This window comes from Manis pentadactyla, chromosome 13 (genome assembly GCF_030020395.1).
Source record: "Manis pentadactyla isolate mManPen7 chromosome 13, mManPen7.hap1, whole genome shotgun sequence".
NCBI classification, from domain to species: domain Eukaryota; kingdom Metazoa; phylum Chordata; class Mammalia; order Pholidota; family Manidae; genus Manis; species Manis pentadactyla.
The window spans coordinates 39,020,009-39,092,097 of record NC_080031.1 but is presented as its reverse complement, the minus strand read 5'-3'; the positions used below and the strand labels follow the sequence as shown (position 1 = coordinate 39,092,097).

Sequence of the window (72,089 nt, the reverse complement as noted above, 5' to 3'; positions counted from 1 at the left end):
TATAAATTCTATGATTTCTGTGTTAAAACTATGATTTTTCCAAACTCCATTATCACTGTGGCAGACATAATTCCAAAATTCCCCTCAAGATTTCTTTCCATAACCTATAAATATGATAATGTATCACACCTAGGTTGAATTACATGTGAAAAGGGATTGCAAAATATAATCAAGATTACTAATCAGGTGACCTTTAGGTATAGACCCTATCTAATCCCATAAACTATTTAAAAGCATAATTTTTTTCTGGTTATTAACAGATGAATAAGTAGAGAGATTCGAAGTACAAGAAGAATTAAATGCACCATTCCTGTCTCTGAAGACAGAGGGGCCACATGCAAGGACATTCAGTTTGAGAGGGACCATGAGCTGACAGGCAGCAAGGAAGTTAAGACTTCAGTCCTATAATCAAAAGGAACTGAATTCTGCCAAAAACCTGAATGAACCTGGAAGAACTTCTTCCCCAGAACTACCTGATAGAAGTCCATCCCAGAAGATCCTCGATAAGAATTCAAAGTATAATCCCATAAAATATGAAGAAGATTACCTAGATGGTATATAGTCCCTTAAAATATGGAGAATTTTCAGTTATTTGTATCTGGCACCTTCTGCTGAGTCAGGGCCTTCAACAACAAAGTTGAAGGTCCATGATCAGACAAGATGAGACCACAGAGTCTAATAAATGAGCTATTTGGAAGGAAAACTGGCCAGGCTGTGAATACAAGCATACAGAAGTATAACTATAAGCAGAGAACACTTGAAGACAACATAATGAAGAACATAGATCAAAATGACAGGACACTAGGCAGGCAAAAGAGGTAGAGACACAACAGTGAAAATTAAGTAAATAGACCTCAAATACCTGTTTATACCTGATACTGTCTCTTCCTCTACATAGAACTGATTCAAAACTAACTAGTTACTGTCTGGTAGCATTGCTTACTTTCATTAAAGAAACTAACCCTCATGTCCAATTATAGGATTACATTAGCAACATGATAAGATGATAGTATGTTCTAGGGACTTCCTCTAGGTCAGGCCAAACTGTGAAGAAATTTTGAAACTTCCAATCATATTTTGTCTTCTGAGACTAAGTTCTTGCTCCATAATTTCCACATGGCATTTTTCACTTCTGTGTCCCTTAGTGTATAAATCAGAGGGTTGAGCAAAGGTGTTGCAAGTGTATAAAACACCACTATAATCTTGTCCATGGAAAAGGTAGTTGCAGGGCATGTGTATATAAATATGCAAGGACCGAAGAACAAGATGACCACAGTGATGTGGGAGATGTAGGTGGAGAGGGCTTTTCTCCTCCCTTCAGCACTGTGGTTCCTCAGAGAATGGAAGATGATAACATTGGAGAACACCAGCATGACAAAGCTCACTGTACAGATGGCCCCACTGTTGGACACCAAGAGGAGATTGACCATGTAGGGGTCTGTACAGGCAAGTTTCAACAAGGGCTGCAAGTCACAGAAATAGTGATCAATCACATAGGAACCACAGAAAGGTAAACTCAAGGTCAGAAAAATATGAGCTAAAGAATGCACGCAGGACCCCACACAGGCCACAGCCACCAACACACTGCAGACCCGCCGACTCATGATGGTCACATAGTGCAGGGGCTTACAGATGGCCACATAGTGGTCAGCGGCCATGAGGATCAGGATGAAGATCTCTAGGCTGCCAAAAAAAAATGGAATGAAAAGACTTGGACTATGCATTCATTGAAAGAGATAGTGGTCTTCTTCAAAAGGGCGTCCACAATCATTCTGGGAGCAATGGAGGTAGAGAAGCAGGTGTCAGACAAAGACAAGTGGAAAAGAAAGAAGAACATTGGACTCCCAAGTGCCCGGCTGGTCTTGATGGTCATGATGATCAGCAAGTTACCCAGCAACATCCCCAAATAGAAAAGCAAGAAAGTGACAAACACTATTTTCTTCCTAACAATATCCTGGGTCAACCCAAGCAGAATGAATTCAGTCACTTTGTTGTTCAGCTGCATGTTGTTCATGAGTGAGGTGAAAGGGGTGAGTGTGAAACGGTTTATCTGTAAATACAAAGAAATTAATTCATGGTGATATGTGATTTTTAGAGAATACTATAAGAAAAATAAATATTCCTCATCTTGGATATTTTAGCTGTGGTTTCTTGATAATTCAATTCAACACTTCTTTCCTCAATCTGTAGTGACAACTTCATAGGGTCAATGTGAGTCTCGGGTAAGCTTGTGAAAGTTACACTTTCTTAGTACCTTTGAAATGCAACCCTCTGTATCTTTTGAAAGATTCTGATTAATTTTCCAAATTCAATGAATATAAAGTTAAGAGATACAGCTCCTCTTTATTATTAACTTAATTTTTTTTCACATTCAATAAATTTGGGGACCCATGTTTTGATAGGGTATCACTAGGCATTTTGTATGTATTTCACTGCCCTTAGAGGTTCATGATATAAATATATTTATCCATATATTTGTTATACATATTTATATAATGTATATTTTTATAAACATGCAACATGCTTCACTTTACTGTACACCTGCTTCCAGATAGTACAGAGAAGAGGAACTCTTATAGACTCTTGATAATATGCTGTTACCTTGAAACACTCATGATATTTAGTATCAGATACACTTTAATGTAGATAAATGAATGTTCTTTGATAATTATTAATATATCATATATCTCCATTCCTATTTTTTCCTCCAATTTTTGAAAAATACCCCTTGGAGAACCCAAAGTTCCTGAGGATACATAAAAGTGAAAAAGGGGCATTATTACTCAGTAGTTTGTGTTTCCACAATTTCTATTTAAGCTTAAGCATTTTAGATCTGAAGGAAATCACTTGTGGAGGTGTAATCCATATAGAACCATATCATGGTTGTAATCCCTCATAGACTTTATATTATTCAGGTACATGAAAACCCCACATCCTCATAACAGAGCAGAGATTCAGAAGAGGGAGGGAGATATAATTTTAAACAAGATGAATGGTGGATGCTCACTTACTGACTCCATTCAATTTGTTCTGTTCTGACAAGTTAATGATTATTCAACTTAGAAATTTCACCTCTTCTAATGAAGCTTTTTTTCTTCAAATTTGGAAAGATATTATGAGTAGCTTCACTTCAAGAACAAAACCTTTTCTCTAGATATTTCTTGTCAAGATGATGTTGAAAGGGATACTATAGGCAAGTGAAAATATAAACTGAAAATATGATGTATTTAAATAGAACTTGGAAGACTTACTTATCCCATTGTGTTAAACCATCTATACCTTCATCTATACCTCCAATATTCTGTTTTGAAAGTGTATACAGCCAAAGCATTGCCTATGATAAACTAAATATACACAAAATTTCCCTTATATATTTTTTCCTCTCCCGCCCTTGATATATTTTCTTCTCCTCAACAAACTTGAAATAATCTTATCTTCCTCCAAATTAAAACTACTCTTGGGAGAGTGTCTTATGAAGTTACTTACTTTAGTATTGTAGGTTTTTTAAACTTGTTTTGTATTATATAACTTTTGGCAAAAATCTTAAATTATAAGTGAACTGAGTTTTGGAGTCTTAATCAATAAAATAAGTTCATTCTTTCCTTACTCATTTGAAAGAGTGATCCATCACCAAATATTTGTACTTGAAAATATGGCCCATGATTGTGGCCACTCCTTTGAGTGTATGGCTTTTGTAATGTATATTATTAACTCCTTTAGACTCTGCATTTCTAGAACAAGTGTATTTATGCATTTGGACATACTTAAAGATAAATTAAGAAGTATAAATACATATGGTTTCATTAACTCATTCATAATTGTGAATTCTCTTCTAATGGTTAATCAATAGTCTCCTTCCTTCCCGGAACATCACTTCATTTTCAGCTACTCCTACTGTCTCAAAACTTCAGGACACAACTGCTAAGAAATGTCCTCTAATGACCTTAAGTGATTACTTTGTGATAAAGGAAATTCTCTCTCCTGTTCTCCAAAGGCTTTTATTAATAACTTTTCTTAAATATTGCATACTATGCTTAAATTAAATTATGTGTGTGCTTTCTATAGCTTCCCTCCTGGTATAAGAATCTTTGAGAACTACACATTCTCAGAATTTTATTTTCCATAGTTCTAAACTCCATGACATGTATACTGTTGTATACTACTAAGTAGTAAATGCTGTTAAGTTATACTTTTTCTATTACCTCTTAAAATAAATTACTTATTTGATTGTTTTATTATTCTGATTAAAAAATACATTCACATCATTAATCTGTTGTGGTCTTCTGTATATACGGTCTATGTATGGTAGACATACTAAATGATCCCTATTTATAAATGCAGAAAAAAGAGATCAGTTATATATAACTTAGTATATCAACTCCACAACTTCCAGTAGAAGATGTTCTCTGAATGGCACCACATGGCCATGTAAGATTTTGAGACTCTGACATGCATAAAAACAATCATCTTAAGCATTTTGCATTTTTTACATGAATCCTTAGCCCCTAAAGAATACAAGGAAAACTTTGACATTTTTCCTATCCTCCTGCTACAGATGTACATTTTTGTGTGTGCTTCTGAGGATGACAATATAGCTATTTTTTCCAGAGGCATATAAACACTTTTTATCAGGTTCTTAACAGAATTTGACATGAATATACACTACAACAATCTGGAAATGAAATTGCACTAATAAAATAGCACATCTTGTAATAACTACTGTACTTACTTCAACTTTTCAAACAAGTATAGCACACTTTAGAATGCTAAATTTGTCAGAAAAATAATAAACAATGTTTTGGGTTGGTAACAGAAGAGCTGAAAGGAAAGCATACAGAAAAAGGTGGAGAATTAATGAGGGTGGAATATAAAGTGTTAGGTGAATCCTTCTATCCTAAAAATTCTGTTTTATTGCAGAGGCCACAGTGAGAATCATTCCTTCCCTTAAGGACTCTCAAACTATTCAACCCTCTCTGATTTAGTTACACTAACCTTCTTTCTTTGAGAGAATCCCTGCACCCTTGTGATTTCTACACAAAATTTGCCATTCTACTACTATGCCAACTATTATGAACAGTAACTCTGAAGATTTTTAAGCATGTTTCCTAGGACATTGTAATGGGTAGCTTACAATATGTGGTAATATTCAGCTTTATGAGATCATAGCATAAATTTCCACAAAGATTCCAGGAAATGCAATCTAACTATGTGCCAAAAAAGAAGAGGACTATACTATTTGTGGAAAGATCTAATAACCACTACACAATGAGTGAAGGACTAGGCAAAAGAATGTCCTGTTTTGTTCTTGTTGATTTAATTAAGAACATGGATAAATCTGCAATCCACAAACAATCTGGGTTTAGATTTTTTTATGTCAATTTTAAAGCTATTTTTTAGCCACTTTATCTCTGACATATGTAAAATAAAAATTTCCAAACACTAAAATAGACATGCCCTGTGAAGGAAAGAGAGTTTCTTTGAGGCAAAAGGAGTTCCCCTTGCTATTTAAATATTATTAAAATACTGATCTCGAAAGCTTGATTTGAGGGAATATGATTATGCTTCTATTAATGAGAATATTTATAAAAATATAAAAATTTATAAGTATACATAAAAATATACTAAAATTTATAATGTACTTACAAAAATGCTTCCATCTATTCCTGAATACCTACATATTAATTCAAAATCACTTGCAGGGGTTAGGAAAGCCATGGTAATGAAGGACCTCAGATTATTACATAGTATCATAAGGTTCTTTGTTCTCTAGAATATAGTCTGGCTCAAATGCCTTGCCAAACAGAAAAAGATCTTCTATATAAAAAATCATAATGAGATGTATAATCTTTACTCTCTTACTGATTTGTGACAGAATTCTATAAGTAGATGAAATTCCAGAACCTTGAGTCCTAAGTGGGCATGATACCTTCCAGCAACAGACTATCTGCAGGTTATTTAGCCTATAAGAAATTCCTTAAAAATGAGGAACTCAAAGATATGGCTTAGTTAAAGATAGATTTACCTTTATCCTATTTCATAATTTAAAAAACCAATATGAAGAGTTGGGGAGGAGATGAATAGGTGAAGCACAGATGATTTTTAGGGTGGTTAAAACTGTATGACATACAATGATAGACACATGTCATTGGGCATTTGTCAAACCCAAAGAATGTTCAACACCTAGAGATGATCCCAAAATAAACTATGGACTTGGGTGATTATGGTGTGTCCATATAAGTTCACCAGTTGTAACAAATGTACATTTCTAGTAGGGTATCTTGATACTGGGAGAGTTTATGCATGTGTCAGGGGCAGGGGGTAAATCAGAAATCTCTGAACCTCCTTCCCAATTTTGCTATGGACTTAAAACTGCTCTAAAATATTTAAGTCTCTAATAAAAAATTTAAATGATTTATTATCTGACGTATATACTGTTATACACATATATCAAGTGTTTCTCTAAAGTGTAATCTCTTGGGGTGATGAGTTACACTGAGTCAGTGGCAATGATATATGTATTCTTTAGATCACGCTTACTTACAGATGCCTTGAAACTCCAGGCCCTGCCTTTGGCTCATGAAGCAGTGAAGGAAAGCAGTGAAGGAAAAAGTGGATTCCCTCAGGTTCATAACAAACTGTGGTCAATATCTCCTTTCAGAATGGTCTCTGGGTCTCCAAGGCTGATGTAACGTTTCAATTATTCAGAATACTTGGTGTCAAAACCACTTGTACACTAACAGGCCCTCTGGTTTATCAATGCCCCCATGATAATTTCTTCTAGCAACCACTGGTTAATTGGCAAGAAACTTCAGAACTGAATCCTACCACTGAGCTACAGAAAATGACTCCTACTAGCAGGGTCCAATTCGCCCAAAATAATAAAAGATTCTCTGAAGACATTAAATCAGTCCCTTGAATAGTGTCTCTGTCTCCAGAGCCTTGTCCAGTCTTGAGTGGCAACTGAGACCTCTTTCCTTTCTCCCCATCTGTGGGTTCATGCCAGCTCTCACATTACATAGAACATCTTCCTGAGATCCCTCTTCTTCCCCTTCCTGCCATTCAGAGCATGGACACAGTGCCATCGTCACATTCAAGATTGTGTGTTTCTTTGAAGTTTCCATTATTTATGTACATGGCACCCAAGAGTACCTTTTAAATGTGTAGACAACTGTTTCTCAAATTTGAGTATCTTGCAGAAGAGTTTTAAACAGGGATGCTTAGAAGTGCAGCTTCAGCCTTGGGACTCAGCCAAAATCAATTAACAGCACACACTTTCATATTTGAAAGGCTGAAGAAACAAATGCCTACCTCAATGTCATTTCTGATATCTCTGCCTTTCAGGGATATGAATGCATAGGTCACTCCCATGTCCACTCCACATAATGGTACTTTTAAAAAGTACTCATGGCATTTAGATTTATTGTTAACATATTAATATTTATTCTCAAGTATAGGTGAGCATTCTAGGTATGACTTGGAAAGTGTCTCCTTATTTTGTTTTTCCACTTTGGTTTTCTTTTGCATATGAAATATTAAGCAGATCAATATTCTTATAATATCAAAAATTATAATACTAACCTGTTTCCAAAACGTGATCACAGATGTGACAGCCACTGCTACAATGGGAAGTAAATCACTTCAAGAACAAACATAAATAGGATCACAAGCAAAATGAAATTGAACACTTTCATTTTTTAACCTAACATCTCATGATAAAGGTGGAATCCTTTTCTAGCATCAAGCTAATTGATAACATTATCTGATAAGGCTGCCACAGTTCAATAATATTTAAATTGTAGGATTTAATTCTATTATATTTAAATCTGAAGTATATGAAATTTATCTTTTAAAAATATCTTTACTTTTTGTTTGGTTTGGGGTTTGTAGAGCATGATGACCATTGGAAGGGCTTTTGATAAATGAGATGATGAGGAAAGTTTCCAGGGCAGTACAGAAAGGAAGAAGAGGAGAAAGTAATGGGTCAGGTTAAAAATGCACAATCTTTGGAGGTAAGAAAAATCAGCTGTTTGTGGAACTGCCTGGGATGGATGGTGGATACTCTAGGTATTACTTCCAGTACCCAAAATGATCTCTCTGGATTGCTTCTCAGCAGGGCATGTTACATTAGAAACTGACCTATGGTTCCCGAATGGTAGAATAAGACTAAAGAACTAACAATTGCCAAAATTTTTACTCTTGCTGTTTGGCATCAGAGAAGGGTGCAAGGGAGTGTGTAGGGAGGTGACTGTGATATCAGTGGTGTATGGGAAAGTTAACTCATGAGTGATATTTTTAATCAATCTATGGGGCACATTGTATGGGACTGAGGCCTCTGGGAACACAGAATCAGAGCCCCTCCAAACTACCTCTCCACCCAGCCGTTAGGTCATAGGAATCCACCATGAGATGTGCTCTAAGATTGGAGTGGACTTTGATTAGACTTGAAGTCATCAGTAGTTTGCCCTTTGTCATTTTAGTACAGGCTTTGACAAGTTCTAACCTTAGGGCCTATAGGTTCTTGGAATGGAAGCAAATGCCATTCAATACATATTTGGCTATTTCTGTTCCCATCCCAGTTACCAAAGGCGACAAAACCAACTAGCTGTCCAGGTGAAAACTTGATCAATGACTTTAGCTAGTTTATTTTTCTTTTTTTTCTTCATATTCTATGTATCATTTATTGTGTCTGAATTTTTAAAAATATGATTTACCATGTATGCTACTTTTCCTCCTACTGATATTTTGAGATGGCATAGCAACTATTCTGTTTATTTAATGTACCATTCATTATACAGGATGAGGAATTCTTGTTGTTTTTTCTTGCAGGAACCCTGAACTAAATGAATAAGATATTTTTAAATGAAAGAAAAATCTTAAAAGTTACTTTGTCAATGTTATAAAAGTTAATTGTCAAACTTTTATATGAAGACTAGAGTTTTGACATACTTTTATCACTAGTATTCTCCTTGGCTCAAAGTTACTTAAATTTTTGAAAATATTTGTTGGCTCAAAAAGGCTATAAAATTCTTCCCAATAGTGTAGGTAGCCAACATACTCTATTTTTTTTGCAGTTTTCTAAAATTGAAGTATCACTGACGTACAATCTTATGTTGATTTCAAATATACAACACAGCGGTTCAATGCTTACCCATATTATTAAATACTCACCCCCTCTAGTGTGGTTACTATTTATCAACAGAGAAAGATATTATAGAATCACTATTATATTCTCCATGCTGTACTACTTTTCCCATGACCAATTTATATTGTGATTGTGAATGATTCCCCTTCATTCCCCCTTCCCTCCCCACCCAACCCAGCCCAACCCCTCCCCTTTGGTAACCAGTAGTCACTCCTCAGTGTCTATGAGTCTACTATTTGTTTCTTTCTGTTTTGCTTTGCTTTCATATTATACAGATAAGTGAAATCATATATTTGTCTTTCTCTGCCTGGCTTATTTTATTTAACATAATATCCTCTAAATCCATCCATGTTGTTGCAAATGGCAGGAGTTCTTTTCTTTTTATGTCTGAGAAATATACATATGTTTAATAGTCATTAATTCAGTCTATTTTCCTCTTTAATTATTGAAATTTCTTAATTGCCTTTAAGGTGTTTAATACAGCAGTCATGACAATCACTAATATTGGAGCATCTTAACCTTGCAAAAATAAATCTGCATCGACTGAAAGGAAGAAAGACCACCAGTAGTGGTAACACAGTTGGCCCTTGAACAATGTGAGCATTTAGGGGAGCCAATCCCCAAGGTAGTCAAAATCCTCATATAATTTTTTTGTCTCTAACAAAAAGTTAACTATTAATGGCCTACAATTGACTGGAATTCTTATCAATAACATAAACAGTCAATTAAGACATATTTTGCATGTTATATGTATTATACATGGGATTCTTACAAATGAAGTAATATTAAGAAAAAAGTGTTTATTCAAATTGTCACAAATCTCAAAAAAAATATCCAATATATATACTGAAAACAATTCACGTATAAGTGAACCTAAGTAGTTCAAACCAGTGTGTTCAAGGGTCAAGTATAATATGATTTGTATGTCAGCAAAAGTCAACATTAGCTCATATTTTCCTTATTGTAAAATGTGAATTTTGTCACAAAAGAATTTCTATCTTAATACTTTCCCATCCATGTGTCAAATATTGAAAACCTAAATTTAAATGTTCACTTAATATAGCCACAATCTCTTCCTAAATTCCCTAAAAGTAAAGTGTGTGAGTCCCTATAAGACAGCCCACAACTAGGCTAAAAGCAGAATGTATTGTAATTTTTCTCTAATTTTGGTATCATTACTGTACAATTACATGAGCAACATTATGGTTACTAGACTCTCCCTATTATCAAGTCCCCACCACATACCCAACCACAGTCACTGTCCATCAGCGTAGTAAGATACTATAGAGCCGCCACTTGTCTTCTCTGTGTTATACTGCCTTCCCCATGCGCTACCCCTACATTATGCTAATCGTAATGCCCCCTTTTCCCCGCTGTCCCTCCCTTCCCACCCATCCTCCCCAGTCCTTTGGTAACTGTTAGTCCATTCTTGGGTTCTGTAAGTCTGCTGCTATTTTGTTCCTTCAGTTTTTTAAATTTCTTGTTATACTCCACAGATGAGTGAAATCATTTGATCCTTGTCTTTTTCAGCCTGGCTATTGCACCGAGCATAACACCCTCTAGCTCCATCCATGTTGTTGCAAATTGCAGGATTTGTTTTCTTCTTATGGCAGAATAATAGTCCATTGTATATATGTACCACATCTTCTTGATCCATTCATCTACTGATGGACACATAGGTTGCTTCCATTTCTTGGCTTTTGTAAATAGAGCTATGATAAACATAGGAGTGCATATGTATTTTTCAAACTGGGCTGCTGCATTCTTAGGGTAAATTCCTAGGAGTGGAATTCATGGGTCAAATGGCATTTCTATTTTGAGGTTTTTGAGGAATCTCCATACTGCTTTCCACAATGGTTGAACTAATTTACATTCCCACCAGCAGTGTAGAAGGGTTCCCCTTTCTCCACATCCTTGCCAACATGTGTTGTTATTTGTCTTTTGGATGGTGGCCATCTTTACTGGTGTGTGGTGATATCTCATTGTGGTTTTAATTTGCATTTCTCTGATGATTAGTGATGTGGAACATCTTTTCATGTGTCTGTTGGCCATCTGAATTTGTTCTTTGGAGAACTGTCTGTTCAGATCCTGTACCCATTTTTTAATTGGCTTATTTGCTTTTTGTTTGTTGAGGTGTGTGAGCTCTTCATATAATTTGGATGTCAACCCTTTATCGGATCTATCATTTATGAATACATTCTCCCATACTGTGGGGTGCCTTTCTGTTCCATTGATGGTGTCCTTGGATGAACAGAAGCTTTTCAGCTTAATATAGTCCCATTTGTTCATTTTTGCTTTTGTTTCCCTTGCCTGGGGTGATAATGTTCATGAAGAAGTTGCTCATGTTTATGTCCAAAATATTTTGGCCTAGGTTTTTTTCTAAGAGTTTTACATTCAGGTCTTTGATCCACTTCAAATTTACTTTTGTGTATGTGGTTAGACAATGATCCAGTTTCATTCTCTTACATGTAGCTGTCCAGTTTTGCCAACATCACCTGTTGAAGAGGCTGTCAGTTCCCCATTGTATGCCAATGGCACCATTATCATATATACATGGATCATATATGTTTGAATTAATATCTGGACTCTCTATTCTATTCCACTTGTCTGTGGGTCTGATTTTGTGCCAGTACCAAATTGTCTTGATTACTGTGGCTTTGTAGTAGAGGTTGAAGTTGGGAAGCAAGATCCCCCCTGCTTTATTCTTCCTTCTCAGGATTGCTTTGGCTATTCAGTGTCTTTTGTGGTTCCATATGAATTTAGAACTATTCCAGTTCATTTAAGAATGCTGTTGGTAATTTGACAGGGATTGCATCAAATATGTACATTGCTTTGGGTAGGATGGCCATTTTTACAATATTAATTCTTGCTAGCCAAGAGCATTGGATGAGTTTCCATTTGTTAGTGTCCTCTTTAATTTCTCTTAAGAGTGTGTTGTAGTTTTCAGGGTATAGGTCTTTTACTTCCTTGGTTAGGTTTATTTCTAGGAATTTTATTCTTTTGATGCAATTGCTAATGGAATTGTTTTCCTGATTTCTCTTTCTGCTAGTTCATCGTTACTGTATAAGAAATCAACAGATTTCTGTGTATTAATTTTGTATCCTGCAGCATTCCTGATTTCAGATATTATTTCTAGTAGTTTTGGAGTGGAGTCTTTAAGGTTTTTTATGTACAATATCATATCATCTGCAAATAGTGACAGTTTGAATTTTTTACTGATCTGGATGCCTTTTATTTTTTGTTTTGCCTGATTGCCATGGCTAGGACCTCCAGAACTATGTTGAATAACAGTGGATAGAGTGGGCATCCCTGTCTTGTTCTTGATCTTAGGTGAAAAGCATCCAGCTTCTCACTGTTAATTATGATGTTGGCTGTGGGTTTGTCATATGTGGCCTTTATTATGTTGAGGTGCTTGCCCTCTGTACCCATTTTGTTGAGAGTTTTTAGCATGAGTGGATGTTGGATTTTGTCAAATGCTTTTTCAGTGTCTAGTAAATGATTATGTGATTTTTGTCCTTTTTTTGATGTAGTGGATGATGTTGATGGATTTTCGAATGTTGTACCATCCTTGCATCACTGAGATGAATCCCACTTCATTGTGGTGTATGATCCTCTTGATGTATTTTTAAAATCGGTTTGCTAATATTTTGTTGGGTATTTTTGCATGTATGTTCTTCAGGGATATTGGTCTGTAGTTTTTGTGTGTGTGTGGTGTCTTTGCCTGGTTTGGGTATTAGAGTGGTGCTGGTTTCATAGAATGAATTTGGAAGTATTCCCTCCTATTTTTTGAAAAACTTTAAGGACAATGGGTATTATGTCTTCTCTACATGTCTGACAAAATTCAGCTCTGTATCCATCTGGCCCAGCTCTTTTTTACTTGGGTGGTTTTTTGATTACCGATTTAAATTCTTTGCTGGTAATTTGTCTGTTTAGATTTTCTGTTTCTTTCTTGGTCAATTTTGGAAGGATGTATTTTCCTAGGAAGTTGTCCACTTCTAGGTTTTCCAGCATGTTATAATATAGATTCTCAGTATTCTCTAATAATTCCTTGTATTTCTGTGGGGTCCGTCCAGATTTTTCCCTTCTTATTTCTGATTCTTTTGATGTGTGTAGATTTGCTTTTTCTCTTAATAAGTATGGCTAGGAACTTATCTATTTTGTTTATTTTCTCAAAGAACTAGCTCTTGGTTTCACTGATTTTTTATATTGTATTATTCTTCTCAATTTGTTTATTTATTCTCTGATCTTTATTATGTCCCTCCTTCTGATGACTTTGGGCCTCGTTTGTTATACTTTTCCAGTTTCAATAACTGTGACTTTAGACTATTCATTTGGGATTGTTCTTCCTTCTTTAAATAGGCCTGGATTGCTACATACTTTCCTCTTAGAACTGCCTTCGCTGCAGCCCACAGAAGTTGGGGCATTGTGCTGTTGTTGTCATATGTCTCCATATATGGCTTAATCTCTGTTTTCATTTGGTCATTGATCCATTGATTATTTAGGAGTATGTTGTTAAGCCTCCATGAGTTTTTGAGGCTTTTTGTTTTCTTTGTACAATTTATTTCTAGTTTTGTACCTTTGTGATCTGAGAAGTTGGTTGATAGAATTTCAACCTTTTTGAATTTACTGAGGTTCTTTTCATGGCCTAGTATGAGGTCTATTCTGTAAAATGTTCCATGTGCATTTTTTTCGGTGTTTTTCGGTGTAGAGTTCTGTAGATGTCTGTTAGGCCCATCTGTTCTAATGTGTTGTTCAGTGCCTCTGTGTCCTTACTTATTTATGTCTGGTGGATCTGTCCTTTGGAGTGAGTTGTGTGTTTAAGTCTTCTAAAATGAATGCATTGCATTCTATTTCCTCCTTTAATTCTGTTAGTATTTGTTTCACACATGTCGTTGCTCCTGTCTTGGATACATAGATATTTATAATGGTTATATCCTCTTGTGGGACTGACCTCTTTTCTTTATGTTATGTCCTTCTCTATCTCTTGTTACTTTCTTTGTTTGAAGTCTATTTTGTCTGATACAAGTAATGCAACACCTTTTTTGTCCCTATTGTTTGCCTGCAATATCTTTTTCCATACCTTCACTTTTAGTCTGTGTATGTCTTTGTGTTTGAGGTGGGTCTCTTGTAAGCAGCATATAAATGGGTCTTGCTTTTTTATCCATTCTGTAACTCTATGTCCTTTGATTGGTACATTCATGCCATTTACATTTAGGTGATTATCAATAGATAGATATTGTCATTTCTGGCTTTGGATTCGTGTTTACCAAAGGTTCAAGGGTAGCTCCTTTACTATATAACTGTCTAACTTAACTTTGTTATTAAGCTATTATGAACACAATCTGATGATTCTTTATTTATCTCCCTTCTTATTTCTCCTCCTCCATTCCTTATATGTTAGGTGCTTTATTCTGTACTCTTTTGTGTTTCCTTTGACTATTTTGTAGATAGCTGATTTTTTTTTTTTGCCTTTAGTTAGTATTTAGTTGGTTTGCTTTCTTTACTGTAATTTTATTTTCTCTGGTGACATCTGTTTAGCTTTAGGAGTCCTTCCATCTAGAGCAGTCCCTTTAAAATACCCTGTAGAGGTGGTTTGGGGAGGCAAATTCCCTCAACTTTTGCTTATCTGGAAATTGCTTAATCCCTCCTTCAAATTTAAGTGATAATTAAGCTTGATACTGTATTCTTGGTTCAAGGCCCTTCTGTTTCATTGCATTAAATATATCATGCCATTCTCTTCTGGCCTGTAAAATTTCTGTTGAGAAGTCTGATGATAGCCTGATGGGTTTTCTTTTGTAGGTGATCTTTTTCTCACTCTGGCTGCCTTTAATACTCTGTCTTTGTCTTTGATGTTTGCCATTTTAATTATTATATGTCTTGGTGTTGTCCTCCTTGGGTCCCTTGTTTTAGGAGATCTGTGGGCTTGCATGGTCTGACAGATTATTTCCTTCCCCAGCTTGGGGAACTTTTCAGCAATTATTTCTTCAAAGACACTTTCTATCCCTTTTTCTCTCTCTTCTTCTTCTGGTACTCCTATAATATGAATATTGTTCTGTTTGGATTGGTCACACAGTTCTCTTAATATTCTTTCATTCCTGGAGATCCTTTTATCTTTCTCTGCCTCAGCTCCTCTGTATTCCTGTTTTCTGATTTCTATTCCATTAACCATCTCTTGCACCTCATCCAGTTTGCTCTTGAGCCCTTCCATTGATTGTTTCATTTCTGTTATCTCCTTCCATGCTTCATCCTTTAGCTCTTGCATATATCTCTGCAGGTTCATGAGCATATTTATGACTTTTATTTTGAATTCTTTTTCAGGAATATTGGTTATATCTATGTCACCAGACCCTCTCTCTGGAGTTGCCTGGGTGATTTTTGACTGGACCAGGCAGGTGGCACATGTGTCAGCTAGGAGAACAAAGTCCCTTCCTGCTTATTTGTTGTCTTGCCCTTCCCCACTGCCTCTGCCATATATCTGCATGCTGGGAGCAGCCTCTGGGATTATCTCCTGAGCTTCCATGGGTGAGGTGGTCTTTGGGATAGCATAGCACCCTGAAGGGTGTTGCAGCCATGCCATGTGTGTTCTGCTGTGAGAATGGCTCCTTCATGCCTTCCAGACCTTGCCCCGGCTTCTGGTGCCTGTGCCAGTTACCCCACACTGGAAGGCATTCTCTGGGATAATCTCCTCAGGATAGCCTAGAGCCCTCAGTCTAGCCTAGAGCCCTGTGGGGGATCACAGCCACCCTTGGTGTTTTCTCCTGTGAGAATGGTGCCCCTTCATGCCTTCTGGGCCTTGCTCTGGCTTACTGCCTGTGCTAGTTACCCACACACTGGGAGATAGTCTCTGAGATAATCTCTTGAATTGCCATGGGTGGGGCCACCCTCATGCCAGCCTGGGGCACTGCGGGGCCTTGCAGCCATGCTGGGTGTGTTCTTCTGTGAGAACGGTGCCACTTCATGCCTTTCAGACCTTGCTCTGACTTCTGCTGCCTTTCCTGGTTAGCTGCGCACTGGGAGGAGACTGTGTGGTTGCTGTGGGTGGGGCTGCTCTCTGGCTGCTCTGTAGCTCTGGTGGGTCAGCTGGTCTGCTTGCAGTGCCAGTCAGCGGGAATGAATGGCAGGCTGCTTATTGCCATTATGGGCTTCAGGGCTGCTTTATCCCCAGGGGTTAGGAGGCCCAAAGTTCCCCAAGATTCTCAGCCTGCTGGGCTGAGTGTGCAGGAATGATTTTGTTCAGCTGTTGAGCCCTTGTCCCATTAAGACTTTTAAAAAGCTCTGCTTCCCTTTTGTTACAGGGAAGGCAGCTGTGGGAACCCACTCACAGTCTCCATCTCAGACCCTACCCTTCCACCACTCTAATATCCAGTACACCATGCAATGTGTGCTCCCAGGAAAGATTACTAGGGCTGGTTATTTAGTAGTCCTGTGCTTTCATTCCCATCCCACTCTGACTCTTTTTCTCCCACTGGTGAGCTGGTGTAGGGGGAGTGCTCAGGTCATGCAGGGTCATGGCTTTATATCTTACCCCAACCCCATGAGATTCTGAGTTCTCACAGATGTAGATGTACCCTTGCTGTTGTACTGTATCTTCTGGTCTCTCTTTTAGGAACAGTTATATTTGTTGTATTTTCAAAAATATATATGGTTTTGGGAGGTAATTTCCACCACCTTACTTACACTGCAATTTTGAGCCTCCTTGTCTTGTAAGTCACTCTTACTTTCATTTTCTGCTGGGCAGCTCTTCTGGCCAAAAGCGGTCAAAGGTCAGCCACACTAAAATGCCACAATGGCAGGCAACCACTGGAAAATTCCCATGACAGGATAAGGTGGTCACAGATTGGGGACAGAGCATTAGTCTCCCTGCCACCTGCAAGACAACATCTGTGCAATCAGACACACAGTAAATCACACCCAAGTCCAACCCCTGGTCATCTCCCAAATAGGTTTTTTCTGGACTGTCTGACACTATCTCCTTTCCAGTTTACATTTGATTGAGCCACTTTCTGGCTCCCATAAATACCTTCTGCCAGCCTTGATTTCCACTGTCTCCAGCTCTTGGGATCATATCAGATCATAGTAAACCCCCTTTGACCCTTCACTAGGATGCCACAAGATTAGTCCTCTATATCCCTCTTGGAGATATCTAAGGTGGGATGCGTTAAAGTCCTGGGAAGCTGGCTTTGCCAGGGCCTCTGGAATAGACACTGATATGCTGTGCTCTCTAACCCATTCCACAGGATTAGTCTTTCATTCCTCCATCCTGTTGCCAGAGACATCCAAAACTGGAATAGATTTACAACTTTTTGAATGCTGAGACCTCCAGTATAGACCCTGGGATGCTAGGCTCTATAACCCATTCATTTCTTCCTAGATAGGCAACCAGGAATCCTTTCCAGCTACCATGCCACTGGGATGTATCCTTTCTCATTGGTCCCATATAGATGCAGAGACAATTAAAAAGAAAAGACTAGATATTTTGAGCCAAGATGATGGCATGAGTAGGGCAACAGAAATCTCCCAAAACCATATATATTCTTGAAAATACAACAAATACAACTATTCCTAAAAGAGAGACCAATGGATACAGTACAACAGCCAGGATACATCTACATCTGTGAGAACTCAGTACGTCAAGAAGGGGGAAGATACAAGCCACAGCCCAGTGAGATCCAAGCACTCCCCCCACCCCAGCTCCACTGCAAGAGGAAAGGAGTCAGAATAGGGAGGGAGTGGAAGCACAGGAATGCTGAATAAGCAGCTCTAGTAATTGGACTGGGAACACAGACACACATTGAATGGTAGGCTGGATAGTAGAGAAATGGCAAAGCAAAATCTGTGAGCAGGTCTCCGCAGCCATCTCCCCTGGGACAAAAGAAAAGCGAGTGCTTTTTGAAAATATTAAAGGCACAGGGGCCTCACAGTTGGATAGAAGTGTCCCCCCACACTCAAACCAGCAGGCTGGGAATTCTGAGGAAGTTTGGGCTCCCCAGCCATCTGAGTGGCAATGCACACTTGAAGCCCCTCATGGTAATAGGCAGCCTGCCAGTCATTTCTCCAGATGGCATGGCCCAAACACAGTGACCGAGAAGACAGAGAGCAGCTGCACACACCTGTGGCAGCTGAGCAGCCAGAGAGTGGCACATGCACCTGCAGCGGCCGAGCAGCCTTAGAGCAGCTGTGCCCGCCTGCTGAGGTGGAGCAGCCAGAGAGTGGCTGCACACACAGCAACTGCCCAGAGTCTCCTCCAGACATACAGCTACCCAGGCCAGACCCAGAGGCCATGGCCAGTGTAAAACTGCCTGGTGCTGGCAACAGAAACTGGGGCAAGGTGCGAAGGGGCACTGCTCTTGCAGGAGAGCACACCTGGCATGCCTGCTCCTCCCCACAGGGCTCTGGGCTACCCTGATGGCAACCCCAAGCAAAGCAGCTTAGGGGATTAACCTGGAGGCTGCTCCAGGAGTGCAGGAAACAGACACAGGCAGAAGAGAAGAGAAAGGCATCCAGCAAGAAGGAAAGAACTTTGTTCTCCCAGCTGACACACATGCTACCTGCCTACAGCTACCTCTATTGCAATGAAAAGGCAGAAGAACTTTATCCAGTCCAGAATTACCCAGACAAACCATGACAGAGGACCTGGGGAGATAGATTTAACCAATATTCCTGAAAAAGAATTCAAAATAAAGGTCATAACCATGCTGATGGACCTGCAGAGAAATATGCAAAAGCTAAAGGATCAAGTTAGGACTGAGAATACAGAAATAAAACAATCTCTGGAAGGACTTAAGAGCACACTGGATGAGGTGCAAAAGGCCATTAATGGAATAAAAATCGGAGAACAGGAAAACAGGGAAGGTGAAGCAGGGAGAGATAAAAGGATCTCCAGGAAAGAAAGAATATAAAGAGGACTGTATGAAAAATCCACACAGGACAATATTTACAATATAGGAGTACCAGAAGAAGAAGAGATTGAAAAAGGGATAGAAACTGTCTTTGAAAAAATAATTGCTGAAAATTTCTCCAAACTAGGGGAGGAAATAGTCTTTCAGACTATGGAAGCCCACAGAACTCCCAACACAGGGACCCAAGGAGGACAACACTAAGACATATAATAATTAAAATGGCAAAGATAAAAGACAAAGACAGAATATTAAAGGCAGCCATTGAAAGAAAAAAGGTCACCTACAAAGGAAATCCCATCAGGCTATTATCAGACTTCTCAACAAAAACCTTACAGGCCAGAAGGGAGCAGCATGATATATTTAATGCAATAAAACAGAATGGCCTTGAACCAAGAATACTGTATCCAGCATGATTATCATTCAAAAATGAAGGAGGGATTAAAAATTCCCATAGAAGCAAAAGTTGAGGGAATTTGCCTCACACAAACCACCTGTACAGTATGTTTCAAAAAGACTTCTGTATGGAAGCACTCCTAAAGCTAAATAGATGTCAACAGAGAAAATAAAATCACAACAAAGAAAGCAGACCAACCAAATATAAACTAAAGGCAGAAAATAAAATCAACTACTCACATAAGCAGTCAAAGGAAACACAAAAAGCACAGAATAAAATACCTAACATATAAAGAATAAAGAAGGATGAATAAGAAGGGAGAAAAATAAAGAATCATCAGACTATGTTTAAATAGCTTAATAAGAGATTTAAAACAGATGTTTAGATAGTAAAGGACCTGCCCTGGAACATTTGGTAACTACCAATCTAAAGCCTGCAATGGCAATAACTACATATCTTTCAATAATCACCCTAAATGTAAATGGACTGAATGAAAAAATGAAAAGATACAGAGTAATAGAATGAATGGAAAAGTAAGACACATCTATATGCTGCTTACAAGAGACTCAAACCCAAGACATACACAGACTAAAAGTCAAGGGATGAAAAAAAGATGTTTCATGAAACAATAGGTAGACAAAAGCAGGTGTTGTTATACTTGTATCAGACAAAATAGACTTCAAAACAAAGAAAATAACAAGAAGGAAATTATATAATGATAAAGAGGTCAGTCCACCAAGAGTATATAACCATTATAAATATATATACAACCAATACAGGAGCACCAACATATGTGAAACAAATACTAACAGAATTAAAGGACAAAATAGAATGAAATGCATTTGTTCTAGGACATTTCAACACACCACTCACTCCAAAGGCCAGATCCATCAGACAGAAAATAAGGGCACAGAGGCACTTAACAACACACTAGAACATATGGCCTTAACAGATATTTACAGAACTTTACACCCAAAAGCAGCAGGATACACATTCTTCCAAGTGCACATGGAACATTATCCAGAATGGACCACGAAAAGAACCTCAGTAAATTCAGAAAGATTGAAATTCTACCAACCAAATTCTCAGACTACAAAGGCATAAAACTAAAAATAAATTGTACAAAGAAAACAAAAAGACTCACAAACACATGGAGGGTTAACAACATGCTCCTAAATAATCAATGGATCAATGACCAAATTAAAAAAGAGATCAAGCCATATGTGGAGACAAATGACAACCACAGCACAAAGCCCCAACTTCTGTGGGATGCAGCGAAAGCAGTTCTAAGAGGAAAGTGTATAGTAATCCAGGCCTATTTAAAGAAGAAAGAACAATCCCAAATGAATTGTCTAAAGTCACAATTATTGAAACTGTAAAAGAACAAATGAGGCCCAAAGTCAGTAGAAGGAGGGGCATAATGAAGATCAGAGAAGAAAGAAATAAAATTGAGAAGAATAAAAGAAAAGAAAAAATCAATGAAAACAAGAGCTAGTTCTTTGAGGAAATAACAAAATAGATAAGCCCTTAGCCAGATTTATTAAGAGAAAAAGAGAATCTATACACATCAACAGAATCAGAAATGAAAATGGAAAAATCATGATGGACCCACAGTAACACAAAAAATTATTAGAGAATACTATGAAAATCTGTATGCTAACAAGTTGGGTAACCTAGAAGAAATGTACAACTTCCTAGAAAAATACAACCTTCCAAGACGGACACAGGAAGAAACAGAAAATCTAAACAGACCAATTACCAGCAACGAAATTGAAGTGGTAATCAAAAAACTACCCAAGAACAAAACCCCTGGGCCAGATGAATTCACCAATGAATTTTATCAGTCATGTAGAGAAGACATAATACCCATTCTCCTTAAAGTTTTACAAAAAATAGAAAAGAAGGAAACACTTCCAAACTCATTCTATGAGGCCAGCATCATTCTAATACCAAAACCATGCAAAGACCCAACAAAAAAAGAAAACTACAGACCAATATCCCTGAAGAACATAGATGCAAAAATACTCAACAAAATATTAGCAAACCAAATTAAAAAATACATCAAGAGGATCATACACCATGACCAAGTGGGATTCATCTCATGGATGCAAGGATGGTGCAACATTCGAAAATCCATCAACATCATCCACCACATCAACAAAAGGAAGGACAAAAACCACATGATCATCTCCATAGATGCTGAAAAAGCATTCTACAAAATTCAACATCCATTCATTATAAAAACTCTCAACAAAATGGGCACAGATGGCAAGTACCTCAACATAATAAAGGCCATATATGAAAAACCCACAGCCAACATCATACTTAACAGTGAGAAGCTGAAAGGTTTTCCTCTAAGATTGGGAGCAAGACGGGGATGCCCACTCTCTGCACTGTTATTCAACATAGTAGTGGAGGTCCTAGCCATGGCAATCAGACAAAATAAAGAAATGCAAGGCATCCGGATTGATAAAGAAGAAGTCAAATTGTCACTATTTGCAGATGACATGATATCGTACAGTAAAAACCCTAAAGAATGCAAACCAAAACTACTAGAACTAATATCTGAATTCGTCAAAATTGCAGGTACAAAATTAATAACCAGAAATCTGTTTCTTTCCTATGCACTATGAACGAGCAGAAGGAAAAATCAGGAAAACAATTCCATTTACAATTGCATCAAAAAGAGTAAAATAACTAGGAATAAAAGTAACCAAAGAAGAGAAAGATCTTTTTCCTGAAAACTACAAGACGCTCTTAAGAGACATTAAAGAGAACACTAACAAATGGAAACTCATCCCATACTCTTGGCTAGGAAGAAATAATTTTGTCAAAATTACCATCCTGCCTAAAGCAATCTACAGATTCAATGCAATCCCTGTCAAAATGCCAACAGCATTGTTAAATTAACTGGAACAAATAGTTTTTAAATTCATATGGAACCACAAAATACCCTGAATAGCCAAAGCAATCATGGGAAGGAAGAATAAAGCAGGGGAGATCTTGCTGCCGAAATTCAAGGTCTACTGCAGAGCCACAGTAATCAAGACAATTTGGTAGTGGCACAAGAAGAGACCCACAGAACAGTGGAACAGGATCGAGAGTCCAGATATTAACCCAAACATATATGGTCAATTAATATATGATAAAGCAACCATGGGCATACAATTGGGAAATGACAGTCTCTTCAACAGCTGGTGTTGGCAAAACTAGACAGCTACATGTAAGAGAATGAAACTAGATCACTGTCTAACATCATACATAAAAATAAATTTAAAATGGATCAAAGACCTGAATGTAAGTCATGAATCCATAAAACTCTTAGAAAAAAACATAGGCAAAAATCTCTTAGACATAATCATGAGTGACCTCTTCTTGAACATATCTCCCTGGGCAAGGGAAACTAAAGCAAAAATGGACAAGTGGGACTATATCAAGCTGAAATCTTCTGTACAACAAAGGACACTATCAATAGAACGAAAAGGCATCCTGCAGTATGGGAGAATATATTCATAAATGACAGATACAATAAACGGTTGATATCCAAAATATATAAAGAGCTACCTCAACAAACAAAAAGGCAAGTAACCCAATGAAAAAAAAGGTCAGAGGAGCTGAACAGATAGTTCTCCAAAGAAGAAATTCAGATGGCCAACAGACACATGGAAAGATGCTTCACATCACTTGTCATCAGAGAAATGCAAATTAAAACCATAATGAGATATCACCTCACACCAGTAAGAATTGCCACCATCCATCCAAAAGACAACAACAAATGTTGGCTAAGATGTGGAGAAATGGAACCCTCCTACACCGCTGGTGGGTATGTAAATTAGTTCAACAATTGTGGAAAGCAGTATGGAGGTTCCTCAAAAAACTCAAAATAGAAATACCATTTGACCCAGGAATTCCACTTCTAGGAATTTATGCTAAGAATGCAGCCCAGTTTGTAAAAGGCATATGCACCCCTATGTTTATCACAGCACTATTTGCAATAGCCAAGAAATGGAAGCAACCTAAGTGTCCATCAGTAGATGAATTGATAAAGAAGATGTGGTACATGTACACAATGGAATATTATTCGGCCATAAGTAGTAAACAAATCCTACCATTTGCAACAACATGGATGGACCTAGAGGGTATTATGATCAGTGAAATAAGCCAGGCAGAGAAAGACAAGTATCAAATGATTTCACTCATTTGTGGAGTATGAGAACAAAGACAAAACTGAAGGAGCAAAATAGCAGAAGTCTCACAGAACCCAAGAATGGACTAACAGTTACCAAAGGGAAAGGGACTGGGTTAGAGGATGAGTGGGAAGGGAGGGATGGGGGGAGAAAGAGGGCATTACGATTAGCATGTATAATGTGGGGGGGCACAGGGAGAGCTGTACAACACAGAGAAGACAAGTAGTGATTCTACAACATCTTACTGTATTAATGGACAGTGACTGGGGTATGTGGGGGGACCTTGGTGATGGGGGGAGCCTAGTAAACATAATGTTCCTCATGTAATTGTAGATTTAGGATACCAAAATTAAAAAAAGGAAAAGGAAAGACTAATAAGAGATTCAAGATGGCATGAGAGGTGAGATGGAGAGCTCCTCCCAAAAGCACAAATAGTATGAAAATAAGGTTAATTAATATGACTAACCCTAAAACAGCAACAGGAAAGAAGGCTGAACCAGACTGCATACAGACCTCATGAACAGAGCAGACCTCACAAAACAGGGTAATGTATGAAAGCCTTAATCCTGTGGGACCCAAACCCTTCCACCACCCCAGCTCACTAGTGGGAGGAAGAGAAATGGAGTAGGGAAGGAGTGGAAGCTTGGGATTCCTGAATACCTAGCCCTGGAGATCTTCCTTGTGAGAAGAAACCCATATTGTGTTGTGCTCTGGATGTTGGGGAGCTTGGACAGGAAGAGTGTTTGAGAGACTGAGATTCTGGCCATTTGCAGAGGAGGGTATCAACATCCAGCCTCTCTGTGTCAGAGGAAAGGCAGGCAGTCTGAGAGGCTTGTTAGCAGCAAGAGGGCTACTGAAGGGGCAGGGTTTGCACAGAGCTTGCTGCACTGGAGAAGAGAGAGTTGGACAAGGTTTCCGGGTATGAACTGTGAGGAGCTTCAGGTGCTCCATCCCCCTGGCTGGCTATGCAGTTCTGAGGCCCCCCACTGTGACCTTCCTCCTGGCCTGCTGGCACCAGTTCACAAACCAGAAGTCACTGTGCTGGTGTCATGCTGCAAGAGGGTGGCCCCACCTACAATAGCTAGAGATGCACACCACAGAGGCTTACCCCTGTGTACTCAGCCCACTGTCTCTGACACTGGAGACAGGCAGTGCAGACTTGAATCATGAAACAGATCTTTCCTCCTCCCTGGCAACAACTCTGCTCTCTTATAGTCCCCAGCATCACTGTTGGGGCTGAGTAGCTCCAGAGACTGGAGCTTCTGGGCACTAGTGGGCCCCATACAGAAATATGAAACTTCAAAAGAACATGGTTCAGAAAAAATCTCACAAACCCCAGAAAAAGGGTCAAATAAAACTGAACTCACCAGTCTTCCAAAAAGAGTTCAAAATAAAAATTATAAATATGCTTATGGAGGTACAGAAAAATATTCAAGTACTTAGCGACAAATTTAAGATGGAGATTCAATCATTAAGAAATTCCATATCTGAAATGAAACATAAAATGGAGGGATTTAAAAGCAGGTTAGATGATGTAGTAAAAGAGATGGTAAATGGAAAAGAAAACAGAGAAGAGGAATACAAAGAAGCTGAGGCACAGAGAGAAAAAAGAATCTTTAAGAATGAAAGAATATTGAGAGAACTGTGTGACCAATCCAAACGGAACGATATTCACATTATAGGGGTACCAGAAGAAGAAGAAGAGATAAAAAGGGATAGAAAGCATCCCAGGCACATGAAAAGATGCTCCTCCAATCTGGGGAAGGAGATAGTCTCTCAAGTCATGGAGGTGCACAGATCTCCCAACACAAGGGACCCAAGGAAGACAATATCAAGACATATAATAATTCAAATGGAAATGATCAAGGATAAGGACAGACTTTTAAAGAAGCTAGAGAGAGAAAAAAGATCACATACAAAGGAAAACCCATCAGGCTATCATCAGACTTCTCAACAGAAACCTTACAGGCCAGAAGGGAGTGGCATGATATATTTAGTGCAATGAAGCAGAAGGGCCTCATACCAAGAATACTCTACCCAGTAATGTCATTATTTAAATTTGAAGGAGGAATTAAACAATTTTCAGATAAGCAAAAGCTGAGAGAATTTACCTCCCACAAACCACCTCTACAGTGCATTTTGGAGGGACTTCTATGGATGAAAGTATTCCTAAGGCTAAATAGATGTTCACCCAAGGGATAGACAAAAAATACAGAATAGGATTCAGAACATACAAAGAATGGAGGAGGAAGAAAAAGGAGGAAAAAAAGAACCTTTAAGTTGTTTTTGTAATAGCATAAAAAGTGAGTCAAACTAGACTGGTAGATAGGAAGAGAATTACCCTTAAACTTTTGGTAACCACGAATCTCAAGTCTGCAATGGCAATAAGTACATACCTATCAATAATCACCCTAAATGTAAATGGTCTGAATGCACCAATCAAAAGACATAGAGGTAGTGAATGTATAAAAAAGAAGGCCCATCTATATGATGCCTAAAAGAGACTCACTTCAAACCAAAGACATACACAGACTGAAAGCAAGGGGATGGAAAAAGATACTCCATGTAACTAGTAGTGAGAAAAAGCAGGAGTTGCAGTACTTCTATCAGAAACAAATAGACTTTAAAACAAAGAAAGTAACAAGAGAAAAAGGAGAACATTACATAATGATAAAGGGGTCAGTCAAACAAGAGGATATAACTATTAAAAATATCTATGTACCCAACACAGGATCACCTACATATGTGAAACAAATAATAACAGAATTAAAGGGGGAAATAGAATGCAATGCATCCATTTTAGGAGACTTCAGCACACTACTCACTCCAAAGGACAGAACAAGAAGACAGAAAATAAGTAAAGATACAGAGGCACTGAACAACATATTATAACATATGGACCTAATGGACATCTACAGAACTCTACACCTAAAAGAAGCAGGATACACATTTTTCTCAAGTGCACATGGAACATTTTTAAGAATAGACCATATACTAGGCAACAAAAAGAACCTCAGTAAAGACTGAAATTGTACCAACCAGCTTTTCAGATCACAGAGGTATGAAACTAGAAATAAATTACACAAAGAAAATGAAAAAGCCCACACAAACACATGGAGGCTTAAATAACCTGCTCCTAAATAATCAATGGTCCAATGACCAAATAGAAAAAGAGATCAAGCAATATATGGAGACAAGTGGGAACAATAATTCAACAACACAAAATCTGTGGGATGCAGCAAAGGCCATGCTCAGAGGGAAATATATTTCAATACAGGCCTACCTTAGAAAAGAGGAACAATCCCAAATGAACAGTCTAAACTGACAATTCACAAAACTAGAAAAGGAAGAGCAAATGAGGCCCAAAGTCAGTAGAAGGAGTGACATAATAAAGATTAAAGCAAGAATAAATAAAGTCGAGAAGAATGAAACAATAGAAAGAATCAATGAAAGCAGGAGCTGGTTCTTTGAGAAAATAAACAAAATAGATGAACTCCTGGCCAAACTTATCAAGAAAAAAAGAGAGTCTACACACATAAAAAGAATCAGAAATGAGAAAGGAAAAATCACTATGGATGCCACAGAAATACAAAGAGCTATGAGAGAATACTATGAAAAACTATATGGTAACAATCTGGGTAATCTAGAAGAAATGCACAACTTTCTAGAAAATTACAACCTTCCACGCTGACCCAGGAAGAAAGAGAAAATCTGAATTAACCAATATCCAGAAAATAAATTGAATTGGTAATAAAAAAAATCTACCTAAGAACAAAACACCTGGACAAGGTGGTTTCACTGCTGAATTTCATCAAACATTTGGTCAAGACATAACACCCATCCTCCTTAAAGTTTTCCAGAAAGAAGAAGAGGAGGGAATACTCCCAAAATCATTCTGTGAAGCCAACATCACTCTAATACCAAAACCAGGCAAAGAAACCCCCCCCCACAAAAAAATTACAGACTAATATCCCTGAAAACATAGATGCATAAATACTCAACAAAATATTAGCAAACCAAATTCAAAAATACATCAAAAAGATCATTCATCATGATCAAGTAGGATTAATTACAGGGATGCAAGGATGGTACAACATTTGAAAATCCATCAACATTATCCACCACATTAACAAAAAAGAAGGACAAAAACCACACAATCATCTCCATAGATGCTGAAAAAGCATTCAGCAAAATTCAACATCCATTCATGAGAAAAACCTTCAACAAAATGGGTACAGAGGGCAGGCACCTCAACATAATAAAGGCCACATATGAAAACGTACACCCAACATTATACTTAACAGTGAGAAGCTGAAAGTTTTTCCTTTAAGATTGGGAACAAGACAAGTATGCCCACTCTCCCCACTTTTATTCAACATAGTTCTGGAGGTCCTAGTGACAGCAATCAGACAACACAAAGAAATGAAAGGCATCCATGTTGGTAAGGAAGAAGTAAAACTGTCCCTGTTTGTAGATGACATTATATTGTACATAAAAAACCCTGAAGAATCCAATCCAAAACTACTAGATCTAATATCTGAATTCAGCAAAGTTGCATGACACAAAATTAATACACAGAAATCCTTTGGATTCCTACACACTAAAAATGAACTAGCAGAAAGAGAAATCAGGAAAACAATTTCATTCACAATTGCATCAAAAAGAATAAAATACATAGGAATAGACCTAACCAAGGAGTGAAAACTACAAGACACTCTTGAGAGAAACAAAGAGGACACTAATAAATGGAAATTAATCCCATGCTCTTGGCTAGGAAGAATTAATATTGTCAAAATGGCCATCCTGCCTAAAGCAATCTACAGATTCAATGCAATCCCTATCAAAATACCTACAGCATTCTTCAACGAACTAGAGCAAATCATTCGGAATTCCATAAGGAACTGCAAAAGACCCCAAATAGCCAAAGCAGTCATGAGAAGGAAGAATAAAGCAGTGGGAATTACTCTCCCTGACTTCAAGCTCTACTACAAAGCAACAGTAATCAAGACAATTTGGTACTGGCACAAGAATAGACTCATAGACCAGTGGAACAGAACAGAGAGCCCAGATATAAACCCAAACATATATGGACAATTAATATATGATAAAGGAGCCATGGATATACAAGGTGGAAATGACAGCCTCTTCAACAGCTGGTGTTGGCAAAACTGGACAGCTACATGTAAGAGAATGAAACTGGATTATCGTCTAACCCCATACACAAAATAAACTCAAAATGGATCAAAGACCTGAATGTAATACATGAAAACATAAAACTCAGAAAAAAGTAGGCAAAAATCTCTTGGACTTAAACATGAGCCACTTCTTCATGAACCCTTGTAAGGGAAACAAAAGCAAAAATGAGCAAGTGGGACTATATCAAACTTAAAAGCTTCTATACAGCAAAGGACACCATCCATAGAACAAAAAGATATCCCACAGTATGGAGAATATATTCATAAATGACATATCAGATAAGGGGTTGACATCCAAATTATATAAAGAGATCATGCATCTCAACAAACAAAAAGCAAATAAGCCAACTAAAAAATGGACAGAAGATATGAACAGACACTTCTCCAAAGTATAAATTCAGATAGCCAACAGGCACGTGAAAAGATGTTCCACATCGTTAACCATCAGAGAAATGCAAATTAAAACCACAATGAGATAGCACCTCACACCAGTTAGGATGGCCACCATTCAAAAGACAAACAACAACAAATGTTGGCGAAGATGTGGAGAAAATGGAACCCTCCTACACTGTGGGTGGGAATGTAAACCAGTTCAACCATTGTGGAAAGCAGTATGGAGGTTCCTCAAAAATTTTAAATAGAAATACCATTTGACCCAGGAATTGCACTCCTAGGAATTTACTCTAAGAATGCAGCAGCCCAGTTTGAAAAAGACATATGCACCCCTACGTTTTTTGCAGCACTATTTAGAATAGCCAAGAAATGGAAGCAACCTAAGTGTCCATCAGTAGATGAATAGATAAGGAAGATGTGGCACACATACACAATAGAATATCATTCAACCATAAGAGGAAAACAAATCCTACCATTTGCAGCAACATGGATGGAGCTAGAGGGTATTACGCTCAGTGAAATAAGCCAGGCAGAAAAAGACAAGTATCAAATGATTTCACTCCTCTGTAGAGTATAAGAACAAAGCAAAAACTGATGGAACAAAACAGCAGCAGACTCACAGAACCCAAGAATGGACTAACAGTTACCAAAGGGAAAGGAACTGGGGAGGATGGGTGGGAAGGGAGGGATAAGGGGAAAAAGGGGGCATTATAATTCACACACATAATGTACCATCAGTGGAGGGACACAGGAAGGGCAGTATATACATGGAAGACTAGTAATGATTCTGTAGCATCGTACTATGCTGATGGACAGTGACTGTAATGGGGTATGCAGGGAGGGTATTTGATAATACAGGAGTCTAGTAACCTTAATGTTGTTCAAGTAATTGTACATTAACAATATCAAAAGAAAAAAAAGAAAAGACTAATATTCTTTTGTAACACAGCCTGGCCACAATATCAACTAGGGGACCAGGAGTAGTGGCCAATTCACTGAACTGTTAACATTAACACCCTCATGCAGCTTGACCTTTTCTGCAAAAAGCTGGGTAAATGGGCCGAGATCCAATATGTTTAGTCTTTCTTCTATCTTAAAAGCCAAGAGGATCTCTGCCAGATTTGTAAGTTAAAGAGTCCTCCCAACAACAACAACAACAAAAGTTCTCCCAACCATCTCTCTGCTCCACTGCCTGCTTTACCTCCACCCCTGTACCCAGGACCACCCAGTGAAAAGTGTCACATCTAACCCCACAGGGCCATCAACAACAGAGTCCTGGCTACTCAAATCTGTTCCCAAAGGCACCTACTAAATTTCTCCTATTAGTAGAAATGGCAGGTGGAGAATTTGGCACAGTGTGAGTCCACAAACTTTTTCACTAACTGAATTAAAACATCTTAAAGCTGATCTTGGCAGCTATACTACCAAACCAGATAACTATATTGATCAATTTCAGCACATCAGTCTAGCTTATGGCTTCACCTGGAAAGATGTCATGATAATCCTGGGACAGACACTCTCTGACCCTGAACAAGAGAGAGTGATTAAAGTAGCCTGTAGATTTGCCAGTAGCCTCCACTTATTAGAGAGTAAATTTCCCACTGGGGAAACAGCTCTCCCCTCTACAGACCCTAATTGGGTTTATTATGATAAAGACGATATGTGGGGAAGAAACCACTTCCTGTTTTGCATAAAAACATGGCTAAAGAATGACAGGCAAAATGTTATTAACTATTCAAAAGTTGCTGCCATTAGTCAGGGACCAGAGGAAAATCCTGTTACTTTCTTAGAAAGACTGAGAAACACCCTCATTTAATATACTGATCTAGATTTAGACACATATGAGGGACAAGTAATTCTGAGAGATAAAATCCTCTGACAGTCATCATCTGACATCAGGAGAAAATTACAAAAACAGATCCAGACAAACCCTAATAGCGTAGATGAGCTCCTGCCCACAGCCAATACTGTGCTCTGTGGCCATGATCAGGAAGAAGAGGCTGGGGCTCAGGAAAAGGAAAGGAGGAAGGACACCCAACATACCCAGCTACTAGCTGCCCATGTGGCTTGGTCCATGTCCAGAGGCCTACCAGGTTCTGACCAGAATTCTAAGAAAGATAATAAGTGTAAAATCTGTTGTAAGACTGGGAATTGGGCCAAGAGCTGTCCTAATAGAGATTGGCCTCCACAATCTCCCTGTTACAAATGCAAGGAAATGGGCCACTGGGCTGCCCTTTGTCCCATGGGCCACAGGGTCCCTGGGCCATTGGAGCCACCCATGGTCCTTGAGCTCCTTACACAGGAATGAAGAGACCCTGACCAGTCAGCCTCAATCCATGACATCGACATCACTGGACTAGAGTCTAGGGTAACCATGGACATGGCAGGTAGGACAATTTACTTTTTAATTGACACCAGAGCCCCCTACTCTGTCCTCAGTTCCTATTCCGGACACCTATCCTCTTGAACTTGTACAGTACTCAGAGTGACAGGGATGCCTACTACTCGGACCTTCACTCCACCCTTAGGATGTCTCCTCCATAGCCATTATTTTTCACATCCATTTTTAGTTGTAAAAGAATGCCCTATTTCTCTCTTGGGATGAGACATACTAGAAAAATTACACCAGGATGATTTTTAGATTTCCCCCAGCTAATCAAACTCCTCTCCAACTTCTAGTTGTTCCCAAAATCCCCTCCTCAGCTTTTCAGGACTGGGAGCAGTCTATCAATCCTGCCATTTGGGATAAGGGAATCCCAGGAAAGTAAGTATGCCCCCCCAGTAGTCATCCAGCTCAAAGATCCAGCTAAGTTTTCTAGCCAAAAACAATATCCTACAAAGCCTGAGGCTCATAAAGGCCTTCAGCCTCTACTTTCCAAATACCTTAAATATGACCTGCCAGTTTCAACTAATTCACCTTATAATACTCCAATCCTGGCCATCAAAAAGAAAGGCCAGACTTATTGTCTATTCCAGGATCTAAGAATTATCAGCAAGGCAGTTGTGCCGCTCCACCCGGTTGTCCCTGACCCACGTACTCTATTAGGAGCTATCCCACCTGACACCTCATGGTTTACAACTTTAGATCTCAAAGATGCTTTCTTCTGCATCCCCTCAGAAAAACAGTCACAGTCACTATTTGCTTTTGAAAGGACCACTCTAGGAAACACCTCTGGTGAGCTAACCTGGACTGTTCTCCCCCAGGAGTTTAGAGACCAGACCGTCCTCACCTGTGTGGACAAGCCTTGTCCCAGGACTTAGCCCACCTGCACCTGAACAATGGGGGCACACTCATACAATATGCAAATGATCCTTTAATCTCTTCCCCCACAAAACAAGACTCCATTAATCATACCATTCAAACCCTTAATTTCTTAGTTGAGTTGGGATAAAATGTTTCAAGGGCCAAGGCTCAATTAGTACAACAAAAGGTCACTTACCTGGGAATAATGCTTACTCCAGGAAAGAGAGGCCTTTCTACAGACTGAGTCAGGCCATTATTTCCCTTCCCCAACCTACTACCCACAAACAACTCAGGGCTTTCCTAGGACTAAGAGGATATTGCAGGTTATGGAAATTATTCACTCATTGCACAGCCTCTCTATCAAGTCCTAATAGGAAAGGCTGACTAAACATTTAAACTGCTTAAGGACATGTTAACATGGGCCCCTGCCCTAGGACTCTCAAACCTAGCCAGGCCATTCCAATTGTACTCCCATGAAAGATGAGGAGTGGCCCTTGGAGTTCTAAGTAAAAAATTGGGCGAACTTACCCACTTATTTTCCATCAAAACCGATTTCTGCCTCAAAAACCAAGCAGTTTTTTCTTATGTGGATTAAATACCTATTTGTGCCTACCAGCTAATTGGACTAGGACTTCCACCTTAGACCACCTGGCCCCAGACACTGACATAGTCCCCAACAACCAATCACTGACCATTCCTCTGTCTTCTCACATAAGAGCTCAATGAGCTATACAGTTCATTCCTCTCTTAATAGGCTTAGGAACCACCACAGGACTAGGCTCTGGCATAGCTGGATTATCTTGCTGTCCTATTACCAAAGCCTGTCTCAAGATTTTTCTGACAGCCTAGAAGGAATTGCCCAAAGTATTATAACTGTTCAAAATCATATAGACTCCGAGAATGAAACTCAGTCACTGTCTAACCCCATACACAAAAGTAAATTTGAAATGGATCAAAGACCTGAATGTAAGGCATGAAACCATAAAACTCTTAGAAAAAAACATAGGCAAAAATCTCTTAGACATAAACATGAGTGACTTCTTCATGAACATATCTCCCCAGGCAAGGGAAACAAAAGCAAAAGTGAACAAGTGGGACTATATCAAGCTGAAAACTTCTGTACAGCAAAGGACACCACCAATAGAACAAAAAGGCATCCTACACTATGGGAGAATATATTCATAAATGACAGAGCTGATACAAGGTTGACATCCAAAATATATAAAGAGCTCACCCACCTCAACAAATGAAAAGCAAATAATCCAGTTAAAAAATGGGCAGAGGACAGGGCATAAATCTGCAAAGGAGTAAAAAGCTAACCTTTTCAAAGAATATTGCTTCTCTCTCACTTGCCAACTTTACATTTCCCTGTATGGCCCCAGAAGATGGCTGGTTAGCCAGAGACAGGTAAGATTCCTCAAGGGAGGAACAACCTAAGACAGGCACAGTCGCAGGGGGCCATCAGGTGAGAAATTGGGGATCAACAGAGGTGAGGCTTAGAACCTAGCCCCCCCCTGATTTGAGGGAAATCTGCATCCGTGGATGTTTTGTTGCCCTTGTCTAGCTTGGATTAATACTTAGTCTATAGGCACAGACCTGATCATCTACATTTGCCCTCTTACATCACTAAATTATGTTTTCTAACTTTATCTTGCATCTACCTACCACTTCAGCATTTTATTTTAAAAAAATAAGGGAGAAATGTGGGATTCACATATAAATCAAGTATAAAAATCAAATGAATAATCATATCTGACTTCATTGTTTATAGTTCATGATGCGTGATCAAAACCGAAAGTTTCTGTGATATGACTGCCCTTGCACTGTTCACCATGTTCAGATGGAGCTAGAGGGTATTATGCTCAGTGAAAAAAAAATCATATAGTCTCCTTAGCAGCAGTCACTCTTCAAAACGGAAGAAGACTGGACCTCTTGACTGCTGTAGAGGGAGGCCTATGCCTCTTTCTAAATGAGCAATATTGTTTTAATGCTAACCAGTCTGGCCTAGTTAGAGACACTGTCCAAAAGCTTTCTGAACGTGCCTCCAGAATCCAACAACTATCGGAATACTGGGGTAACTGGTCCCAGATTTGGAGCTGGGCATCCTGGTTGCTTCCCTTAACAGGACACATACTGATGCTTCTCCTAGCTCTACTATTTGGACCATGCTTACTAAATCTCTTAACTAAATTTGTTTCTTTCAGACTAAAGTCCATCGAGGCCAAAGTCCTATTGTCACAAGGATTCAAGCCCTTGCCAATGAATTAATCAGCTATCTTCCTGGGACCCCTAGATTTACACCCTTACTGTCCTAATCTTCACCATCCTGACAGTCAACAAGCAGAGGGACCCAAATGACCACAGCATCCCTCACTAGCAGGAAGCAGCCAGAGAAGTCATCACCCCTCATCCCAATGATTTGGGTCTGAACTGCTTGAGGGGGGAATATTAGGAAGAAAGACAGAAGTGAGTGGGATGACAAGGAGAAAGGGCCCCCCAAAGATGACCCAGGGAGTTGATCAAATAGAGCCAGAAAGCCAGAAATGACTCAGAGAGTTAATCAGATGAAGTCACAGGGTCCAAGAGTGACTCAGGAAATGTCCCAGGTCCCCCCAGATAAGAAACAGCAGAAGCACAGGCACAGCACAGCCCGTCCCCATTTCACCAATCAGAACAAGCCTAGAGAGCTGACAGCTGTCAATCGAGGACCCCTCTGCCCTGCCAAAAAACATATAACAGAAGCCGCAGACCAAGCATCCATGCCTGCCTGTCTCACCTTAGGCAGGCCCGCTCTGCTGCTCTGTGCAGAGTCTATTAAAACTTACTTTGCTTTCCTGAATTTGGTCTCTCATCTCACTTCCCTGCAGCACTGAGCCGAGTCCCTTCCTTCAACACATTCTTTTAGAATTTTTCAAGTGATTTTTATTTTAGGATTTTTAAAAAAGTCTTTTGAATGAAATATGTTTTTCTGATTTCCCAGAGAAAGATCATGACCCCAACAGCTCATCTTTGTCATTCCATCAAGTATAATATTCCCTCTTTAAAGTTGTAATTCACAGGCCTGAGAATCAGCCTGAGAAAGGCTGGATAATTCTCAGATACTACATCTACAATTCCAATAGCTACTACAAGGTCAGTTTTATTTCATTCTATTTTGACACACTTTATTTTATTTTACTTACTTTCTTAGGTTATAAATGTGTACCCAGTGTAGCCAACTTCTCACCAGAGAAGGAGAGCAGAAAGGGACCAAGGAAGTGGCATGAAGACAAGTTAATTATGATTCTTAATGTAAAATTAATCTCTTTTAAGATTGCAGCACTGATAATCATAATTAAAAATGTGTTTGCATTTAAAAAGAAGGCATAAATTATATGATTTTTCATTCATAAGACATTACATAAAAAGCACAAAATGTGGCTATCTGCCTAAAAATTTCTGTAACTTAAGAGAGAAAATAAAAATATATACAATTTTCAAAAACAATTATCAAATATGAGGAAAAATATGAGCTTCCCCAGTACACTTTAACTTACTTACTTACAAATCACTCTATTTCTCCTTACCAAAACTAAATGCATATTTCTCCTGAATATTTCTCCAGTCAGACATACTATAGTATATAAGCTCTATACTTTTTCTCATTCTACTCAAGGGTACTGGTTCATCTTTTTAAAAATATTACCCCTTGATTAACTGTTTTCTTCCTTCTGCGGCAGGAAACAAGAGACAACCTAAAATTCCTTTTTTTTTTTGCTTTAAACTCCTGGAGTTCTACCTGCAGGTTTTATGTACCAAGGAGTAATTATAAACAGATATAATAAGAAAATCCCATATTTTGTTTTTATGAGCTCTAAATTCACAACAGTAGCTAGGAAGGTAATTTAAAAAAATTCTGAGGTAGTAATTGTAGTTTTGTCCGTAAACTTCCCCATGATGGTATTTAATTAATCAAATCCTTTTACTGTTCCTTGTCTTCCTCTGCATTGAAACTATACACTCATTATTACACGGTATAAATAAAATTAAGACCCTGTTCAATTCATTCATTCTGTCACCCAACAGATTTTTAGGTGCCTATAAGCACCAGACACTGTATTAACAAACAATGGAATAGAGTCTCTACTCTTGAGAACTCTAAGTCCAGGAACTTTTTAATTGACTTTTTAAGAGATTCAATCATTCTGTCTTCTACCAAATTTTGTCAATTAAGTGAAGAGAACTTTCATTAGGGAGTAGCATATAGTGGGCTCCAGCTTTAGTTTAAAAGGAATACTGCAGAGATGAGGCAATCCCTAGAGAAGCCAGCTAATTTATGAGTCACTGAATTAGAAACAGCTTCATTATTTCATTCAACTATTTAGGAAATTCTAAAAATGTCCCAAATTCTTATGCTCACATGCAAGCATATTACAGAGGAAATATGAAATTAAATTAGTTAACTTTTGAACACCTTCAATTTTCTAGGAATGATACAAATACAAATAATGGCATGAATTAATAAGCCAATCATCATGTGGCAGGTGCTATTCTAAACACCTTACAAAGATTAACCCATGGAATGATCACAATAATTCTAAAATCAGTACAAGTATTACCCCAGTTTTTCAATAAAAAGATGAGACAGTGTAACTTTCTGATGGTCATGTAACTAGGATGTGGCAGGGCCAGGCTTCAAACCTAGGGTAAGTCCATACTCTGAACTACTGCTCAATACTAACTTTTGGTTTAATGTTAGTATCACCTTTAAAAAATGAAGAACAGGATGCTGGAAGAGGTTTGAGAATTTGTATTCATCACAGAGCTAACACTGTGTTACTTTGATGCATTTATATTTTGTAATATGATTGCCTTTGTGTCTAAGTTTATCACATTACATAATTATAGGACAATATTGTCTATATTCATTATACTGTGCATTAGATCTTTGGCTTATTTTACTACTCACTACAAATTTGTACCCTTAAGCATCATCAGTCTTATCTCCCCACCCACCCCACCCATGGAAACCACCATTGTCTCTGTTTTTGTAAGTTTGACTGTTTTGTCAGAATCCACATATAAGTGAGATCATGTAGCACATGTCTTTCTCTGTATGACTTATCTCACTGAACATAATGTGTTTACAGTCTGTCAGTGTTGTCACAAATAGAAGGATATCCTCCTTTCCCATGGCTGAATAATCAATATATATACTGCATCTTTTTTATCCATTCATCCATGGATAATCATATAGATTGTTTCCATATCATGGCTACTGTGAATAATGCTGTAATAACACAGGAGTGCTAATCGCTTTTTGAAATACTGTTCTCATCTCCTTTGGGTATGTACCCAGTAGTGGAATAGCTGGACCATATGGTAGATCTATTTTTAATTTTTTTAGGAACCTCCATATCATTTCCAATAGTGATTGGACTAAGTTACATTCCCACCAACAGTGCATAAGGGTTCCCTTTCAACTACGTCCTCACTGTACAGTCTCCTGTCTTCTTGATGACGGCCATTTTAGTAAGTGAGAGGTGCAGATTGAAACCATGTTTTCCTTAACTGAAAGTCACATTCTTTCTATTGAATTTCACAGCAATTTTTAATTTCTGTATCACATTTTCTGTCTCTAAGTCAGGGTAATGGCATTAAAGCTGTGTTTCCTATTGACTGGAGTTTGAAAGAGAGAGGAGGTTCTGGTTCTTGAAGTACACCAGCAAATGCTGGAGGACTGAATACAACTATTACAGTGAAACTATTTGAAAGGACTACTGACTCATGACCAGCACAGTTCCTCACACTTAGAAGTCAATACTTATTGCATAAATGAATAGTTAGGCTTATACAGATGGTTGACATACCAAAGAACCACTAATGAGGTAGGAAACTCCCTGCAAATGAAATATTGTCTCAGTTTTCTGTGGGACAACTTTGCTTTTGAATTTTTTTAGTTGAAAAATGATGAACACAAAATGGTGATCATTCCATTAAACTCTAACTATTCCAGTAATACTGCTTACAGGAAATATGAACTATGGCCCTTGGAATCTGAGGATTTTCCTATTCTTCCTTAAGGGAATTCTGATATTTTAATAAAGAGCTTAATTATATATTTGGGAAGGTAATTTTATCTTGACTACTCCTCATCTTTCTCCAATTCCAGAAAGGTACTAGCTCCTACACTGGTCAACCGCCTTCATAGTGAGGCACATCATATCCCAAAAGATCTTCTCCTGGTCTGCCCTGGTTCTGAGTCTGTAGCTCAGGCTGACCATTCCTGTGTGTGAAGGTATGGTAACCCGTGTGCAGAATACACACCTAAAGAGGTAATTGTCTAATTGCCATACCACTATGTTTTCTATAGTCTTACTACCTTCTCTAAAATACCTTTATATACTTCTGAATATGTACTATTTACAGATAATGAGAGTAACTACACGTGTTCTTAATCCTTTCTGAAAATACAGGTATTGTCTGAATGTGGTATATATTTCTTTATAACTACTTAGTTACTGAAACATGAGAGTCATTTTGTACAGAGTTGCTATCCTGTGCACAACATCAGAGTGTGTTTGGAGTTTGTTGTGTGGGTGTGTGCTCATATACTTGGTCTTCAAATAGGAATGGTTAAATACCATTCTTTTTCTGTTGAATGAACTGGATTATAGCATTATCTCCCCTGACAAAATGTTATTATTTGTCAGACCATTCTCCAGAAAACGAAGAGGACACACACACACACACACACACACACACACACACACCACACACACACACTTTTCCCTCACCTTCCTCATCCCCAGAGTGTGGTGGGAGAAGGGCAGTGTGTTTCAAATAACCTTAAGCTCTCTCTTGTGCTTCACTTAGTATGGGAGGGATCCCCATAGTAGTCCCCTAGGGCACCCTCGAGCCCTACAAAGGCCAACTGCTTTCTTGAGGGCTGTGTTTGTTCGGAGGACCCTGTGGGTGGAAAAAGTTAGTTCAAGCTCTCCCATAGCTTGGAAGCAAGCAGAGGCACAAACAGCTCCATCTGCATCTTATTTAAGCTGAATCAACCAGACATGCCCAGCAACCCCCCCAGTAAGGGGCTCTGCCTCACTCCTCCTGATCTACATGGTTTCTTCTCCTTTCTCAGTGCCCTGACCATGCCTGGCAAGGCCAAGAAGAGAGTCTAAGTTACATCACTGAGAAATGGTGAGTGGAAAAGAGACTCTCAAGTATTTCCAAAGGCAGAATTTGGCCGGCTCTTAATTACTTATTCTTATGAAGGGAAGCAGGGGATATCTGAAAATTATTTTTATTTAAATCATCAATTCTTTAGAGCTTTCATTTTATTGATTTTTTAAAACAGTTTATCTTCCTTGAGCCTGTGATGGGCAGTATAGCAACAGTGCATATCTGGGGAGAGAACTTAGCCCACATACAGATTAATTTCAATTCACAAAGATTTATTCATCATCTATGTACATTGAACCATATGAAAATAATTTGACGGATTTAGAGATATTGTATAATATAGGGGAGCATGTGATTTGAGGACTCTATGATAGGATCCCACTCTAGATGAGAAAGGCTTGACTCTCCAAAACTGTTCTCCTGAAGACACCTCCGTTTACTGCAGCACCAAGACTCCATGCCTTGCAAAGTGCAGAATCTAGGACTAATCTGAAGGGACAGAAAGAGAGAAAGTGGCAGAGAAAAGATAATTAATGCATGACAGTCCACAAATGAATCTGTGTATGTGAGGAATGGTGGGAACATCATCGGTATGAGTGTGCATATGTGTTTTTATGTTACATGAGGGCAGGGGCTGGCAAAACGAGGCTGGCTACAGTGTTTATGACTTACAAGTCCTTAGAGGACAAAGACAGATTCACTTCTCTTCATAGTACAGTAAGAAGAAGAGGTAATACTCTCTTTACCCTATGCTGATTATTCAAAGAGTACATCATGTGATCACTTTTACCTTCAATTTGAGATTCTGAGATAAACTGCAAAGATTAATCATATACAAAATTGGACCAGTAGAAACAAACCACTTTCCTAAAACTACCTAGATGGAAAGAAATTTATTTCAAAACATAAGCCATGGTTTTGAAAAAGTTATCAAGTGGTTAGGGGACCAGGGATATGAAATATAGATTTTTCCCTGAAGTCTTCAAAACCAACTTACAATAGCAGCTGAGAGGTATAGAGGGAGTCACACTATATGGCCGCTAATTATTCTCCCCTGCTACACACTCGGGAGCTGCAATGCATAGAGCCCTGAAGCATATTTGTTTCTAAGAGGTGCTAGGAAAAGGGAGATGGACTAGAATTACACCCCCTTAAAACTGACTGGCACATGTAAAAATGTGTTTATCCCCTTTAGAAAATGTCTTGTCATTGAGGGTCCAAAACTGATATGTCCACCTCTGATCAGCCTGTCATTTTTCCTCATCTCCCTGCAAGAGATGGTGGGTGGAGCACAAATAAATGTTTCTCACTACCTGCATCCCGCTTTGGAGATTCTGGAACCCTCAGAGCTGGCATGACAATTTTTAAAATGTTGGCATGGTAGGAGTGCTTTGACCACTTTTTCTCTCTTGCGCCTCACTTTTAACTTAAGGCATCTATTTCTCTACAAACAACAGAGCAAAAAGCTTACCAGTCCCAGTGTGACCACCATGCTTATGGCCCACTACCTACTGGGAAGGCACCCCCGCCATCCCTAGGAAATCAGAGCTAGAGCCTCCTGGCTCTTTTCATTGGAAGACTCAGCAGGATGGAACTATTCCTGTAGACTGTGTTTCAGAATGAAATTAAACTTTATCTTCCATGAGAATTTTACACAGCTTTTCTGACATTGGTCCCCATTAAATGCATCAGTTAAACTAGGATCATTCAAGGAGGATAACCACAAACTTCAGGGGAGCTAAACAGCTTGATTATAGATAGATATAGATACATAGATGATAGGTAAATATAGATAACTGGCACACATATAGATTATATAGACATAGATACAGAGGAGAAAGAGAGAGAAATTCAATGTTTTAGTCTAAGGAAGGAAAGACATAGGTAGAGGTAATAGATTGGTAGGGAGGAGGAGGGAGATTGGAGATTAAATGAACCTGGCAGATGTTTTCATAGATTTAAAGGTTATCCTTTGAAAAATTAATAAGACTTATTCTTTGAAGCTCCAGAAACCAGAACCAGATCCCACAAATGTGGCAGCATTATATTCTATAGGAGAAACCCTTGTTATCTCCAAATCAGAGATTACTTTTTTTAAAAGTACATCTTTGTTTGTAGATACTGTTTCCTGTTCCTGGAGAGGATCAGGCAAAGGTTAGGTGAATACTGGATTTATGCATTTGAGAGTCACAAAATTGGCAAGGAGTTAAATAATATGATTTCTCAGGTCCCTTGCAGCTCTAAGATCCTGTGTTTCTAGAGCTGAATGTACCCTTCCATTTCTTTAGAGGTGTGTGTGTATATGTGTGTGTGTATAATTAATACAATGTACTATTAATTGTGACAGTTTATGCAAAGGCATTTTGAAAACCATCTTGACTGTAAGACTCATACTAACTCTTAGAATTATGTTCAAATCAAGCTAAAATTTAAGATTGTTTCTCCTTTTCACACCTACATCATTGGTCCAGAGAAGGAATTGAATTGCATGGAGTGTGTAAGATAATAAGCTAGTTATGCTTGCTAGAGACTGAAACATCATTATCAACTAATTGCTCCTCTGCCAATATATAGTTGTTTGATGTCACTGGGAAAATCACTTCCCTTTCTGGGATTCACCTCCCTTATTTGAAAAAAAAACCTGAACTAAAATTCCACTGATTTAAAACACTGTAATCCTATAGGCTAAGTCCACAATGGATAGCGGAGAGTTGGTTACAAATAACAGAGAGATGGTTTAAAGCTGCTGCTAGGTAATGTGCTTGAGATCCAGGGTACTTGAGTCTTTACCTGGATTTCACATGTCTCCCAGCTCTTACCCTGGCACTTGGATTCTTTACTCCCTAAACTTCTATTCCTCAGACAGGGCAGTTTTTAGCAGTTTTAAAAGGTACAATTTAAAGCTCAAAAGGAAAAAACACTCAACTCTTAGATCATCTTCTGCTTACTCATACAGAAAAAGTAGTGGGGAATAAAAAGTAATTTGGGTTTTTAATTTCAATTCTGTCTTTAAGCAATTAGCCATGTGATCATGAGCTAAATATTTAATATTTCTGTCTCAAGTGACACTATAACATTTTTTCCTTGCTAACTCTATGATTATGAGGGTCAAATGTAATAATGTGATAAAAATATATGCAAATATGGAGCATCATCTGACTGTGAAAATACAGCCATATATTCAGCACAGCCTCCTCAGAGATCCATTAGCTATAGAACTTCTGTTGGTGAGAAGGTTGTTAGCCACTTGAGCCTTGCTCGCTTCCTCATATATCTGCCATATAGACTCTATAAAATCTTGGAAGCTATTAGATATGACTAGGGTGATCTAATCCTGAAGATTTGGAACCTAGACCCAGTACTGTATTTACATTGCATGTGACTTTTGGCAAAGCATACTACCTTCTCATACATTAATTTTCTTATCAAATACAACAATTATTTCTTTAATATATATGTTAATGTATACATGCCTTATGGTATGTACATGCATACATATTATATATATGGAGAGTTTTAAGGATCAAATGTGATACTATACTTCTAATTCTTTTCTTCTTTTATTTGAGTAGTAGAAAGCTTGAAGTTAAGTTCCATGCCTAAATGATAAAACTGCTCAGTCAGATGTTCGATACTGTATACATACTTCTTTCCTTTCTTTTAATTTTTTGTATCTTTACATTGTGCTTATTTATCTGGTGGTACTGCATCTGAACTTTAATATTTCTGCTGGAATTAACTGAAAGAAGGCATAGTTCCTGTGACAACAACCTCCCTCCACCTTGTTTATTAATTATTTGTCTGAAAATTCAATGAGCTCTTTTATTTCCATCTTCAAGTCTAAGACATCTTCTTTGAACATGACAATATATATTATTAAAGATCTGAGAACACATTACAGTCTCTTATTTCCTAGAGCATTCTTAAAATGTTGTAGGTAGGCTAGGATTCTTCTGAAGGGCATTGAGGGTCCTAGAAAGAAAGGATTTTTAGGCATAATATCTTGTCTAAACATTTCTGGAATATAAAAATACATCCAGGGAATGAGTCCAGGCACACAGCTCTGGAAGCTGGGATCTTATTACTATGAACCAAGAAGGGCTTCCCAAACAGTACTATTATGCCCAGGTAACAATAAACATGTTAATTTCATGTGTCCATTTAAAAAGATGGAGATGTGGTGAGAAAAAGGCAGAGAGGACAGTGGGTCTAAACTCTTGGGAAGTAGGTTTCATGTGGGTGGGACTCAAACACAGAGATAAAAAAGAATCAGACCCAAAGCAATCCTGAAAATGAAGAATAAAGCAGGGGGTATTACAGTCCCTGACTTCAAGCTCTACTACAAAGAAACAGTAATTAAGACAATTTGGTACTGGCACAAGAACAGACCCATAGACCAAAGGAACAAACTAGAGAGCCCTGATATAAACCCAAGCATATATGGACAATTAATATATGATAAAGGAGCCATGGATATATAAGGGGGAAATGACAGCTCTTCAACAGCTGGTGTTGGCAAAACTGGGAAGCTACATGCAAGAGAATGAAACTGGATTATTGTCTAACCCCATTCACAAAAGTAAACTCAAAATGGATCAAAGACCTGAATGTAAGTCATAAAACCATAAAATTCTTAGAAGACAACATAGGCAAAAAATCTCCTGAATGTAGACATGAGTGACTTTTTCCTGAACACATCTCCTTGGGCAAACAAAAGCAAAAATAAACAAATGGGATTACATCATGCTGAAAAGCTTCTCTACAGCAAAGGACACCATCAGCAGAACAAAAAGGTATCCTACAGTATGGGAGAATATGTTTGTAAATGACATATCTGACAAGGGGTTAACATCCAATATATATAAAGAACTCACACGCCTCAACACCCAAAAAGCAAATAACCCTATTAAAAATGGGCAGAGGATATGAACAGACACTTCTCCAAAGAAGAAATTCAGATGGCCAACAAGCACATGAAAAGATGCTCCACATTGCTGATTATCAGGGAAATGCAAATTAAAACCACAATGAGATATCACCTCACACCAGTTAGGATGGCCAACATGGAAAAGACTAGGAACAACAAATGCTGGCAAGGACACAGAGAAAGAGGAACCCTCCTACACTGCTGGTGGGAATGTAAATTAGTTCAACCATTGTGGAAAGCAGTATGGAGGTTCCTCAAAAAACTTAAAATAGAATTACCATTTGACCCAGGATTTCCACTCCTAGGAAATTACCCTATGAACGCAGGAGCCCTGTCTGAGAAAGACATATGAACCCATATGTTTATCACAGCACTATTTACAATAGCCAAGAAATGGAAGCAACCTAAGTGTCCATCAGTAGATGAATGGATAAAGAAGGTGTGGTACATATACACAATGGAATATCATTCATCCATAAGAAGAAAACAAATCCTACCATTTGCAACAATATGGATGGAGCTAGAGGGTATTATACTCAGTGAAATAAGCCAGGTGGTGAAAGACAAGAATCAAATGATTTCACTCCTCTGTGGAGTATAAGAACAAAGCAAAAACTGAAGGAACAAAACAGCAGCAGACTCACATAACCCAAGAATGGACTAACAGTTGCCAAAGGGAAAGGAACTGGGGAGGATGGGTGAGAAGGGAGGGATAAGGGGAAAAAGGGGGCATTATGATTCCCACACATAATATAGTGGTGGTGGGGACACAGGAAAGGCAGTATATACAGAGAAGACAAGTAATGATTCTGTAGCATCTTACTATGCTGATGGACAGTGACTGTAATGGGTTATGTGGTTGGGACTTGATAATAGGGGGAATCTAGTAACCACAACGTTGCTCTTGTGATTGTATATTAATGATACCAAAATTAATTAATTAATTAATTAATTAATTAATTAATTAATTAATTAAAAAAGAAGCAGACCAAGAGAAAAGGTAGGGAAGATTCATAGGTCATGTCTTTTTTATAAGTGCCAATATCCCACTCCCTAGAGAATCCTAGACTGTGGTGAGCAAGGCCATGTTTTGCGCTGAGTGTGTGTTTGTGTGTTAAGAGTTGACTATTCTGTGCTTTAAGATCCTAAAGCTGACGTCTAAGCAGGAAGAGAGAAATGGCTCGGGTGGGCAGTAGTTTTCCAGCTCTTTCATTCCATGACCATTTTGTCATGGAAAAAACATAGTCTTCCCCAATTGTCCCACATATTTATGCCAAAAAACAAGGTTGTTGAGAAATGAGAACAATAGTGACAAATAGTGACTGGCTATAGAGAAGAGTAGAAAAGAGGAATCAAGCTGCAGGACACAGAGAAACGCTTAAAATGGTAAGGCCCTTGTCACCAGTAGGTTTTGGAGTGATTCTCATCCCAGCCTAAGAGGCATACACTTTGCCAAATCACTGGATAGAAATTCAGAAGGGACCTAATGGCAGAAAGCATCTTGGTTTTTCATTTTTTTCTGATGTTTCTTTCAAACAAGTCATAGTTCTTTAATCTCATATCCTTGGAAGGCCCTACAGTCCTTTCCCCCTTTCTCATTAACAATGGTTGCTGATCCTACCATTAGGTCTTTGTATTTTTTTTGGCAGAGTTTGCAGGTATTATTACTGTATTGTCATAAAATAACAGCAAATATCCAAGGGAACCTAATTTAAACTCTACAGCTCATTAGAAGTTCAGAAAATGTGATGTAGTTATAAACACCCACCTTATAAATAATAAAACTAATATTCTGAAAGCTTATGTAATATGTTCATTTAGCTAAAGTAGAACTGTTTAAAAACTCCTGATCTCTATACAGTGGGTTGGATCAGAGGAAACATTACCTTTTACGTTATCCATTCAATTTTGTTCTCTTAGAAGCTGCTGAATATTCATATCAAATTTGCTATGAGTCCTGTGTGTTTGCTTACATATTGCTTCACTGAAGCTTTATAACCTGGTTAAATCGGTTTTAAAAAAGATTCTCCATTTCACAGACTAGAGGGGTCATGTGACTGCTCCAGAGTCAGGCAAGTTACACCTGGAGAATGAGCGATTGAATCTCCTGCCCCCTTTCCACATGCAGTAGGTGTGGATCTTGCCTATTGTGAAAGGACGGCATGAAGATCATCCTCTCTTGCCCAGGAGTGTTGTATCGGCAAAGAACTGGGAGTCAGGAGGTTCCAATTGCACTTCCGCATGACTTTGGATGAGTTATCTCTCTTGACATAATTTGAAAAAAAAAAAACATAAACTCCCTAAAGCATATTTTTGCTCAAAACTTTCGTTTCAATCATAATATAGAAGGAAGTAAAGAAAGAAAGGCAGGAGAGTCTCTCATGGTGGGCTCATCAATATCAGTAACCATAGGGTCCTTCTTGGGGTGCTGAAGGAACTGATTTTGTCTGGACCCACAGCCAGTTAAGGTCACCAAGGTTCTGGAGGTCTACAACCACACAGTGATGACACATTTCATTCTTCTAGGATTTCCAACACGGCCAGGCTTCCAGCTGCTCCTCTTCTTTGTTTTCCTGGTGATCTACCTACTGACCCTAATAGAGAACTTATTATCCTCGGCATTCACAGTGATGGAAAGTTGCACAAGCCCTTGTCCTTATTCCTGAGCTACCTCTCTTTCCTGGAGATGTGGTACATCAGAGTCATCAGCCCCAAGGTGCAGGTAGACTTCCTCAGCCATTCTAAGACCATTTTATTCAATGGCTGCATGACTCAACTTTACTTTTTTGTGACCTCTGTCTGCACTGACTACATTCTCCTGGCTGTCATGGCCTTTGACCACTATGTAGGCATTTGTAATCCACTGTGCTACCCAGTTATCATGACCAACCCGCTTTGCGTTGCTCTGGCCGGGGGATGCTGGTTCTGTGGACTTGTGACTGCCACCGTGAAGATGGTTTCCATAGCCTGACTCCACTGCCGTGGCACGCCTCAGATCAATCACTGCCTCCACGATATCACACCACTCCTTAGTGTCTCCTGTGAGGACTCGTCACAGGCTGAGCTAGCGCACTTCCTCTTGGCCCTCACAGTCACTGCCCTCCCCCTCTGTGTAGTGGTGGCATCTTACACTACCATTCTCACCGCCATCCTCGGGATACTTTCTGCTCAGGGCCACCGAAAAGTGTGTTCCACTTGTGCCTCTCACCTGACAGCTGTAATTCTCTTCTACTCCACGACTCTTGTCACCTGTACCTGCCCCGAGCTTATGTATGCCTGCAATTCCAATAAAGCAGTGTCTGTGCTCTACCCCATCCTCGTCCCACTCCTTAACCCCATCATCTACTCTCCGAGGAGCTGGGAAGTAAAGGCAGCCCCCAAGAAGAACGTGCTTTTAAAAGGAAGTGGACCCAGGGAAAATGGGGCCTCAAGTAATTAAAAAGCTTCTAGAATCCCTTCAGGCCTGACTTGGGTGATCGCTGCACAGCTCCTACCACACTCTTGCCTTTGGCTACCTGTCAACCTCTAGTACTTTAACACTGATGCTGTGTGCATGAGTGTGTGTGTGTGTGTGTATGTGTGCATAAATGTGGCTAAATTTGGGGGATGATGTAGCTACTATCCCCAAAAAGTAGCTACTGCATCTAGGTCAGTAGATAAGTTTTGAACATTTTCCAAAAATTACTTGAATTGAAGGCAGATTTTTCCATCTCACTAAAATACAAACTCTACATGAAGTTTTGCTAATTTGCTAATGTATTGTCTGTGCATTCAACTGTGTCTGACACATAGTAGGTGTTTAATAAATATTTGTTGAAAGCGTAATTGAATAAATGCATATTTGAACACAGAAGATGAAATTGTGAATTGTGAATAGATTCTGACTTTCTGGCCCTTCCAGTACTGCCCTCCCACCCTTCTGATTTTCTGTTCTACCTTGTCATTTTCAGCTGCTTTTTTTTTATTCCCATCAAACTCTCATTCTTTCTGTTCTATTCTTTTTTTTTTTACAGATTTGTAGATTTCCCCTTCTCTATTCTTTCCCTCTGTACTCAATTTCTCTCACCACACTATTTTCCCCCAGAAACACTGCCTTATGTTTGTTCAAATAAAGTCCCCGCCTTATCTTTTTTAAATTTATTGAAGTATCATTGATAAACAATCTTATATTGGTTTCAAATACACAACACAGTAGTTTAACAGTTACCCATATTGTTAAATCCTCACTCCCTCCATGAGGTTACTCTCTGTCACCATAGACTGACGTTACAGAATCATTGGCTGTTTTCTCCATGCTATACTGCTATCCCTGTGACCAACTGATATTATGATTGAGAATATTCAGTCATAAAAAAGTCATCATCTTTCCTTAATTGTCTCACTTGTAGATGAAAATGCTTAAAGCCAACAAGCAGTCCAAGATTTGTGAAAATCATACACTATGTATTTTATCTAACCTGATAACCTCTGGCCTTAATTTTTGTCTGATTTTTACAGGCTTTTTTTTTTTTTTAATTATTATTTTTTATTGAAGGGTAGTTGACACACAGTATTACATTACATGAGTTTCAAGTGTACAACACAGTGGTAGAACATTTATATACATAATTCTAGGTTCCAGCTATCACCCTACCAGGCTGTTACAATATCTTGACTATATTCCTTATGCTATACCTTACATCCCGGTTACTAATTTATTTTACCATTGGAAGTCTGTCCTTTTTTTTTTTTTTTTTTTTTTTTTTGTGAGGGCATCTCTCATATTTATTGATCAAATGGTTGTTAACGACAATAAAATTCTGTATAGGGGAGTCAATGCTCAATGCACAATCATTATTCCACCCCAAGCCTAATTTTTGTCAGTCTCCAATCTTTTGAGGCATAACAAACAAGTTTTTACATGTAGAACAAATTCTTACATAATGAATAAGTTACATAGTGAACAGTACAAGGGCAGTCATCACAGAAACTTTCGGTTTTGCTCATGCATTATGAACTATAAACAGTCAGTTCAAATATGAATGCTCATTTGGTTTTTATACTTGATTTATATGTGGATACCACATTTCTCTCTTTATTATTATTATTTTTAATAAAATGCTGAAGTGGTAGGTAGATACAAGATAAAGGTAGAAAACATAGTTTAGTGTTGTAAGAGAGCACATGTAGATGATCAGGTGTGTGCCTGTAGACTATGTGTTAATCCAAGCTAGACCAGGGCAATAAAACATCCACGTATGCAGAAGATTTCTCTCAGAACGGGGGAGTGAGGTTCTAAGCCTCACCTCTGTTGATCCCCAATTTCTCACCTGATGGTCCCCCTGCGACTGTGCCTGTCTTAGGTTGTTCCTCCCTTGAGGAATCTTACCCGTCTCTGGCTAACCAGTCTTCTTCCGGGGCCATACAGGGAAATGTGAAGTTGATAAGTGAGAGAGAAGCCTTATTGTTTGAAAAAGTTAGCTTTTTAATTCTTTGCATATTTATGCCCTGTGGTTTTATGCCCAGCATTTGTCTTGAGGTATCTTTACCACTTGGAAGAATTATGATACTCGGTAAATTTGATATGAGGCACGAATTCTATTTAAGGGTTGTAATTAGGAAGGAAGAAGAAAAGCTATAGAAGTAGCAGGCGGAAGAAAACATGGGAAGATTGATTATTTCTTTGATATATCTTCTTGTAGAGTAACTTCAGCATGTATAGGTTTTAAGCTACTACTTAAATTGCACACACACATTAACATAATAGGAGTATAGTTACATAACCAAAGCATATCTGTAATTACCAGCCATCTGCAGTGAAACCAAGATAACCAGTTAGGCACCTTAGGCATTTGTGAAAACTTATCTATGATATGGTGGATATTGTCCAAATGAACTTGAACAGTCTGAGAGAAATCAGACAAATTAAAACAACCCATTCCTGGGGACTGTTCACATGCCATATGTTCTTTTAACAATAAATAGTTTGTAGTTGTAAGACTTTGGAGCGCTACAATTTGCACTTCTCCAAATTCTTGGTTGAGTTCCAACAGTATAGATCCAGTCCAATTTTGTTGTTTTACTGTATGCACAGGCCAGCTTAGATATCTCCTTCCTCATTCCCATGGCAGGTCCAGGAACTGGTGGGATGAGTGCATCTACAGCTGTAGCAGTGCGTGGATCTTTGTTGGGGTTTTTTGATGATCATCTTCTGGCATGAGTCTTCCAGAGGGTGCAGATGTTGGAAGTTCTTTTTCATATCGTATCTTAGTTCGTTTTCGGGGTAGCCCAATTAGGCTTTGATCCTCTGTATAAACACAAACAGACCCTTTGCCTACACTTTTATATGCCCTTTATACCCTTGTGTAGAACTCGTTGGAGGTTACCACACAGGAACTGATCTTTTTTTTTTTTTTTTTTTTTTTTTTTTTTTGCTATCACTAATCTACACTTACATGACGAATATTATGTTTACTAGGCTCTCCCCTATACCAGGTCTCCCCTATAAACCCCTTTACAGTCACTGTCCATCAGCATAGCAAAATGTTGTAGAATCACTACTTGCCTTCTCTGTGTTGTACAGCCCTCCCTTTTCTCCTACCCCCCCATGCATGTTAATCTTAATACCCCCCTACTTCTCCCCCCCTTATCCCTCCCTACCCACCCATCCTCCCCAGTCCCTTTCCCTTTGGTACCTGTTAGTCCATTCTTGAGTTCTGTGATTCTGCTGCTGTTTTGTTCCTTCAGTTTTTTCTTTGTTCTTATATTCCACAGATAAGTGAAATCATTTGGTATTTCTCTTTCTCCACTTGGCTTGTTTCACTGAGCATAATACCCTCCAGCTCCATCCATGTTGCTGCAAATGATTGGATTTGCCCTTTTCTTATGGCTGAGTAGTATTCCATTGTGTATATGTACCAAATCTTCTTTATCCATTCATCCATTGATGGACATTTAGGTTGCTTCCAATTCTTGGCTATTGTAAATAGTGCTGCAATAAACATAGGGGTGCATCTGTCTTTCTCAAACTTGATTGCTGCGTTCTTAGGGTAGATTCCTAGGAGTGCAATTCCTGGGTCAAATGGTAAGTCTGTATTGAGTATTTTGATGTACCTCCATACTGCTTTCCACAATGGTTGAACTAACTTACATTCCCACCAGCAGTGTAGGAGGGTTCCCCTTTCTCCACAGCCTCGCCAACATTCGTTGTTGTTTGTCTTTTGGATGGCAGCCAACCTTACTGGTGTGAGGTGATACCTCATTGTAGTTTTAATTTGCATTTCTCTGATAATTAGCGATGTGGAGCATCTTTTCATGTGTCTTTTGGCCATCTGTATTTCTTTTTTGGAGAACTGTCTGTTCAGTTCCTCTGCCCATTTTTTAATTGGGTTATTTGTTTTTTGTTTGTGGAGGCGTGTGAGCTCCTTATATATTCTGGACGTCAAGCCTTTATCGGATGTGTCATTTTCAAATATATTCTCCCATACTGTAGGGATCCTTCTTGTTCTATTGATGGTGTCTTTTGCTGTACAGAAGCTTTTCAGCTTAATATAGTCCCACTTACTCATTTTTGCTGTTGTTTTCCTTGCCCGGGGAGATATGTTCAAGAAGAGGTCACTCATGTTTATGTCTAAGAGGTTTTCGCCTATGTTTTCTTCCAAGAGTTTAATGGTTTCATGGCTTACATTCAGGTCTTTGATCCATTTTGAGTTTACTTTTGTATATGGGGTTAGACAATGGTCCAGTTTCATTCTCCTACATGTAGCTGTCCAGTTTTGCCAGCACCACCTGTTGAAGAGACTGTCATTTCGCCATTGTATGTCCATGGCTCCTTTATCAAATATTAATTGACCATATATGTCTGGGTTAATGTCTGGATTCTCTAGTCTGTTCCATTGGTCTGTGGCTCTGCTCTTGTGCCAGTACCAAATTGTCTTGATTACTATGGCTTTATAGTAGAGCTTGAAGTTGGGGAGTGAGATCCCCCCTACTTTATTCTTCTTTCTCAGGATTGCTTTGGCTATTCGGCGTCTTTGGTGTTTCCATATGAATTTTTGAATTATTTGTTCCAGTTCATTGAAGAATGTTGCTGGTAGTTTCATAAGGATTGCATCAAATCTGTATATTGCTTTGGGCAGGATGGCCATTTTGACGATATTAATTCTTCCTAGCCACGAGCATGGGATGAGTTTCCATCTGTTAGTGTCCCCTTTAATTTCTCTTAAGAGTGACTTGTAGTTTTCAGAGTATAAGTCTTTCACTTCTTTGGTTAGGTTTATTCCTAGGTATTTTATTTTTTTTGATGCAATTGTGAATGGAGTTGTTTTCCTGATTTCTCTCTCTGTTGGTTCATTTTTAGTATATAGGAAAGCCACAGATTTCTGTGTGTTGATTTTGTATCCTGCAACTTTGCTGTATTCCGATATCAGTTCTAGTAGTTTTGGGGTGGAGTCTTTAGGGTTTTTTATGTACAGTATCATGTCATCTGCAAATAGTGACAGTTTAACTTCTTCTTTACCAATCTGGATTCCTTGTATTTCTTTATTTTGTCTGATTGCCGTGGCTAGGACCTCCAGTACTATGTTAAATAACAGTGGAGAGAGTGGGCATCCCTGTCTAGTTCCCGATCTCAGAGGAAATGCTTTCAGCTTCTCGCTGTTCAATATAATGTTGGCTGTGGGTTTATCATAGATGGCCTTTATTATGTTGAGGTACTTGCCCTCTATTCCCATTTTGCTGAGAGTTTTTAACATGAATGGATGTTGAACTTTGTCAAATGCTTTTTCAGCATCTATGGAGATGATCATGTGGTTTTTGTCTTTCTTTTTGTTGATGTGGTGGATGATGTTGATGGACTTTCGAATGTTGTACCATCCTTGCATCCCTGGAATGAATCCCACTTGGTCATGGTGTATGATCCTTTTGATGTATTTTTGAATTCGGTTTGCTAATATTTTGTTGAGTATTTTTGCATCTACGTTCATCAGGGATATTGGTCTGTAGTTTTCTTTTTTGGTGGGGTCTTTGCCTGGTTTTGGTATTAGGGTGATGTTAGCTTCATAGAATGAGTTTGGGAGTATCCCCTCCTCCTCTATTTTTTGGAAAACTTTAAGGAGAATGGGTATTATGTCTTCCCTGTATGTCTGATAAAATTCCGAGGTAAATCCATCTTTCCCGGGGGTTTTGTTCTTTGGTAGTTTTTTGATTACCTCTTCAATTTCGTTGCTGGTAATTGGTCTGTTTAGATTTTCTGTTTCTTCCTGGGTCAATCTTGGAAGGTTATATTTTTCTAGGAAGTTGTCCATTTCTCCTAGGTTTCCCAGCTTGTTAGCATATAGGTTTTCATAGTATTCTCCAATAATTCTTTGCATTTCCGTGGGGTCCGTCGTGATTTTTCCTTTCTCGTTTCTGATACTGTTGATTTGTGTTGACTCTCTTTTCTTCTTAATAAGTCTGGCTAGAGGCTTATCTATTTTGTTTATTTTCTCGAAGAACCAGCTCTTGGTTTCATTGATTTTTGCTATTGTTTTATTCTTCTCAATTTTATTTATTTCTTCTCTGATCTTTATTATGTCCCTCCTTCTGCTGACCTTAGGCCTCATCTGTTCTTCTTTTTCCAATTTCGATAATTGTGACATTAGACCATTCATTTGGGATTGCTCTTCCTTTTTTAAATATGCTTGGATTGCTATATACTTTCCTCTTAAGACTGCTTTTGCTGTGTCCCACAGAAGTTGGGGCTTAGTGTTGTTGTTGTCATTTGTTTCCATATATTGCTGGATCTCCATTTTGATTTGGTCATTGATCCATTGATTATTTAGGAGCGTGTTGTTAAGCCTCCATGTGTTCGTGAGCCTCTTTGCTTTCTTTGTACAGTTTATTTCTAGTTTTATGCCTTTGTGGTCTGAAAAGTTGGTTGGTAGGATTTCAATCTTTTGGAATTTTCTGAGGCTCTTTTTGTGGCCTAGTATGTGGTCTATTCTGGAGAATGTTCCATGTGCACTTGAGAAGAATGTATATCCCGCTGCTTTTGGATGTAGAGTTCTATAGATGTCTATTAGGTCCATCTGCTCTACTGTGTTGTTCAGTGCTTCCGTGTCCTTACTTATTTTCTGCCCAGTGGATCTATCCTTTGGGGTGAGTGGTGTGTTGAAGTCTCCTAGAATGAATGCATTGCAGTCTATATCCCCCTTTAGTTCTGTTAGTATTTGTTTCACATATGCTGGTGCTCCTGTGTTGGATGCATATATATTTAGAATGGTTATATCCTCTTGTTTGACTGAGCCCTTTATCATTATGTAGTGTCCTTCTTTATCTCTTGTTACTTTCTTTGTTTTGAAGTCTATTTTGTCTGATATTAGTACTGCAACCCCTGCTTTCTTCTCACTGTTGTTTGCTTGATATATGTTTTTCCATCCCTTGACTTTTAGTCTGTACATGTCTTTGGGTTTGAGGTGCGTTTCTTGTAAGCAGCATATAGATGGGTCTTGCTTTTTTATCCATTCTGTTACTCTGTGTCTTTTGATTGGTGCATTCAACCCATTAACATTTAGGGTGACTATTGAAAGATATGTACTTATTGCCATTGCAGGCTTTAAATTCGTGGTTACCAAAGGTTCAAGGTTAGCCTCTTTAGTATCTTACTGCCTAACTTAGCTCGCTTATTGAGCTGTTATATACACTCTCTGGAGATTCTTTTCTTCTCTCCCTTCTTGTTCCTCCTCCTCGATTCTTCATATGTTGGGTGTTTTGTGCTGTGCTCTTTCTAGGAGTGCTCCCATCTAGAGCAGTCCCTGTAAGATGTTCTGTAGAGGTGGTTTGTGGAAAGCAAATTCCCTCAGCTTTTGTTTGTCTGGGAATTGTTTAATCCCACCGTCATATTTGAATGATAGTCGGGCTGGATACAGTATCCTTGGTTCAAGGCCCTTCTGTTTCATTGTATTAAATATATCATGCCATTCTCTTCTGGCCTGTAGGGTTTCTGTTGAGAAATCTGACGTTAGCCTGATGGGTTTCCCTTTATAGGTGACCTTTTTCTCTCTAGCTGCCTTTAACACTCTTTCCTTGTCCTTGATCTTTGCCATTTTAATTATTATGTGTCTTGGTGTTGCCCTTCTTGGATCCTTTCTGTTGGGGGTTCTGTGTATTTCCGTGGTCTGTTTGATTACTTCCTCCCCCAGTGTGGGGAAGTTTTCAGCAATTATTTCTTCTAAGATACTTTCCATCTCTTTGCCTCTCTCTTCTTCTTCTGGGACCCCTATAATACGGATATTGCTCCTTTTAGATTGGTCACACAGTTCTCTTAATATTGTTTCATTCCTGGAGATCCTTTTGTCTCTCTCTATGTCAGCTTCTATGCGTTCCTGTTCTCTGATTTCAATTCCATCAATGGCCTCTTGCATTCTATCCATTCTGCTTATAAACCCTTCCAGAGTTTGTTTCATTTCTGCGATCTCCTTTCTGGCATCTGTGATCTCTTTCCGGACTTCATCCCATTTTTCTTGCGTGTTTCTCTGCATCTCTGTCAGCATGTTTATGATTCTTATTTTGAATTCTTTGTCAGGAAGACTGGTTAGGTCTGTCTCCTTCTCTGGTGTTGTCTCTGTGATCTTTGTCTGCCTGTAGCTTTGCCTTTTCATGGTGATAGGAATAGTTTGCAGAACTGGGACGAGTGATGGCTGGAAGGATTTCCTTTCTTGTTGGTTTGTGGCCCTCCTCTCCTGGGAGAACAGCGGCCTCTAGTGGCTTGTGCTGCGCAGCTGTGCGCAGACAGGGTTTCTGCTTCCTGCCCGGCTGCTATGGAGTTAATCTCCGCTGTTGCTGTGGGCGTGGCCTGGCTCGGGCAACTACTCCAAAATGGTGGAGTCGCGTTGGAGCAGGAGCTGCTGGGAGGCTATTTATCTCCGTAAGGGGCCTCCCTGCTCCCTGCAGCCCAGGGGTTAGGGTGCCCAGAGATCCCGGATTCCCTACCTCTAGATTAAGTGGCCCGCCCTGCCCCTTTAAGACTTCCAAAAAGCACCCTCCAAAACAAAACAACGACCACAAAAAAAAACAAGAAAAAAAATTTTTTTAATTAAAAAAAAAAAAATTTAATTAAAAAAAAAAAGGTGGTCGTTCGTTTTTCTTTATTCTCCGGTGCCAGCCTCAGGCCTCTGCTCACCGGTCTTTCTGCCCTGTTTCCCTAATATTGGGGTCCCTGTCCCTTTAAGACTTCCAAAAAGCGCTCGCCAAAACAAAGCAGCAAAAAAGCAAAAAAAAAAAAATGGTCGCGCGCTTTTCTTATGTCCTCTGTCGCCCAGCCTCCAGTGCCTGCTCACTGTTCTTGCTGCCCTGTTTTCCCAGTATCGAGGGCCCTGCACTCTGGCCCGGATGGCTGGGGCTGGGTGTTCGGCAGCCCTGGGCTCCGTCTCCCTCCCGCTCTGCCTGCTCTTCTCCCGCCGGGGGCTGGGGGGAGGGGCGCTCGGCTCCCGAGGGGCCGGGGCTTGTATCTTACCCCCTTCGCGAGGCGCTGGGTTCTCTCAGGTGTGGATGTGGTCTGGATATTGTCCTGTGTCCTCTGGTCTTTATTCTAGGAAGGGTTGTCTTTGTTATATTTTCATAGATATATGTTGTTTTGGGAGGAGATTTCCGCTGCTCTACTCACGCCGCCATCTTCCGCCCCCTACAGGCTTTTAAAATTAATTATTTTGTATTGATTCCATTTTATCTTATTTTTGGCTTAGTAGTGTTTGTTTTAAGGAAATCTTCTGTGACAATAGAAATGATCTATATCTGTGCTGTTTAATTCAGTGGACACGAAAACATGTATCAATTAAGTATTAAAATGTGGCTACTGTGAAATGTAAAATGTAGAAAGCATATCATTGTGTTTTCAAGATTTTAAGCATTAAATGAAAAGCTTTTCTTAACTTCCTTACCATAGATTTTATTACCCATTACTTTTCACTTCTCATATTACAGTTATCTCCTTAAAAATCAGCTTTGTAAAGTAAAATTCCATTCAATAAGTTTCATCTATTTAAATGTACTGTTTGATGAATTTTGGAAAAGCATATAGTTATAAAACAACAATCACCAAATAGAACATTTCCACAATCTCAACAAGTTTCCTTGTGACCTTTTTCACTAAATTTCTTACCCAGGACCTTAGACCTAGCCACAGATAAACTGATACACTTTTTGCCAAATTACTTTCCCTTTTCTAGACACTCACATAAGTGGAATCACACACTATGTAGTCTTTTGTGTCTGGCTACTTTCACTTATCATAATGTCTTTTAGATTTTTCCATGTTGTTACATGTACCAGTTACATGGAATCGGTGAGTGCTATACCATTGTATTGACAGAGCACAATTTTTTTTTCTATTCACCAGTTTATGAACCTTCTGGTTATTATTAATAAAGCTCTTATGATAGTTGTTCTGAATGTAGATGAGTTTCTCTTCAAGAGATGCGGGTGGCAGTAGCAGTGTTGTTACTGGGTATTTAAAAATTTTGCTTAAGTTTTTGAAAAAGTTACCAAAGTAGCTGAACCACTTTACATGTTTATAAGTAATGTATGAGAATCCCAATTGATTTACAATATCACCAATGCTAAGAAATGTCAAACTTTTGATGCGGTCATTTTGCAGTGTATTTAATGGGCTCTCATTGGTTTTCATTTGCATTGCCCTAATTTGAGCAGTCTTTTCATTTACTTACAATTTGTAAATTTCTCTGTAGAAGTGTCTGTTGAAATAGTTTACCCACTTTTTAAATTAAATTTTAAAACATTACTATTAAGCTTTAAGAATTCTTATACCTTGATACACTTATTTGTCAAATACATGTTTTAGTAGTATGTTCTCCCACTGGGTAGCTTGCCTTTCATTTTCTTAAAAAGGTCTTAAGAGCGATTCATTTTCTCACAGTTTTGGAGACTAGCAGTCCCAGATCAAGGTCTCAGCCTATTCAGCTCCTGGTGAGAACTCTCTCCTTTTGGTTTGTATCCTGGGACACTTTACCTGGGGCTCACATAGTGGAGAGAGAGAGCACACCCCATTTACCCTTAATTGCCTGCATAAAGACCCTAAGTGCAAATATAGCCACATTGAGGTTGAAGCTCCAACACGGGAGTTTTGAGGGGACACAAACATTCAGTCCATAGGAAAAAGTGTGCAGAATTGATATCATTTTCCCCTCAAATGTTTGTTAAAATTCACCTATGAAGTAATCTGCACTGGGAAATTTATTTGTAAAATGTTTTTAGCTATAAAATCTATGTTTTTAATAGATATAGGGATATTCGTGTTGGTTTATTCTTGAATGAGCTTTGAAAGTATGTCATTCAAATAATATGCCCATCTAATTTGTTGGCTTGATTAACATAAACTTGTTCATGATATTTCCTTGATAGTATATGTAAAGATAGCTCTTCTTTATTGCCTAATATTGACAATCAGTGTCTCTCTCTTTTGTCTTGATCAGTCTCACTAGAGATTTATCAACTTTATTGATTTTTCAATAGAATTCTTTTTAATTTTTTTCATTTTCTATTGATTTTCTCTTCACCATTTCATTTACATATAAAAATCTATAAAATAATATATAACAAATACACACTTAAAAATATATGTATATGTGTGTGTATGTATACCCTTTTTTTCCTATCTTTTGCCTATAAAGTTAGGTTTCTTCTTTTGTACTACAGCCATTCAATCCTATAAATTCCCTTCTAAACGCTGCCTTAGCTATATCCCCAGAATAATTTGATATGCCATGTTTTCATTTTTTTAAGTTTAAGATTATTACAATTTCCTTTGTGATTTTCCCTTTGGCCTATGAGTTACTTAGAAATATGTGATTTAAGTGTCGATTATCTGGTATGTTCTAGATATCTTTCTGTTACTGTTTTCTAGTTTAACTTAATTTTAATCGGAGAACACCTCTCATATTAACTAAATTTTCAAAAATATTTTGAGACTTGTTTAGGTCCATGCATGTAGCCTTCCTTGGTAAATGTTCCTTGCACACTTGAAAAGAATGTGTGTTCTGTTGTTTCTGGGTGGAGCATTCATCAATACCAGTGAGGTCACATTGACTAGGAGTCTTGCCAAATTAGAGGCATACTTGTTCTAACAGTTACTGAGACTGAAATTCTAACACTTCCTCTGTAATTGTGGATTCATCTATTTCTCATTCATTTTCATCAGTTTTACTAAATGAAGTTTCAATCTTGTAATGTGCATATACATGTGAGATTTTTATGTCTTTTTGGTAAATTGAATATTTTATTTCAAAACATCACCTTTTTTTCTTAAGGAATGTTCCATGCTCTAAAACTAACTATCTCTCACATTAATACAGTCACTCTAGCTTTTATTTCATTTATGTGTACATGGTATATTATTTTTCTGTCCTTCAACCTTCAGCTTACCTGTGGTTCATAATTAAAGTAGGTAACTTATAAACTTTAGATAAGTATATCTTGGTATTTCATCTAACCTGATAACCTCTGGCCTTAATTTTTGTCTGATTTTTACAGGCTTTTTAAATTAATTATTTTGTATTGATTCCATTTTATCTTATTTTTGGCTTAGTAGTGGTTGGTTTAAGGAAACCTTCTGTGACAATATAAATGATCTATATCTGTGCTGTTCAATGCAGTGGGCACAAATGCGTATAGTAATTAAGTATTAAAATGTGGCTACTGTGTCTGCAAAACTGAATTTTTTATTGTATTGAAAGTTAATTAATTTAAAATTAAATATCCACATGTGGCTAGAAGCTATTTTATTAGCTAGCAAAGCTCTGGCTATATAATATATATCTATAACTTATCATTGTCACTATTCAAGTAATGTCATATAATTTCATGTGAAAAACCTTATAATCCATTCTTTGTACTATCATCACCATATATTTTACATCTATTATTCTAAAACTTATAATCCATTGCTTTTGTTTTAAGCAACTATCTTTCAAGGAGAAGAAAAAGCAAAAGAAAGTGATTTTATACATACTAATGTATTTAGCATCTTATATTTTCTCATCTAACCTTGTGTGATTCCAAACTTTTATCTGGTGATATTTCCTTTATGCCTGAAGCTATATTGTTAATGTTTATTATAGTACAAATTACTAATGATAAAAGTTCACAGCTTGTGACAGTCTGAACAAGACTTTATTTTACCTTCATCTATGAAGATCTTTCTCCTGGGTAAAAAATTCTGTGTTGACAGATTTTTCCCCATACCTTTCATATGCTCCATTATACTCTAGCTTGCATCATTTCAGATAATAAGTCATCTGTTATTCTTGTTGATCTATATGTAATGTTCCTCTTTCCCTCATTATTTTTAAGCTTTCCTTTTATCACTCATTTTCAGTAACTAGATTCTTATATACTTTGTGTCATTTTCCTTTTTAATCTGCTTGAGATGTGTTGAGCTTCTTGATCTGTGGGTGCATAACGCTACCTTGATTTGGAAAATTCTCAGCCTTTATTTAATCTAATATTGTTCTGACTCCCTTCTTGATCCTCCTTCTGGGACCTCAGTCATGTGCATATTTGACAGCTTGATAATTTCCCACAAGTCATCAAGTCTCTGGGTTTATTTTTCTTTTTTTCAATTTTATTTCTGTGTATGCTATATTATAGAGAGCTCCTGTTGTTCTGTTAAAGTTGACTGACTTTCTCTTCTGCAGTGTCCACTGTTTACCTTATCCAGTGTATTTTTCATCTAGATAGTATTTATTTTCATCTTTATAAGTTAGACTGGGATGTTTTTACATCTTTCATTTGTTTCATCATCCTCATATTTTCTTTATTTTAAGTATGATTGTTCCTTTTCTGGAGTGAGGTTTTTTTTTCATTTAAAATCAATTCAATCCTTTTAATTTAAAAATATGTATGAAAGGATGCTAATAAAAAGTAAAAGGGAGCACCATTTACCATGCATATAAATATAACTTTCAGCATCTTTTATTTAATGAAAGAGAATCACTACTCTAATCTATATAAACAGTTTGGGGAGTTCAGTCACAGATTCAATATTTCAAAACAGGAATGATGTTTCTTTCACCTTTCTATCTTCCAACGCATAATAGGTACTCAGTAAATCATTGAAGAAAGAGTAAATAATTAATAGAATCTGAGAGCTGGCCTTATTAAATTATTAAATTGATACCAGTCAGTTGATTCTTTCTCACTTAATTTTTCAGTATCTGTACTAAGCCTGCTTTTTCCTATAATATTTCACAAATCACAGAGAAATAAAAATTTCTTCCTCTCAGATCAGTTGTCTTAGTTCCTTTGAGCTTTTCCAGCCTTCATTTAGGTCTGCATGTTGGATAGTATTAGTGGTTTGGTATAACAAGCCTGAGACTTAATGTTTTTAAATCTGAAAAAATTTAAGACACCTTCATATTTTGTGTATATTCACATCATGTCATCTTGGAATTCCTGTTGTCCCAGGTGAAAATAAAATAAAGTCCTGATTACATAAAGAAGTATTCAGGGAGCACCAAGAAATAAGGAATAGACAAATGCAGAGAATATGAAATGGAAATGATATTGAGAAAGCTAACAGGGACTACTTCCACTGCAGGAAGAAAGAAGAAGAAAATGTTAGAACAATTGGGGTGCAAGTACATTTGTAAATTAAGTGACAAGAAGAGCAAGTTTCTGTCTGATACCTCATGATTTTATCTAAAGTACAATGCAATGTCATCAGGTAGTATTGTATTTGGAAAGAGTGAGACAGAAGGCTCTGGAAAGGGAGAATCATTAATTGTTTTAATAGACGTGAGCATATGTGCAAAAGTTTCTGCAGAGTACAGAAGGTTTGATTTTTTTCAGAAAAATCATGTAAAAATTTACTGAATTGTTTTGGGTGTCCATTTGAGAGTGGTGATTATGAACTTATTGCAATAATCTGATTTATTATATAATTTTCTCCAGGAGCATTCAATTGCTAAAGGGGAATGATAGATAAGGTAAATTGCTGGGTTTTTAAAGGTTGGGGGTTTTAATAACATCTGTCTCCTCTTTTATTACATAAATTTACATTTTAAAAAGATCAGTGTCTACAATGAAACCCTGAAGCTGGTAATCAGGTAGGATGGTTTGAAGTTCTGACTGTAGAACTAGGAAAGATAATTTGATGAGGGATGGATGAGGAAAAGAGTGTTGTAGGGAAAAGACCATCTTCAGAATGCTCTCAAGATCTGGGAAGTATTACCCTCTGTGCCTTTTCTTGCACAATTGATTTCATTATAGTGGGGTTGTGTTAAAATGATGAAAAAGAAGAAGTCTTTAACAATGGAACATTGAACATAAACTTTAACAATGTCTATAGGTAGTATAATTGTTATGGGGGTATCATTGTCAAAAAATCAGCTTAGAAGAGGTATGTGGCAGGGGACATGAGAGATGGCACAGAGCACAAAACTATAGCATCTGTCTCTGAGACAACATAGGGACCTTAAATATTTCAAATGATTTCCTAATTTCAATTCTTTTTTTTAACCTAATTTCAATTTTTAAAGATATGTCCAATTTTCCCACAGACTCCTGCTTCTACCATTCAGATTACTATAAAATTGCTGAAGTCTTAGTGAAGTACAGGAAATTCTTGTGGTATCACAGATTAATCTGTTCTACTTTACCCAACAATATAACTTTATTTCCAAGAAGGTACCTTGTTAAAGGGATGAGTTATTACTTTTTAGAACTCACAAGTGTTGGAGAAAAGCATATATTCTATGCTACCCCTGATGCAATGGAGCAAAAGTCAAGTGTGAGGGCTTCTGAATTGGAACTTCTGGAGATTGGATGAGTGACTTTACTTTGTGGAGCATAAAATACAAAGATGGAAAACATCTTACCATATTACCATCACTCTCACAATAAGCCCTTGGCTAGTATTGTTATTTAACCATAGTACTTCTTTCTTGCCATTCACTTGTAAATATGTATTGAAATCCACGCAGCCACTATAATTGTATTTTCACATCATACAAATACTGTTTGCCGTTCAAGCCTATGGAAAAAGAGACAAAATGGGGTTATAAGAATGGTCATCAGTAGGCTAGATAAGTGAGGTATTAAAGAGCTGGATGGCCTAAATTGAAGATATAGATTTAGGGGAACAAATATCAAATATGAGATTGCCTTTAACGATAATACAACTAAGCTAATCCAAATAGGCCTTGTAAGGATAGGATTGTGGATATATAATACAAAATCCTTCAATCTAAAAAACATAAGTCAGAGAAGAGCACAAGTGTGATAGTGCTGATGGGGAAAAGATAAGGAAGTAAGAGGATCTTAAAGAGGTACAAGCTCTAAGTTATGAAATAAATGAACCATGGGGATGAAAGTACAGCATAGGGAATATAGTCAATAGTATGGTAGTGTGTTTGAAGGGTGACAGACGGTAACTGCACTTACCTTGGTGAGCATTTAGTGATGTATATAATTGTCAAAGAACTATGTTGTACACCCCAAACCAATATAATATTGTATATCAGCTATACTTCTGTAAAAAGTTGACTTCCAAAAAAGGAAGATGATGATCCTAAGTCACTTGGAGTATTTAAACATTTCCTGGGGGATCATTTGTTGGATACTATTAATAAAAGGAAAAATATCTTGAGAACATTCCAGAGAAAGATAACCAGGATTTTGAGGGGCCTGTGAACTCTGACATATCATGAGAATCAAAGAAGTTATCAGTCATTTAAAGGTGTTGTTATCCATCTTCAAATATTTGAGTTGCTGCTATGTAAGTGAAATATTTGATACAAGATATACATCTCTAGGTACAATGTCTGTGACCAAAAGAAGCAAGATATGCAAAGGCTGAACTTTATAACACTTTGTTAGTGGCATAACTTCCTACTCAGCAGTCAAATAAAGGCTATATTACTGCAGGTTAGACTCCTGCAATGACAGAACTATTGGAAGTGACAAACTTGGGTTATTTCCAACACTGATAGCTCATGGTTATATGAATGATGTTCAATTAGGTTTATTCTATTTTCTCCATGATTTTCTCTCTTTTTCTGTAAAGGACCTTACTAAGATTCTCCTATACCATTGACAAGTTGTGATGGCTGAACCTTCTACACTTATCGCCAAAATATGTTCCTTATCCTTCCTGGAAGAGACCAATTAAGTATTCTTAACTAAGTTACTAAGTAACATTCTTAACTAAGTATTCTGAAAGATCAAAGTACTTGTGCAAGTTTAAGACTATTTGAGACTTTTATCTAAATTAATAATTAACCCAAGTTTAAGGCTGTACTCCACTAAGCTATCAAAATAATGCCATGGAGAAGTTTGCTTATAGTATGAAGTTATAAAGTGCTACATAAATAAAAGACAACAGTATCATCAACCTTATAATTATTGCTATGGCCTCAGAAAGGATGTTTCATGGATGTAAAGTGTTCTCATTATAGAACTTTAGATTAAAATCCTCCTCTGCCAATCACTTTCCAGATAGCCATCTGGTCATCCTTGTTGCTAAGGCTTTACACCGTGGGGTTCAACAATGGAGTCACAATTGTGTAGGTCACTGTCACAAGCCTATCTTTGCTGGTCAAGTACTTGGCTGATGGTCTCAAGTAGACAAAGGAGGCACAGTCATAGAAGATAATGACTACAGTAAGATAGGAGACGCAGATGGAGAAGGCTTTTTGCTTGCCTTCAGCTGATGGGATCCTCAGGATGGTATGGACAATGAAGCCATAAGAGATGCAAATAAAAGTCAGGGGGACCATGAGAGCAAGAACTCCACCTATGATGATTAACAGTTAATTGATGGAGGGATCAGTACAGGCAAGCTGGATAACTGGTGAGATGTCACAGAAGTAGTGGTTGATCTTGTTGGGGCTATAGAAAATTAGTTCAAAGACTAAGAGGGAGCCTATCAGTGAGAACAAAAAGCCAGTCACAGCACAGTGGCTGCCAGTTGTGCACATACCTGCCAGCTCATAAGGATAGAGTACTGAAGTGGGTGACAGTTGGCCACATAGTGGTCATAACCCATAACCCCCAGTAACATGCAATTAGGAACAGCAAAACCAAGGAAGAAAAACACCTGAGTGGCACAACTAATGAGTGAAATTGTTCTGAGCACAGACAACAGATTTAAGAGCATCTTGGGCAGGATAACAAAGGTGTAGCATGTCTCAGAGATGGATAGGATCCCTAGGAATAAATACATCGGTGTGTGGAGGCTGCAATCCAGGCATATGAGAGCAACAATGGTAATGTTCCCACTCAGGATAATCAGATACAGGCACAGAAAAACAGCAAATAGGATGAGCTGGATTTCTCTGAAGATAGAAAATCCAAGCAACAGGAACTCTGTGGCAGAGGAGAAATTTATTTAGTTGACTTGGCCCCCAAGATTGACCTGCAGAGAACAGGAACAAAGGAGCAAACTGTTACCCTGACAGATGCAGGTACTTAGGTCCATTATGCATTGAAGAACAATAAATAGGAGAAGATCTTATTAACAACAAATAGGAGAGGGACTAATCCAAGTAGAAAATGTCCTATTACTCATGTCAATTCACGGAATTGTTTCAAAGAACTTATATTAAATATTTCTAGCAACATTTGTGTATTTCTTACAGTGTTGAAGTAATTTTTTCACAGTGCTTTGAATAGCAATGAAGGAATGGAAATGTCTGAAAATTTACTTTGTAACAATCATGTCATTTATTTTTTAAATAATTCTCTGTGCCTTGGTTTTCTCATTTGTAGTATAAAGATACAGCTAGTACCTCTCTTTAGGGTTTCTTATGAAAAGTACAGCATGTAGATTGTAAGCTTTTGGCAAATATTAGATTTTGCCGTATATGTGAATTTTTAGGAAATTGTTGCTAGATTTTCTTAAGTGTCTTTTTGGACGTACTTTAAGCATATGTCTACCTAAAACTTTACTTTTGAAACCCTATTATTTTATTTTCACAAAACTACCAGACTGACATTCAAACCCAACTTCTATTTGTGTATAATTTTAATGACAATACTATTGTGTTGACTTTATCCTTTCACCTTGTCCCACAATCTCTTTCACCCACTTGATACAGGGAGTTGGAAGCAATCTTATATTTTTAATATGAAAATTTGTTTCTTTTTTTGGTATCATTAATCTACAATTACATGAGGAACATTATGATTATTAGACTTCCCCCATCACCAAGTTCCCCCCACATACCCCATTACAGTCACTGTCCATCAGTGTAGTAAGATGCTCCAGAGTCACTACTTGTCTTCTCTGTGTTGTACAGCCCTCCTCGTGCCGCCCCATACATTATGTCTGCTAATAGTAATGGTCCCATTTATGCCCCTCCTTATTCCTCCCTTCAAACCCATCCTCCCCAGTCCCTTTCCCTTTGGTAACGGTTAGTCCATTCTTGAGTTCTCTGAGTCTGCTGCTATTTTGTTCCCTCAGTTTTTTCCTTTGTTCTTATACTCCACAGATGTGTGAAATCATTGGTTGCTTGTCTTTCTCTGCCTGACTTATTTCACTGAGCATAATACCCTCTAGCTCCATCCATGTTGTTGCAAATGGCAGGATTTGTTTTCTTCTTATGGCTAAATAATATTCCATTGTGTATATGTACCACATCTTCTTTATCCATTCATCTACTGATGGACACTTAAGTTGCTTCCACATCTTGGCTATAGTAAATAGTGATGTGATAAACATAGGGGTGCACATTTCTTTTTCAAACTGGGCTGCTCCATTCTTAGGGTAAATTACTAGGAGTGGAATTCCGGGGTCAAATGGTATTTCAATTTCTAGTTTTTTGAGGAACATCCATACTGCTTTTCACAATGGTTGAACTAATTTACATTCCCACCAGCAGTGTAGGAGGGTTCCCATTTCTCCACAACCTCGCCAACATTTGTTGTTGTTTGTCTTTTGGATGGTGGCCATCTTTACTGGTGTGAGGTGATATCTCATTGTAGTTTTAATTTGCATTCTCTGATGACCAGTGATGTGGAGCATCTTTTCATGTGTTTGTTGGCCATGTGAATTTCTTCTTTGGAGGTGTCTGTTCAGATCATGTGCCCATTTTTTAATTGGTTTACTCACTTTTTGTTTGTTGAGGTGTGTGAGCTCTTTATATATTTTGGATGTCAACCCTTTAACGGATCTGTCATTTATGAACATATTCTCCCCTATTGTAGGATGCCTTTTTGTTTTATTGGTGGTGTCCTTTGCTGTACAGAAGATTTCAGCTTAATATAGTCCCACTTGTTCATTTTTGCTTTTGTTTTCTTTGCCCGGGGAGATATGTTCATAAAGAGGTCACTCATGTTTATGTCCAAGAGGTTTTGGCCTATGTTTTTTTCCAAGAGTTTTATGGTTTCATGCCTTACATTCAGGTCTTTGATCCATTTTGCATTTACTTTTGTGTATGCTGTTTAGACAATAATCCAGTTTCATTCTCTAACATGTAGCTGTCCAGTTTTGCCAGCACCATTTGTTGAAGAGGCTGTCATTTCCCCATTGTATGTCCATGGACTATTTATTGTATATTAATTGACCATATATGTTTGGGTTAATATCTGGACTCTATTCTGTTCCACTGGACTGTGGCTCTGTTCTTGTGCCAGTACCAAATTGTCTTGATTACTGTGGCTTTGTAGTAGAGCTTGAAGTTGGAGAGCATAATTCCCCCTGCTTTATTCTTCCTTCTCAGGATTTCTTTGGCTATTCAGGTCTTTTGTTATTACATATTAGTTTTAAAATTATTTGTTTCAGTTCATTGAAGAATGCATTCAGCATTTTGATAGGGATAGCACTGAATCTGTAGATTGCCTTCAGCAGGATGGCCATTTTGACAATATTAATTCTTCCTTGTCAAGAGCATGGGATGAGTTTCCATTTGTTAGTGTCCTCTTTAATGTCTCTTAAGAGTGTCTTGTAGTTTTCAGGGTATGTCTTTCACTTCCTTGGTTAGGTTAATTCCTGGTATTTTATTCTTTTTGATTCAATTGTGAGTGGAATTGTTTTCTTGATTTCTCTTTCTGCTAGTTCATCGTTAGTGTATAGGAAAGCAACAGATTTCTGTGCATTAATTTTGCATCCTGCAATATTCCTGAATTCAGTTATTAGTTCTAGTAGTTTTGTATTGGAGTCATTAGGGTTTTTACGTACAATATTATGTCATCTGCAAATAGTGACTGTTTGACTTCTTCTTTATCAATCTGGATGCCTTGTATTTCTTTATTTTGTCTGATTGCCATGGCTTGGACCTCCAGTACTATGTTGAATAACAGTATGGAGAGTGGGAATCCCTGTCTTGCTCCCGATCTTAGAGAAAAAGCTTTCAGCTTCTCACTGTTAAGTATGATGTTGGCTGTGGGCTTGTCATATATGGCCTTTATTATGTTGAGGTACTTGCCCTGTATACCCATTTTGTTGAGAATTTTTATCATGAATGGAGTTCAATTTTGTTGAATGTTTTGTCAGCATCTATGGAGATGATAATGTGGTTTTTGTCATTTTTTTTGTTGATGTGGTGGATGATGTTGATGGATTTTCGAATGTTGTACCATCTTTGCATCCGTGAGATGAATTCCACTTGATCATGGTGTATGATGCTTTTGATGGATTTTTAAATTCTGTTTGCTAATATTTTGTAGAGTATTTTTGCATCTATGTTCATCAGAGATATTGTTCTGTAATTTTATTTTTTGGTGGGGTCTTTGCCTGGTTTTGGTATTAGGGTGATCCTGACTTCATAGAATGAGTTTGGGAGTGTTCCCTCCTCTTCTATTTTTTAGAAATCTTTAAGGAGAATGAATAGTATGTCTTCTCGATATGTCTGATAAAATTCAGCGGTGAATCCATCTGGCCACGGGGTTTTGTTCTTAGGTAGTTTTTTTATTACTGATTCAATTTCATTGCTGGTAATTGGTCTGTTTAGATTTCTGTTTCTTCCTTAGTCAGTCTTGGAAGGTTGTATTTTTCCAGAAAGTTGTCCATTTCTTGTAGGTTTTGCAGCTTGTTAACAAACAGATTCTCATAGTATTATCTAATAATTCTTCATATTTCTGTGGGGTCCGTCATGATTTTTCCTTTTCCATTTCTGATTTCGTTTATGTATATAGAGTCCCTTTTTCTCTTAATAATTCTGGCTAGGGGGTTATCTATTTTGTGTATGTTCTCAAAGAACCAGCTGTTGGTTTCATTGATTTTTTCCATTGTTTTATTCTTCTCAATGTTATTTATTTCTTCTCTGATCTTTATTATTTCCCTCTTTCTCTTAAGTTTGGGCCTCATTTGTTCTTTTTATTCCAGTTTCAATAATTGTGACTTTAGACTATTCATTTGGGATTGTTCTTCCTTCCTTAAATAGGCCTGGATTGCTATATACTTTCCTCTTATAACTGCCTTTGCTGCATCCCACAGCAGTTGGGGCATTGTGCTGTTGTTGTCATCTGTCTCCATGTATTACTTGATCTATGTTTTAATTTGGTCATTGATCCATTGATTATTTAGGAGCATGTTGTTAAGCCTCCATGTGTTTGTGAGCCCTTTTGTTTTCTTTGTTCAATTTATTTCTAGTTTTATACTTTTGTGGTCTGAGAAGTTGGTTGGTAGAATTTCAATCTTTTTGAATATACTGAGGATCTTTTTGTGGCCTAGTATGAGGTCTATTCTGGAAAATGTTCCATGTGAATTTGAAAAGAATGTGTATCCTGTTGCTTTGGGGTGGAATGTTCTGTAGATGTCTGTTAGGTCCATCTGTTCTAGTGTGTTGTTCAGTGCCTCTGTGTCTTTACTGATTTTCTGTCTGGTGGATCTGTCCTTTAGAGTGAGTGGTGTGTTGACTTCTCATAAAATGAATGCATTGCATTGTATTTCCTCCTTTAATTCTGTTAGTATTTATTTTACAGATGTCAGTGCTCCTGTGTAGGATGCATAGATATTATAATGGTTATATCTTCTTGTTGGACTGCCCCCTTCATCCTTATGTGATGTCCTTCTTTATCTCTGTTACTTTCTTATTTTGAAGTCTATTTTGTCTGATACAAGTACTGCAACACCTGCTTTTTACTCCCTATTGTTTGCATGAAAGATCTTTTTCCATCCCTTCACTTTTAGTCTGTGTATGTCTTTGGGTTTGAGGTGAGTCTCTGTAAGCAGCATATAGATGGGTGATACTTTTTTATCCATTCTATTACACTGTGTCTATTGATTGGTGCATTCAGTCCACTTACATTTAGGGTGATTATTGAAAGATGTGTACTTATTGCTATTGCAGGCTTTGGATTCATGGTTACCAAAGGTTCAAGGGTAGCTTCTTTTCTATCTAACTGTCTAACTTAACTCTTTTATTAGGAGTGTGATGATTCTTTATTTCTCTCCCTTCTTATTCTTCCTCCTCCATTCTTTATATATTAGGTGTTTTATTCTATACTCTGTTGTATGTTTTTGTGAGTAGTTGAGTTTATTTTTTGACTTTGGGTAATATTTGGTTGGTCTGCCTTCTTTGGTATGTTTTCATTTTCTCTGGTGACATTTATTTAGCCTTAGGAGTGCTTCCATCTAGAGCAGTCCCTTTAAAATATCCTGTACAGGTGGTTTATGGGAGGCAAATTCCCTCAACTTTTTCTTGTCTAGGAATTGTTTAATCCCTCCTTCATATTTAAATGAAAATCATGCTGGATACATTATTCTTGGTTCAAGGCCCTTCTGTTTCATTGCATTAAATATATCATGCCATTCTCTACTGGTTTCTGTTGAGAAGTCTGATGATAGCCTGATGGGTTTTCCTTTGCAATTGATTTTTTTTCTCTCTCTGGCTGCCTTTAATACTATGTCCTTGTTTTGATCTCTGCCATTTAATTATTATATGTCTTGGTGTTGTCCTCCTTGGGTCCTTTGTGTTGGAATATCTGTCAGCTTCTATGGTCTGAGAGACTATTTCCTCCCCCAGTTTGGGGAAGTTCTCAGCAATTATTTCTTCAATGAAACTTTCTATCCCTTTTTCTCTCTCTGCTTCTTCTGGTCCCCCTATAATGTGAATATTGTTCCATTTGGATTGGTCACACAGTTCTCTTAGTACTCTTTCATTCCTGGAGATCCTTTTATCTCTCTCTGTCTCAGCTTCTCTGTATTCCTGTTCTCTAATTTCTATTCCATTAACAGTCTCCTGCACTTCATCCAGTCTGCTCTTAAATCCTTCCAGAGATTGTTTCATTTCTGTAATCTCCATCCTGACTTCATCCCTTAGCTCTTGCATATTTCTCTGTAGGTGCATAAACATGGTTATGACCTTTATTTTGAATTCTTTTTCAGGACGATTGGTTATATCTATGTTCCCAGGTGCTCTCTCTGGGGTTGTCTGGGCGATTCTTGACTGGACCAGATACTTCTGCATTTTCATGGCAATAGTGGTAGTCATAGGCAGGTGGCATGTGTGTCACCTGGGAGAACAATGTCCCTTCCTGCTTGTTGGTCACCTTGCCCTTCTCCACTGCCTGTGTCAGTTACCTTCACACTGGGAGCAGCATCCAGGTTACTCCCCTGAGCTGGCATGGGTGG

General features: G+C 38.0%; 3 pseudogenes; 1 reads left to right on the top strand and 2 right to left on the bottom strand.

Moving 5' to 3' along the window:
• Positions 1–1,070: 1,070 nt before the first annotated feature.
• Positions 1,071–2,005, bottom strand: LOC118917638 (olfactory receptor 4C16-like; annotated as a pseudogene).
• A 16,195-nt stretch (positions 2,006–18,200) lies between these two features.
• Positions 18,201–47,984, top strand: LOC118917639 (olfactory receptor 6Y1-like; annotated as a pseudogene).
• Positions 47,985–65,043: 17,059 nt separating this feature from the next.
• On the bottom strand, positions 65,044–65,993 carry LOC118917640 (olfactory receptor 10R2-like; annotated as a pseudogene).
• Positions 65,994–72,089: the final 6,096 nt, after the last annotated feature.